Consider the following 72,089-nt stretch of genomic DNA (forward strand, 5'->3'; position numbering starts at 1 on the left):
CAAGGCTACTACACTGAAGAGGTCAACCTCACTCCCATTTTCCTACCTTCCAAGAACCACCAAGATTTTATTCAGAGAAAGTTCAGTCTCCTGTTCAAAGCTAAGACCAGTAAACTGGACAGAACGGATGCACTTATTCTTATATTTGCCTGTATCAGAGCTTCTGATTAGTACTAGTACCCCATCTTTTGGGGTTTTTTTGGGAGGGGGGAGCTCTTTTATGCACAGACAGCTGGAAGGTACTGCTAAATAGTGCTAAAAGCCCCCAACTAGCAGGTAGACCAGAAGCAGGGATCAGCTGGCATGGCTCCTCTCTGTGCATTCATATTGCAGAAAACCCCCCCCTCCCGAAATGCTCAAAAGGTTTTGTTTTCTTTGTTAGCAGCTACCATGTGATGCAAACACGGACTGCAGCAGTTGATTGACTAAGCTGGTGCTGTCACACTGAAAACAAAGAGACGGCTTTGCAACCATCGGGAGCGGGCTGATATAATGAATGAAGACTAGCAACAGCACATATAAACAATAGCATTTCCCTCCATGGCCCTAACCCTTCTTTTCACGATAGATCCAAGCAAAGGAAACATTTAAAACTATTTCGGAATTGAGATGTAAATCTTGGCCCCGTTTCAACGGTCATCATGTTTTCCAACTTTGATCACATGCACAGCAGTTAACGTGGAAACTACCTACTGGGTCTCGATGAGCTGCAGTAATGCAGTGTTGGTGTAAGGGGAAAAACACTCTGGAGATTTGTAAAGAACTGGGGATGGGAAAAGAGCAAGAGAATGTCAAGTGAGTTCTATCAAGTCCTCGGTGACTCCACAAAAACTCCGTAGTTGTTCGCCTTTCAGCTGCAACACAGACCCCTGTAGCAGCCCAAAACATGTCTAGACTATTAAGGTCACACAGCAAGTTTAACTTGAAATAAGTAAGTTTAAACAAGCAATTAATAATGGTCTGGTGCAGACATTATGTTCTTGATCCTAGAGATTGGGATGTGCCCTATTCTCCTTCTCTTCCACTCTCATATGTAAATTTTCCCTCCCCTGTCATTCTTTTTCATCTCCAGGAACAGGATTTCAGGGAACATTTTGGGCAGATGCAGGAGGGGGATATTGGGAAATTGGGCTCTGTGGGCATAAGTTCTTGCATTGGTGGAAATATTAGTCTGGATACAACCCATTGTTTTCCAGTTTTGTAACCCAGTTTTATTCACGGTTGGTTTATATTTTATTCCGTTCCTATTGCATCGTTTTAATTGTGTAATCTGCCTTGAGCCTCATAAAAAAAAGCAGGCTGTGAAGTAAATATTTTAACACAGTGGCTCAGATCCTGCAGAAAAAATCTAAGCTGATAGAAGGAAGTTCCACCAGCAGAGGGGGACTTCCTGCTGCAGCCCAAAAACACCCCTCCACCACCATGCTGCTCCTGGATAAGGGCCCCCCTAAACAGCATGAAATTTGACAAGCCCCACCTTTTTTGGTCCATCAAGTCACAGCTGACTTATGCCGACCCCATAAGGTTTCCAAGGCAAGAGATGTTTGGAGGTGGTTTGCCATTGTCTTCCTCCGCGTCATGACTCTGGTATTCCTTGGAGGTTGCCCATTCAAATACAACCATGGCCGACCCTGCTTAGCTTCTGAGATCTGATGAGATCAGGCTAGCCTTGGCTAATCAGGACAGGGCATTGGGCAATGTACAATGTAGTTTGATCCAGTGACAATGCAGGTTATACAAAATAGTTTACCCTGTGTTATTTAACCCGTTAGTAGCAGCCAACAAAGGCCTAAAACACACATTCCACCAAGTCCATCTCTAACGTGCGCGCACTTTTGCTGTGGTCATTATTTAGCAACTCGCCTGGAGACTGTTCATTTAAGCACGTAAGATTTTCGACAAGAAAAATCTATGTGGAGTCAGGCTTGTCCATTCAGAGGGGGACTGCTGACCCCTTTGGTAATGTATTTGACAGATCATGGATAAATTGGCTTGTTAAAACTCAAGCAACAAGTTTTTACTGGAATGTCGGTTATTTACCTGTCTTCAACTTTAAGCAATGCCTGCATTTTGGTTATAATCAGCTCCTTGGAATATTGCCCAAAATGAAGTTAAAGGGTGGGGGGAACACTAACTTTTCCAGGGTTCAGTTCATTGAGCACTGGGTTGGCAAGCAGAGCAGCAGCGCTTCGTGTTGTGTCCAAATGGGGACTTGCCAGTTCTCCTAGGCCCATTAATTTGGGAGCTACAAAGGACATGTGTGAATTGTTGGCCTCAGCGGTATTTTATTTCCCTATCTTAGAGATGTGGAGGCTTTACTGGGAATTTATTGGCATTACTTTATTAGACATCTGCACTCTTTACTAAAACCACAAGCAGTGTGCTAGGTGGGTTTTAAGAATACAAGATTTAAATTTGCACGGAACTAGAATGGGAAACAGGAGGTGGACTATAAAGGGTACTGAAAAAGCCACCTTGGGAGCTGGAACACCTAAAAGTAAACAGTCAAAGTATTCTAAATACATTAAATGGGTATTGTATATTAACTGCCTTAAGATACTCTTCTCCCATTTATTTACAGTAACGCTAAGAATACAAAATTTGGGCTTGTGAACAGGCGGCATCCTGTCCCCTACCCCATTCAGTGTCATGAGACCAGCAGTGTTGTGTTCACCATCCTTTGGTTAAAATGAAACCATGTTGTGCTCCTGAAGTCAGAGTACCCCATTTTGACAAGGAAGGGAGCTTAGACGCAGAGAAGCAGAAGTGGATGGCCACAGATGGCCCACTCTCTGTCCCTAATCCTAGGTTCAAGCATTAAATATGAACCAGCCCCAAGGCAATCAACCTATGAAGGATTATTAAATATTTGAGGTACTGACTGGAATTGTTTGATGCATACTTGATGCTCCTCGACTCAATTAAGTGCAATCCTAACACCATTTCCTAGGAGTAAGTCCCACTGAATAGGCCTGTGTAGGATTCCAAGCAGACCTGCTTTTAGGACTGCTCTCCATCACTTTCATTGTCAGATCTTTTCAGGCAAACTTTAAACAATGACCTATCCAGTCTGCACATTCTGAACACAGGTGGAGCCAAATCTTTCAACAAAACTGCAGTTTAATTTCAGAAAGTGTTAAAATATATTGTACATCAATTTCTGACATACTACGTTAGTATACACAAATGATGGTCTCTTGAAACTGTATTTATGAAATGTACATTTTAATTTAAATACTCAGTATACACTGCACTTAATCTGCATGTTGCATTTATTAAATACATTAAAATCTGCAATGTAACAAAACGTTTTCTGCATACGAAATTCAAAACACCATTTTAAATGAACAAAAGATGGCTCACTTCATTTTTTTTAAGCTAGTGCATAACACACCAGCTCAGCTCCACCAACACTAGCTGTTCTTTCTTTTTTTATTTGACATTGTTCACAGACTATTACATATCACAATAAGAGTGCTGGATAAAACATGAGGTACGAAAGTGGTTCAAAGATTATAGGTCATGCAGATCATGCTAGACAGCAAAGGAAAAAATGTGAATGAGAACACTAAATAAAAATACATAAAGAATGTGCATTATAAAATAAAAAAACTCAATTACACAGCTTTGCTTCTTTGGTTACAAAGTAGGTTGAACAATTTCACAGCTTTTTTTTTTATTCCCACCCAAAAAAAAAAAAATCATACGAAATGTCAAAAGCAGAGGAATCATGGCAATTTCTCTATTAGAAAGTAGAAACAGAAATGAGCAAAGTTTTCTTCATCAAAATAGCCCATCAATTATTATATCACAATGACTGGTGACTACCTGTACAGATGCACTATATGGTCTTCATACTTACACTATACAAAAATTTACATTCAAGTTGGGTCTTCACTACTGAAAATAAATACCAAAAGGTAAATTGCCATTAGTGTTAGAAATATGCCAGGATTCTTTTGTTCAATTATTGCCTAAACATTTTATCTATTAAACTCAATCCTGCCTATCATTTTTTTTTACTGATACTTACATTTATTTAAAAAAAATTAAAAGTTCTGTGACATTGTTCATGTACATTATGAATAGCAGCCCTGTAATAAATAAAACACAAATAAATGAAAACTAATGTAGGCAAATGTTATTTGTAATAGAAAGAACAGTGGCTCTAAAGATGAGTTGTTACTATGAGGGGAAAAAGCAAGGCTCACAGCAATCCATGAGTAATGGAAGCCTTGAAGAGCCTCGCCAAAGCTCTTAAAGACCCCACTCATGTGCACCAAGTAAATGCAGGCGTTTGCATTATAACTCCTTCTACCATTTCCCTTGTGCACTGGATGGCCGTAATTGGGCACCAACTGTGCAGTGTGACATCTCAGCGAGGGAAAAGATCTTGTAGAATGATTGTCTAATACTGAAAAGGCCAAAACACACAACTGAAGCATGGCTACTTGCTTTCATATAAAGTGGAAAGAAAACACCAGTGGCACACAAGGACAAGATTGCTTTCAGTTTTGAGGCAAGAGAGCTTTTACGCTGAGGAGACATTCGGCTGCTGCGGAGGTTGTGTTGGCTGCGGAGGCTGTGCTATCACTGTCTGCTGTTGAGAAGTGCTACTAGGGTTGGCCTGTTGGGTTGAGAGTTGGGATAACTGATCATTGTTTGAGAGAGATTTTAACAGTGCATTTTCTCGTTCAAGTAAAGAGTTTCTTTCGACTAATTCTTTTATTTGTTCCTTCAGTACTTCCACTTCTTCTCTGACTGCGTACATCAAATGGCTTTTCACCAAATCCTGTAAATGGCAAATCAGTTGTTAGACCTTCTGTCAAAGACTCTTGTTTTATAGTCAAAATCATCAATTATAATTCGGCTGTCAATTAGATGTGGATCCTAGCATGGCAAATTAAATAAAAATATCTAAAAAACAAAACCCAAGTCTAGCACAGCATACATTATTATGAAAAAGCCTTTTCTAAAACAATTATACAAATGCTAGCTTGATAGGTGCAGGTAGGTCTCAGAAGGTGAGAAGCCCTTCGCTACTGGCATTTGAGGTTCCATGCTACTTAACATGAAATGGATGATCTGGAAATTTGGATTACAACATTATCAATATGTGGATGATGCTCTGTTTTCTCTTTCCTTGCATCTGAAACAGTGGAACCCCTGAAGCAATATCTAGAGTAGGTAAAGGGCTAGGTGTTGGGAAAAGACTGAAACCAAAGTGCTATTAGTCAATAAAGAAATCCACGTGGGATTAGGTAAACAGTTTTTAGACAGGGTTGCACTCCCCTTAAGGACCAGGTTGAGCACACTGGGTCTTGGATGTGGATTGGAAAAATAGGAAAAATAAGCAGTAGAGGTAGCCAGGAGAACCTTTTGCCAGCTTTGGCTACTTGGCCTTTCCTAGAGAGGGCAGCTCTAGATATGGTCATAGGTTTTAAAATCCAGATTAGAATACATAACATGGTCCATGTGATGCTGCCTTTGAAAAATGTCCGGAAACTATAATGGGTAACTGCAAGGTTCCTGATGGGAGAGCACCTAACCAGCTTCACTGGATGCCAGTTTGTTTTGGGGTACAATTTCAAGTGCTGGTGATAAAGTCCTAAATGGCTTGGGACTAGGGTATCTGAAGACCTTTATCTTAAGACAAAGGAGGGCTTGCTGTGTGGCCAGCTCTGACCTCACACTGGTGGACAGACGGGCAGAGCTTTTTTAGACACTAAGCCCAGATTTATCCATCCCATCCGCTTGCCTGGCTCCCTCCTCATGTTCTGATGCTGTACTAAAACATTTCTGTTTTGAAGGTCAATTGGAGGTATATGCAGTTGGTGACTATAACTACTTGATATCACACAATGACTGTTTTTTACTGGCTATTTTTATTGTCTGCTGCTTTGAGCCGTCGGGTTTCCATTTTGAGGAAATTTGATTTTTTTTTTTACACTGTGTGTTATATTAGTAGCCTTTTCTTACTTGTTGGCCATTTTAAATACTATGTATATGCATCTTAAATAAAGTCTCTGTGTATGCGGCATTCAGGAACCAAGTTGTTTAAAAGTTCCATTTCAGCAGGGTCTTATTCTCAAATGGCATGGAATTCTTGGGTGATACACAACATTTTTGCAATAAAGACAATTAAGTGCTGCTCTAGTTCAGATATCCTCTAAAATGCTGACCAAAGATACACAAGCTTTTATTACTGAATGAATATTACATATTTCCAAAGGAGTTTGCAAGTTGTTTTAGCCTCAACATACTCCAGTGAGATAGATTAGGCTGAGTGACTGGGGGTTGCCCAAGGCCATCAAACAAGCTTCAGGGCCAAAATAGGGAACAAACATGTTTGTCTGTGTCATGTAAGCAGTGTCCACCAGGAAAACATCTAAACTGGAAAGTGAGTTCTTCTTTCTTACATGCCGTCAGTGCACTGTCAAAAGTTCCAGAAGTATGCACAAGCAAACTTAACAATTGTTAGCTCAGCTTCCCATCTTCACTAGCCTTATAAAGCTTTGGTTTTCTTATTTTGGTGGGCCTTTGTGGAAACCAAGTTTGAGGACCTGTGCCACAGACAAGGTATGTCTTATAGAAACTCTCTTCAGTGCTATTTAGAACATTGTTGGTTGACCCTACAGTCATCTCCAAATTATGCCAGCTTGGAATGCTGGACATTCTTTATGATTATGTACACATAACACTTTTGCCTGCTCTTACTTGTTGAAGTGACATGGAGGTTAACTGAGCTAGTACTCTGGAAACTAATCCACTTGCACTGCAGGGCTCCCCAGCAGCTCTGTGCTACAATACCTGTCCATAAATACTTATTAAAAATAGGAGCCTGGCTAGTCCTGTCCAACCTGAACGTTCAAGCATCAGACTTGTTGCATAAGACAAGCCATAAAGTAATTTGAACAGATGAAGCTGTTTTCAGTGCTCTTAAGGAACTTTATACCAATATGAACATGAACTCTCCTTCCATTTGGAGTTAGGATCCACCCATAAATTGCAGCAATTCATTGCAGCCAATGAAACCTAGGAAGCTATATCAGCTAATAACAAATAATAAGCTAGTCAATAGAATATGCACCGCTTTCTACTTGGAAGTGCTATTTTTGCCAATATTCATTTATATTTTAGTGCAAAGATAGATGAAACCCATGCCATCCACTGTCCACCCCTAGGATTTTCACATGACTCTTTAAAATGCTGAGAATTTCTGCTATCTTTTCTGCTCTAAACTCTAAATTCTACTCTAAAGCTGGAGGGAAGCAGCTTGAAAATGTAATTGGCATTCATCTTCTGCAACCCCAGAACTCTAAATAAGCAATGTTTTAAAATCCAAAGTGTTGAATATCTAGCTCATCTCAGACAGTTTTAAAAAGCAATGGCAAATTGTTTGGTTACGTAGAACACTGGTGCTCTAAAACATATCTCAGTGCACTAAAGCATTTCTCAATGGCTTTTGCGCCAGCCAAAATATTAAGAAGTTGATGTAATATACATTAAGTTTAATGCAATCCTTTATCAGTTTGTGTGCACATTTTTTATTGCACCAAGTGTCTGAACACATAGGGGGGTGAGCGATTTGCCTTTAAAATTATCACGTTACGCTCGTAATGGAACTGTTTATGTGGCACTGCGCAAGGACAAAGTACTGTCATGCGGCAGGCTGAATACCATCAATGTTCACTGAGCACATCATGCCCTGGTATTCTAGTGCAAACTGGCGGCTGTTCTCTCTAGAGCACTGGGCTGCACAAACTACTACTTTCTAACAAGTCCTCCTTACAATGCAGCCTTACAACCCATGCATATGTCTTCGGCAAAAATGAAGGTAGCTGGCTACACAATTAGTAGAGTGGTAAGAATCAATAATTCATTTCTACTAAAGTCATACCAAGTTCTGCATTGTTTTTAACACGTCATGTTTAATACCTATGCTTTGTTCAGATGACCGCTCCATTTAAAAATTCCGGCAATTCCTATTATATTACTAATTAGATGTATTGATTGTGTTGATTTACATTGTGTAATCTGCCTTGAGTCTCAGTGAGAAAGGCGGACTATAAATAAACTGAATAAATAAAATGAAAATAAATTTCTTACTTACCATTGCCTGTTCTATTTTGTTGTCAATGGCTACAACACTCGCACCGGATGCACTGTTTTAAAAACAGAGAGAAAGAACACATGTATATAAATTGCAACGACTGCTGGAATGTTGTCAAAATGATTAAAGGCATTTGCGGATTCAACATGTTTCTCATACAACAAACCTATGAGGCAGAACAGTAATTTCTACATACATTCAAGAATAAGTGAGTAAGAATTGTATCCTCAGATCATAATAACCTGACGAAAGGTAAATATGCCTAAGACCCAATGAAATCAAACTGAATTTAGTACTTACACAAGTGGAATTAAGGCCTGGTCTACAGCTGCAGCGAAGTGAGGTGGAAGAATGTGAGTAGAATGGGCCATACCAACACAGGCTATCAATGGGTGATCATTTTTTAGGGTTCTTGTGAAAGTAAATCTCCCTATAAGTAGAAGAGTGGGCTTGGCTAGAACTTTGCTCCCTTGCGCTAGTTCTTTATGTGCAGAGAGTTTTTCATGGGTGGGGAGCACATAACAATTTCTGCAACTTGCAGCCTGAAGTAGTACAATCTGTTCTACTCCTTCCGGGTTCTAGTATGTTATACTGAATGTGTACACCTGTTCAATGGGACAGACTATGTGCAGACAACACAACCGTTATTCAACATGGCAGTAAGCAATCACTTTTTTCCACTATAGCAGTCACTGTAACTGCCCTCAATAAAAGCACATTGTAAACAGAGCACTGTCATTTAGACGCCCCCCCCCGGTATAATACAAAGAAACTGAGCAAGCTAGTGTTCAGGTTTTATGCTGATAACTGACTGGCTATTAGAAGAAGAGCATCAATATGTCTAATTCTCAACATAGCTTCATCTGTGGATACTTTAATCTGGTGATTAGGGACATGGACAAATCTTTCTACAAAACTGAGAAAAGCCCCAGGATTGGGGGGAAAAAGTGAAATCTTTACACTGAAGTTAAAAAAAAAAAACCCAAAAGGGCAACAGCTTCAGCTTTAAGAAACAGATTCCCTCAGAGGTTGCTAGGCAACAACAACGTATTGTCAAGCCTTGGTTTCTGTCAGGAAAAGGCAGTGTGAGGGGTCAGGGACCTATCCAGCGCTATTTTGGCCCTTGAGAGGGGGGACTCACAGAGCCAAGATGGGATATAAATGAAGCAAATAAATAATAAATATAGCAGACAGATAAAAGACAGGTGGGTTAGTTGATGTGAATGAGAGGGGGAAACAAAGAAAGGTGGGGCTGCCAGAAGGAAAAGAGGAAATAATATGGGGAGGGGGTACAGGGGAAAGTGAGGTGCCACCACACAACTGGGCCCGGCTCAGCCAGCACCACACAACTTGGCCAGAGTTTTCCCAGGGAGAAGCTGCCAGAGGGAGGGAAGGAGGGAAAGCTGACAGGGCAACAGATGAAGGTAGGCTGGGCTGCTGGGTGGGAAGGAGGAGGACGCTGGAAAAGGGCAGAGGCTATAGAGCAGGGGTGTCAAATGCATCTGTTACAAGGGTTGGATATGACATAAATGTCACTTGGTTGGGCCAGGCCCTGCCAAACCAGATCAGGACTGGGGGGTAGCTGCCTCAGCTGGCCGGATAAGAGCTCTCAAGGGGCCACATCCGGCCTGTGGGCCTTATGTTTGACACCCCTGCTACAGAGGCTTTCAAGGAAGGAAAAGAGGAAATAGTGGGGGAGGGAAAGTGAGATCCCCCCCCCCCCCACAAGTCCTTGCAGGTCCTCACTTGTTTAGGACTGGTTTTGAAATACAATACCAACATTACTGTTCAGACAAACTTATGCACCTAATAAACCCCACCGAACACAATGGAAAAAGACAAACACTTGCCTTTTTAGCTTGGTTTTGTTTTAATGATGTATTTTTGTTCGGTTTCAATGGTTTTAAAGAAATCTAAATCAAGGCAGAAAGGCAGGTATAAATTTTCTAAATAAAGTAACAGTAGAATGCTATGCACCAAAGCCTGTGTATAGGCTCCGACTGCAGTAACTCTCCATAGGATTACTCTGTAAATTGCTCACACTGAAATCAGTGGGGTTTGAGAGTGCTTAGCTTAGGTTAGCCTGTGCCCTAGGACCTCAACTGAGTAACTTCCAGGGCACTCTGGATTTATAGAGGAGTGTTGCATCCCATTTCCGATTATTTAATCCTGATTAGCTGGATAAGTGAGCATTTTTCTCCAGTCCCTATACCCAGCATTCCACAAACCCACTTGCCAGTGACATGCATGTTTTTGTCACCCTGGGAACTTGGAAGCAGCAGCACATGCAGCCACTGTTGATAGGAGCAAGGGCAAACAAGCCAGGCTGGTTGCTAGGACAACAGAGGGAGAATGCCCCACCAGAGCAGAGTGCAAGGGGAGAGGATACATCTCACCTACCACTTGATCTCCTTTACTGACCTCCACCTCAAGGAGGCTGGCCACCTCTTGCCAGCCTATAAGTGACAGAATACAGTAGAAGGTAGCAGCAGGAGTCCCTGATGGAGACTTGAATCTCCATACAAATGGAGATTTGATGAAGAGTGGAAAAGCACAAATTTGCAAAGGGATGTGTGTGAAATGCTTCTGGCTTGACCTCATCCATTTTCCTTAAGCCCCCCATAGCCTCTCCCCTTTCCCTGCCTCCTCCTCTCCTTCTCACCCACCTACCAACCAACCTTTATCCAAAACCCCGTCTTCAGCTTTTCTCTTTCCCTCCCCCTGGCAGCCTCATCCTGGGAAACTTTGGGCAGCTCCAGCTAAGCTGATTCAGTTGCACAAGGCCAGCTGCTGGGCCAGGACCAGTTACACAGTAGGGAATCAGCAAGGACTTGTGGGAGCACCTCACTTCCCCTGTATTTCCCTCCCCACAACTATTTCTTCTTTTCTTCCTCCTGGTAGCCCTCATATTTTCACCTTTCCCTCCTTCCTTCTCCTTCCCAACCTCCAATCAACCTACCTACCTTTTACCTGTCCCCCCCATCTTAAGCTAAATTTATTACTTATTTACTTCCTTTATACCGCAACTTTCTTTACAATGGGGACCCAAAGCAGATTTTTAAAATTCTCCTCCACTTTATCTTCACAATAACCCTGTGACGGAGTTTAGACCACGAGTATATGACTGGCCCAAGGTCACTCAGTGACCTTACATGGCATAATGGGGAGTGGAACCATGGTCTCCTAGATCCCAGTCTGAAACTCTAAACATAACAACCATACTGGCTTTTGTGGGGCTGAGCAGAAGTAAGCTACCAGGCCTGGGTGAGTTATGGAAGTTGCCTGCCCCCTCCCTCTGCCTTTTACAGCCAGAAGCCAAGGCTTCAGCTGACAACACTGCCAGGGTTGCCGAGCAACAGCCACTGAGAACATTTGTTTCTTGAAAGGTACAGGTACTGCTTCTATTATTTTGGTGTTTTTAACAGTGTTTTTTTACATAATTTTCTGCAAACCTGAGGTTTTCTCAGGTTTGTTGAAAGATCTGTCTTGTCTGTTCATGGTTCCAATCTCCAAATTTAAGTATCCACAGTTTTGGCCATGTTGAGAATTAGATGCAGACTGATGGCTTAATGCATATACATTCCAATGCATTTGATGACATAAACTCTAACTCACCAATGCTTATGGCTTGAATAAATTTTGTTAATCATTATTTTGCTTCTATATACTAATTCCTGCCTGGAATTGCCATTGTACTAGTGAAACTGTCATTATGGTAGTGGAATATCACATCTGGATTGAACCCTGGATGCTCAGTTCAAACAAGCTGCACTTCTCATTCTGAAGTAGACAGAATCCACTCTGCTTTCCCCTAATTAAACTCAACTTGTTTTCATTTTTAGGCTGGCTTTCATTTGGTTACTCCCTTTTCTTACTTGCAAGCCAAACAGTAAGACATTTCAATGACTATAATTGGATTATATCACTATAACGAATGATGCAACTATTTCCAAGTCTGTTAATGAGCAGTGCTGCACAGTTCAAAACACATCAAATATTTTAGGCAGACCCTCATTTTTGTATATTACAGAAAAGGCAAGTTGTGTTTACTATATAAAAGTTATTAATATTAATTAATGGGCTGAGCCAAACAACTCAGGTTCCACTAAGTTAGGATACTTCCTCCAATTAATGGAAGACAATTCTTGTGAGAGCCAACGTGGTGTAGTGGTTAAGAGCAGCAGACACTAATCTGGAGAACTGGGTTTGATTCCCCACTCCTACACAGGAAGCCTGCTGGGCGACCTCTCTCAGCCCCATCTACCTCACAAGGTGCCTGCTGTGGGGAGAAGAAGCGAATGTGATTGTAAGCCGCTTTGAGACTCCTTAAGGTAGAGAAAAGCGGGGTATAAAAACTCTTCTTCTTGTATCCCATCCAATTAAATTAATATGTATTTTAATACACAGCTTCTACTATTATTATTTTCTTTATTTAAGAACCATAGAGCAGTTGGGTACGATTCATATGATTAGTGTTGCTAAACTACCTCAACATTAGATGTTTAAAGGAAATGATTAAATAATGGATAATAACAACAGGGAAGCACAATCTCTAACACAAAGAATATAAGCCTTAAAACTGAGTGCTTTCTATGGGCTGAATCCAAAGATGCCCTTCTTTATGCAAAAAGTGCCTTCCATTCTCAGAAGGGTAGTCTTATAACTCATTCATGCTGGAGTACTATGAGAGAAAAGTGAAACTAAATTAATAGACATACTTTGGCTTACAAAAGCTTTTACAGAAGTATGAGATCACTTCTAATTGACCAAAATGGCTCTTAAAGAGCTAACTAGAAATGCCATGATTTTAAAATTCTTTTCAGTAAACATAGATGGTTAAACACCAGAACATTTCATATAACTCAAGAACATAATTCTATAATATAAAAGCAAGATACAAGATTATCCAAAGGCTTGCATGCTTGGGGATGGGGGGGTTAGGTCTGAAATTTCTTCCTTTGAAGACCACACACACATGAAGCTGCCTTATACTGAGTCAGACCATTGGCCTACCAAGGTCACTATTGTCTACTCTGGCTGTCAGCGGATCTCCGGGGTCTCAGGAGAGGGTTTCTCACATCACCTACCACCTGATCCCTTTAGATGCAGACGCCAGTGATTGAGCCTTGGACCTTCAGCATGCAAAGCTGATCCTCTACCACACAGCTATGGCCTCACTACTTCTACAAACCATGGCGTAAGCTGTTCTTAAGCTTGTCCTTAGTGTCAACCATGGTTTACTATGAAGCATGGACAGCACAGCAACTAATGGTCACAACACACAAGTCTAAAGCATGCAAACTAACTGCACCGTTCTTTGGATCCTGGCCAAGGATTAAGCAATACACGCATAGTTACAGCTTAATGGCTCCCTTGTCCCAACTTAACTTGCAAGTGAAGCTATCATAGTAAAAATCCATTTCACTTTTTAATGTAACGTTCTCCTTAAGTTTATTCAAATCCATCTTAGAAGCACTGTATTCAGGGAAGCTGCTACAAACATAAATTTATGTATTTTTAATTATGTATTTTGTTGTTTATACGTTTGGATAGGAGACAACAAAAGAAAGTTAATTTTGTTATATCAATGACATTTTCCAAAACAAGCAAAGCACATGTAAGAAACACTGAATTTATAATGGAGGAGGTTTGATTAGAGGTCCTCATGTTTTCACCACAACAGGTGTAATGCTAAAAAATTGACTATTAAGTTCTTGAATTTGAGCATTGATTTTGTACCTCTCTGCAAGGATTTTTGAACATTAATATAATACCAATCCCAGAGTCCACACAACATCAGCCTAGCTACCTGCACTTCACACAGGTGTAATACTGGGAACAGCTGAATCTGCAAAGAAGCATGAATACTGTTTGAACAAATTCACCAATGCCATAATGTTACTGGAATCAAATTATTTTTCTTTCTACCTATTCTACCTATATTGTATAAATTATAGATGTACCAGGAACAGTATGTGTTTAAAACAGAAATATTTTTCATGAGCAAACAACAAAATACAGGGTTCTATTTTTATTTTTAGTATTTTGTAAGAGGCCAGTGTGCATCAGGAAAGACAAATGTAAACAGTTTTACTTCTTAAGAACAACCAATAAAGGAAATCACTTTTATGTTAAAGAGTTTTTGTAAACTTTCTAGAATTTGTCTCTACAAGAGGAGCCTCTTGTGTTAATGAGTAAGCAGCATCAGCAGGATTGTTGCATTAATAAATATTTCACATGCACAAGTGTTTATATTTTCAAATAGCCTTCCTGAATGTCTCAACTTCATACCCTTGTATATAAAGAGAACATTCCTCAGATACTCTAGGAGCCTTCTGTATTTAGTAATCACTAGCTAGCTCATTTGACAAAATTTGGATTCCAAGGTATCTTAAGAGAGGGGAATGAGAGAATAGTGAATAAGCGTATTCCAATTAAACAACTTAAAATAGTCATGCTACCAAACTGTTCCTTATGAATTTTTCTTTTTAAAAATGCAACAACCCACTACAATTTTATATTGGATTTCACAACAGTTTTCTAACCATTATTTGTCTTAATCTTCAGAAAGTATTTTAAAAAGTGAATGAAACATCCAATGCAAACATTTTACCCTGTGACCTGAACTGACAGAATGATAATGCCAAACATGGATTTCAGTCAGCCACTTCAGGTATATATGATGTTTTCTCCATATAACCCTCTGGATCAGAACTTAATCTAGTTCTGGAAACAACCAGGATCCTTTAAAAGTCCCATGCAACTAGTTCCTTGTGATTAAAGGGGCCTTGAGCACATGTTTCATAAACAGCAGCTCGCAATGCCAGAGGGTGAACCAGTTTTAAAACTGAGGGGACTTTGAAAAGCAGATTTTTGACACAGCCCAAGGGGCGGCTGCTGCTCAAAGAAAAAAGAGTTTCAAAAAAAAAAATTACAAATCCTTTGGCATGTTTAGAGCAGCAATTTGGATCTGAGCCACAGAACACCAAGGAAAATTGTACCAGTTCTTGAAGAGTGTATGCATTCAACCTCATTTTATTGTCAGAACACAAATGATAATTCTCTGTACTAATGTATACTTGTCTCAAACCACCAATTTCTGAAACTTGACTTTTATTTAGGCATTTGCCTAAAATGAATCAGACATCCTTAAGTTCAGTTGGTACCTTTTTAATTAAGTAGTCTCAAGAGGCTTTTATATTGCCAGTCTAAAAGTACCGTTTTGGTAGGCAAAATGCTATCACACGCATGAATGCCCCACTAATTAGGATACCTAAAGCACTCCCACCCCCATCCTGGAGAGTGCTGAAAAGGAGGGGGAAAGTGTGCCTAAATGAAGGGCAAGATAAGAGCAACAGGGAGGGTAGGACAATATTTTGCAACAAAAAGTTCTTGAAGATAAGATTTTCCATTTTAAAAGGGTAAGTCCCTCACAAAATCTCCACTGCAGGATATAAGAACTGAGTGGGATGCCTGGCTCTGCCCACTCTGAGCATGCATGTTGCTACCCAGTGCTCCCAGTGGCAGAAGCCAGCACCAAAAAGCCTTTTAAGCTTAGTCCTAAAGGTTTCTGAGTTGTTTCTGCTCACAACTGAATTTCCCAGTGTGACACACAGAAACCACAAAGAACCAAAGATGGCTTTTCAAAAGTTGTTCTATTCTTAGCAGAATGTACTGACAAGAGCACCCTTGCTTCACTACCTAATTCAGCACTGTCTTTGAGTACTAACTGAAATACGTATCAGAAACTAGTCTGCATCTACACAACAGTTCCCCCCGCCCCCGAAGTTTATTTCCTCTCCCACTTGGAAAACATAATGGTTTTAGCTTGAAAGCTAAGACAACTTAAAGGTGGACAAGCTATCCTGCAATGATGAAAAATCACAACTGGTATTATGATTTCAGAAATGACTAGTGACTAGAAAGTCAGAACAAAAACAAGAACAGAAAGATCACAGTGGATAATTTTCTAAGATACCTCTTTGGAAATAAGTGACAGAGTGGACTTTATGAGAGTAATTTTTTTTCTTCTGCATTTTCTCTGCTGAATCAACAGTAGATCCCAAAGCAGCACCCCACAGAAATGAAAGCAGTACTAAGTCAAATGTCTTTTTGTGGTAATCTTTGCTATACAGCAATACTTAAACCTGTACAATACTTAAACCTTAAACAAAATGTGTTATCTTCTAACTCAGCAGCTACGTTAGTTAAGTGCTGTACTCACTGTCTAATAACACCTCTGTACTCATTACTGAATAGTAACAGAGACGTATAGGCCACTCATAAAACTTTTCAAAAATGTATATGAAAATGTACATTTTGATCACTAACAATGCAATCTTAAGCAGAGTTATACCCTTCCAAGTCTACTGAGATCAATGGACTTCAAAGGATGCAACTCTGCGTAAGATTGCACTGTCAGTGAACTCTTCTGTAAGTTGAGACAGGCCTTCAGAGTACAGCAGGGGCCACTAACCCCGGCGTTATGTGCCACATGGTGAGATGACAAACTCTTCTGCTTGCAATACAATCAGTCCAAGTGACAGAGGTGAACCATCGAGGTGCTGACAGCACTGGTGGAGCTGTGGTTTGTTTATGATGGTATGGGAGGAGGCAAAGAGCATGCCTTACGCCCACTGCCAAGGCAAGCTGTTGAGGCATTGGCATAGTTGTGCTGATATCTTTTGGCAACTACTAGCGTAATATCTTCAAGCTCAGAAACAGCCACAAGGCAGCCATTAAGAGGACACGAGTACTTTAGATTTCAGAGAAAATAATGCCAACGATGTTTCTCATGGTTGATTAACAAGGACTCTATTCCAAATGGCTAACACAAGTGCACAAATCCCAGCAGTGATCACTCACAATAGATCTGTAAGGTTTCCTACTGTCCAGAATTGCCTTGCAAATGCCAATTCTTTGGACCCCAATTCAACGGCACTGATGAGTAGATAGTTTGCAGTTGTAAGTTTGTGCACGGTTAAGAATTGAAGCAAGGCTGTCAATTCACTTGTAGAGGACCTCAGCATCACAACAGGATACTCTGAAAACTGACGGCTAGATCCTAACTTGCACAAGTGGATCTTCTATTCTTCCTCAAGGAATACCCTGTGTGTTTTAAAAATCCTATGCGGAAGGATCAGGGGCCTTAAATAAAATGAACCACAGCACATCAGATTGCAGCAAGGAGGGAAAATTGAGCAAAATCCTCCCTTTTCTACCAGCGCTCTTATGGGGGGGGGGTTTTGCCCAGTTTACCCCTCTTCAATGTAGCCCACAGTTTCTAAAGAGTTGCTGACCCTCAGTGGAGGGGGAAGATCTATCTGAATGAAACCCTTCTGCTCTCGTAAGTTTAGATTCATCCCTTGATCTTCACAGTATCATATTAAAGAAAAGTAAACAACTGTTTCATAAAGCTTGTCTTCAAAATGGTAGTTTACTATCACCATTACGTAAAAGCACACTGACAAATATCTGATGATTACCATCAAGACAATTTTAGGAATCTCACTAAGTACACAGCTGCTGATAAACAGTGAGAATGTAATGTGTTTTAACACCACTCTTCTGTAAAAAAAGAAGAAGAGAGAAATTCTATTTCAAATCTGTATGTTCCTCTTCCACCTCCTGTTTTCAGTTACCTTAAAAAGGGAAGTCTCCTGAGACTTATGCACCTAGCAACAAATGTTCAAGTGGTGATTAAGAATAACCATGGAGACTTCCCAAAGGGAACTTCAGTAATCATCATCTTTAATTTTTTAAAAAAAACCTAATATAGGTAGCATAGGTATCTTCACCAACAGTCATAAAAGATGAATGAAAATATATTTCTTTGTTAGAATGGTACTGTGCACATGGATGAGTTAAAGTCTTTTTCTTCCAGCATACCTTTGATGGCTTCTACCTACTCCCAATAAAATTGTTGGTCACAAGACAACATACCGTACCCATTTAGAAAGAGTAGATAGAAGGCAACAATGCATCTGAAGTTCATCTCTAAAAATACTTGACACCCAACTTTTGTATCACGTTGTTCAAAACAGAGGAACAGTACAAAATCCTGCAATATAATCAGTTTCTTAAAAATGTGCTTCACAAAAGCTCCAGTATATTAAATAGGGTGCTATACCACAGGATCTTACAAAGCTCAAATACAGTTCTGGCGACAGCTTCAAAGGACACTAATTTTTTACAACTGCAAAAGCTCCTTTTTCTGAAGGAATGCTGAAACATCCCTTTACGAAATGGTTCTGTTACGATCTGCCTATACGCCAAACCACTCTGTCATCAACTATTCTACCAAACCAAGTTTCATCCTGTTGACCACAACCTCAAACATAGATTGCAATCTATGTTTTATAGATCTGCTATCTATAGATATAGATTTGAGATCTATGTTTGTCATGATAACTGTTTGAGGTAAAAAACTGAAACTGTTCTGAACTATTTGCTAGGCAGATACCCATGTACCCTTCTATGAAGAGACAGTGGACTCGTATATTTCACAGTGTTTTTTCCCCTTTGCATCCTCCATCAATCAGTCTAATGATTGCATGAAACCAGTTGTTTAATGGAACTGCTGCAACAGCAGCAGAACTTCTGGAAAGCAACCAGGACATGTCGGCATATAACAGGAAGCCTGTCTCTTGGCTTGTGAGAAGCTTGTATGTAAAGACAAAGCTTCCAGAGTAGAGTGTCTCACTGCTGAGCTCCTGAATGGCCCAATGAACAACTCGACTGCCAGCAAGATCTCCCAAGGTATTTAAAGCCTCCTTCCCTTCAGTCCACCACAGCCTAAGCAGAAGGAACTTGCCTCAAACCAGTTATAACTGCTTTGTAGAGTACTGTATCCAGCTTCCACTGGTAACATGCCTTGACCAGTGATTTGGCACGGTCAACTGTCTACCAGCAGCCTATTTTGAATTTAATGTCTAATAGTTAAACATGTTTTCAGTTGAAGTCTTAAAATATTCTTTGTTAACAAGAATAGTCCCCTTACATGCCTATTTGTATGTATCCTAGTATATGGAAGGCATGAACAAAACCTACATACTACAGAAAAGTAATTTATTTGTTCAGATGAGGACTGATCAGGAAAGAAAATAAGAGTGATTACAGTTACCTATTACCGTATATACCCGTGTATAAGCCGACCCACGTATAAGCCGAGGTGCCTAATTTCTCCCCAAAAATGGGGAAAAATTAGGCACCCGCGTATAAGCCGAGGGTCGGCTTATAACCCCTCCCCCCCCCAAGACTTACCTTCTGGGCTCCTGGCGGCGGGAAGCGGCGGATTCGGCGGGGGCGGCGGAGCGCCCTCCCCGCGGCCGCAGCAGGCCTCTGAAGGCCGCTCCCGGCCGGGAGAAGGCGGCGGGGGCGGCGGAGCGCCCTCCCCGCGGCCGCAGCAGGCCTCTAGAGGCCTCTCCCGGCCGGGAGAAGGCGGCGGGGGCGGCGGAGCGCTCTCCCCGTGGCCGCAGAGGGCCTCTAGAGGCCTCTCCCGGCCGGGAGAAGGCGGCGGGGGCGGCAGAGCGCCCTCACCGCGGCCGCAGAGGGCCTCTGAAGGCCGCTCCCGGCCGGGAGAAGGCGGCGGGGGCGGCAGAGCGCCCTCCCCGCAGCCGCAGCAGGCCTCTAGAGGCCTCTCCCGGCCGGGAGAAGGCGGCGGGGGCGGCGGAGCGCCCTCCCCGCGGCCGCAGAGGGCCTCTAGAGGCCTCTCCCGGCCGGGAGAAGGCGGCGGGGGCGGCGGAGCGCCCTCCCTGCAGCCGCAGGGGGGCTCTGGAGGCCGCTCCCGGCCTGGAAAAGATGGCGGTGGTAAGTTCCCCCCTCCCTCCTCCCTCCTCCTTCCCCCCTCTACCGTACTGACCCGCGTATAAGCCGAGGCAGGCTTTTTCAGCCCTTTTTTTGGGCTGAAAAACTCGGCTTATACGCGAGTATATACGGTATACAACTCCAGTATGATGGGGTTTATTCATCACTTTATTCTCCCATGCATTCACAGTCTCTGCTTAGATATGGCTTTACAAGTCATGCCAGTGAGTAAAGCGCACAACCACCACAAACCATGCTTTATCACCTTTGTTTTCATGGTGCCTCAGAGATCTGCTTAATGTTACTCTGAAAATGTTGGACAGCTTTTCTGCACGACATCTCTGAACCACATGAAGATGCTGGGTGAGATCCTCAAGCGATCTGGGCTTGGTTCTCACCAATAAGCAGATGACACTCAGCGCTGTCTCGCTGTTTCAACTGCTTCTGAGCACAAACCCTGAACTGGAGCCTGGAGGCTGTTTTAACGTGGATGCAGGGCAATAAACTGAAGCTTAATCCTGACGAGACAGAAGCACTATTGGAAAGTGGAAGGTTTAGCCTGGGATTTAAGGTGTCATCCATTCTGGGTGGACCTGCATTCCCCTTGAAGGAACAGCTCCATAGTCTGCGGGTACTCATGGATCCAGGTGTACTGCTGCATAAGAAAAGGGCAGCTGTGGCCTGGAGAGCCACCAGCTTAGACTGTTTAGCCAGCTGCAGCCCTTCCTGGGCAGAAAAGGTCAGGCCACTGAGGTGCATGCCCACGTTACATCTAGATTAGATTACTGCAGTGCAATGCACTCTCATCTAGAATCCACAGGGCCCAAGTACAGACATAAGGAAAGGTGACAAAAGCTAGGAAAAATGAGTATGTTTGGAGTCAGTGTCCCCAAAATTGTTTTTTTAAGTGCTTACAGTATGCAACTTTCGTGTATTATTAGAGAGATCTTCAGTATTTAAATGAGAATCTGATAGCACTCTTAACGTCAATTGTGATTTTAAACCATTCTATTTCAAACTAGAATACATTTCTTCTTAAGTCAGCAAGCCTGTGAACATGCAGGCAAGCTTTAGGAAAATTATATTTTGTATGCCTTTTGCCTTACCGAAGCAAAAAAGTGATAGTGCCTAATGTTCAACCACAAAACTTTCAGAACATGTGGCAGAAAGCTACAGAAAACTTACAACAGACAAGGAACACCATTCACCAACAGGAAGTCATCGAGATTTCAATTTATAACATTAGTTTTATAAGACAGCCAAAAAGCAGCGGCTGAATTAGTAATGCAACTTTGACAAATGGCATCTCAACATTATATTTGCTGCAGCTTCTCGCCAAAGTTTCACTGTGCTGAAATCTTCTTTCAAAGCCTCCTGCCATCTCAATTAACCTGCAGAAGGTGTGATATTTATCCTGCTTTCATACTGAAATAATTTAAGTAACCAAACCATTTTTTAAATCATTTAATTATCACTGGCAGCCTTCAAAATTAGGCTGAGGATACTGATTATTAAGGGTAAGCACCCATTTATGTGGTATTTCTTGTTGTAGCAATTACTATTACTGTTATCTCAACCACCTACAGAAGAAAAAGAGGAGACTCATGGAAAGGATCTAGATTCCTTGAGATGTAAAAAAATAACCATTCAATAGTACTATTTTTAGATACTGTGGCCACGCTAGTCGAACCAGAGAGGATAAACTGAGGACACAAACAGAAGATGCTGAAGTGAGTATACAATTTCATGACGAGAAACCTGCACAGTGCAAAGCTATTCATGCATACTTCATCATGTATGCATTCCAAAGTATTCATACCTATCCCAGTGATTCTTTGATTCCCGTAACTTGTTCGAATGGAACACTTGATAGAAAGTAGCTGAAGGATTCCTATGAGAGCCAGGAAATGAAACAAGATTGAGCATGGACAATAGCCTATTCACAGGAAAAGGGTGAGTTTTCATTTTTACACACTTATCCTAGACCCAAAATTCTGAAACAGTACAGGACTGAACAAAGAAAGCTGAAGAATTCAATTTAAAAATTTTGCATTGCTGGTTCAATCTTGTTTAGCATTTTATTTCCAATAGTGGTCTCTGGATATTCATAAACCAGAAAAAAATTACTTTTCCCAATTTGTACCCAGCATCTGATATTCAGAGATATACTACATCTGTACACGGAGGTTCCATTTAACTAATACATATTACATCCTATGGCCCACAGAAGACAGACACTACTTACCGTAACAACTCTACTTATTAACTCCTACAAATTTAATTTTTTATTATTTTTAACTGTGCCATTTAGAAAACCCAAACAATGGAAATCCAGGTGGTGAAATTCAAGGTCTGCGCTTGCTAATTAGGAAATGCTTGCATTCTGGTTCTGGAAAATTTGCAGCTTTAAAGGCAAACCATAATCTGACAACTGCATTATAACAATCCCACCTCGCTGCAGACTCCATCATCCCTGCAGCTGTCCACACAAGCCCGTCTTTCTGGGTGAGGGGGAGAATACAACCTTCAACAGCACATTCCAGAGCCATTAATTGGGGGGGGGGACACTAAAGAACTGATGTGACCCAAAACAGTTTTCATATTATGTTCCTTAGATATATTGTTTTAAATTAATTTTAATTTCATTGATACAGCCCCCAACAAGATTTCAAAGCACAGAATGTGACAGAAATCAGTTTCTGCTTTCATGAATGCTTAATGTTTCTAACTCATGCCCTTTTTCTGCTAATCACATTCAAATGGATCCCAAAATTCTTGCCAACAAATAGAGACTGAAAATAAATGGTTTTCACTGATGCCAGGGACAGCTACTAATTTTTTGGCTGCATAAATGCATGTAGGAGAACTGTGACTGGCCCAAGGTCACCCAGCAGGCTTCAAGTGGAGGAGCGGGGAAATCAAACCCGGTTCTCCAATCTGCTACTCTTAACCACTACACCATGCTGGTTCTCTACACCTTAATAGCAGCAGTAATTGTTTGGTGTTATATGAACTTTTCAAAAGCTCACTGATAAGAAAACACACTTGGGATGAAATGGAAATTTAAAAAGAAGCAGCATTACTCAAGGAAAAAATGGTAAGATAATCTTAAATAGGCACTTGTGCTTATTATTTTTTCAGTTAAAAAGAAAGTTCGTTATTAAATTCCAATACTTTACACAACTGCATCATTGACAATCTGTACTTGCACAGTCAAAGCCTTGCAAGCAAGGCAAAAACTTTGAACATATGAAGCTGCCTTATACTGAATCAGACCCTTGGTCCATCTAAGTCAGTATTGTCTACTCAGACCAGCAGCGGCTCTCCAGGCTCTCCCATCCCCTACCTGCCTAGTCCCTTTAACTGGAGATGCCAGGGATTGAACCTGGGACCTTCTGCATGCCAAGCAGATGCTCTACCTCTGAGCCACAGCCCCTCCCCTTTGATTACACATGTAGTTTTAACTGGATTCAAGAGAAAGTTTAATAGTATTATCAGTGGTTACAAGGATGTGGAAAGCAATAGGCAAGCATGTCTGCTCTATTTTTAAATAGAACTGGTTAGAGACAAAAGCGCTCTACAATCAATACGTTTATCCCCAATAGTCCCTGTGAAGCAGGTCTTTCTTTCCCATAAATAAGTCAGTAAATTGAACTTCTGGAGCAATGGGACTTATTTAAAATATTCATATGCCACCTTTCCACCCAAATAGAGTCCCTAAGGAGGCAAGCATCAAGGCACTAATACACATCAAAGATTGAAATACATTTAAAATGTGTATATAAATATTTAACAATACAATAAGAACAAGCAAACCTACAAACAACACACACAACCAGGGAGGAGGGCCAATAACACTTTACTGGGGGGGGGGTATGCTAAATGAAACAAAAAAGCTGACTCAATGGCTATGAAGGTACTGGGAAAATGAAGGAGAAGAAGAGTTGGTTTTTATATGCCAACTTTCTCTACCACTTAAGGGAAACTCAAACTGGCTTACAATCACCTTCCCTTCCCCTCCCCACAACAGACACCCTGTGAAGTAGGTGGGGCTGAGAGTATGACTAGCCCAAGGTCACCCAGCTGGTTTCATGTGGAGGAGTGGGGAAACAAATCCAGTTCACCAGATTCGCCTCTGCCGCTCATGTGGAGGAGTGTGGAATCAAACCTGCCTCTCCAGATCAGAATTCTCCGCTCCAAAACACAGCTCTTAACCACTACACCATGCTGGCTCTCAAAGTAGGCTTTGTATCTTATGTTTCTGGGCCCAGCACTGATGGGTCTGCATTTTTTTTAAAGTGGGGGGCTAGATTTAACCAGATAATCTCCATTTATCCAACAGTCTAAAATGTTAATCTTTGACTTCTTCCAAGGAACTCATGGCAGTACATATGGCTCTTTTCTCCATTTCATCCTCACCACTATGTGAAATAAATCAGGCTGAGAGAGAAAGGGAACATCATCATACTTAATATACTTTATGCCACCTAATGAGCTTCATGGCTCAATGCGGACCGGAATCCAGATTTCACCAGTCATAGGTTTGGAAACAGCCATTAACACATACCGGCATTCAGCAAAGAACAGTACAACCGGCTAAATATGGTAAATCTCCTTCAGCATGATGGCATTAACTATCCTATTTCACTTTATAGAAGGCAAGAACCTTATTTCAATCTATAGTTATCAGATCCAGAAAAGGAAAACAGAGATCCCATTCCAGTACTGAAGTGACTAGTACTGTTTTGAAATAAGATGTTTTGCCACAGAACTAGAAAGTATCAGCATAACTGCAACTTAGATAGCATACTACTATTAAATAAGAAACCAGAGAGTCCATGATAATGTATAAAGTTAGATGCATACTGAAAACATTCACATTTCAGTAGCTTGGTGGCACAATACAGCCTCCTATGTGTGGAATTAGGGTTAAAAAAAGAGAAAAATATCCTGTACTACTTCAATACTTGACTTATTGTCTCCTGCCAATTTATAACAAATTTGGTAGATCTGCCATATTACAAAGTATTTTTGCAGTTTGGCAAGATGACAAGAATGACCTAGCCAGAGCTTAAATTTTCCATTAATTTTCAGCCAAGGAAGGAAATGGATTGCCCAGTGTAATTTTTTTTAATTATTCCAGAAAACACGTTTATAATCCCATGGTTTAATAAAAAGTACATTGATATTCACTAATACAGAATTAACAAAAGCTCATTTGAAATTCAGGGCAGGAGGCACAATGAGTATTCCAGTGCTCTCTGGCTGCTGTCAGCATCAGATAAAAGCAACGCAACCAACCACTAAGACTGAAAGAGTTAAAAGCTAGTTGCATTCCTTCCCCCTCTGATAATTTTTTTTCTTTCCTTGAAACCCTGCCTAAATTTCCTTGCTTCCATTTTTTCTTTTCACTGTGTAGTACCAAAAGATTTCTGTGCATTTCTTTGCCCCGGTTTATACTACTTTCTTATCCAACCACCATTTTCCTTGGAGTTTGCATAAAATTGCCTTGATCCACCTGACCCTGCGTGCTAGACAACCCTAATGACCAAGATATTTTATATCCTATGTCCCATCTAATGCCAGGGACCATTTTCCACCCACCAATGCACAATGTGTTCAGCCCTTGCCAGACAGCAACATTTCTTGCATAATTTTTAGAAAGCGTTTACTGCCGAAAGTATCAAACAAAACATATGGTGGGGGAACCAAAACCTCCCCTTTTAGTTGTGCCCATCTTCTTGGGGATGGACATAAACATTTGAGGACCTACTTAAAAAATTAGCAACAACTACTGACATGTGTATATTTGACAGAATCCAAAATGTCAATGGCTAAGAGTACATGGTGGTATAGACATTGGTCAGGGTCTTCCAAAAGTAGCCAGTCATCTAGGTAGGGAAAAATATTACAACCCTTTAGTCTAAGGTAGGCCACTATAACCAACATGCATTTTGTAAATATCCTAGGGGCCATAGCAAGCCCCAAAGGTAAAACTGTATATTCATAACAAGAATATCCACACTGGAATCTGAGGTACTTCCTACAGGTGTGATGTACTGAAATGTGAAATTAGGCATCCCTGAGGTCTAAGACAACAAAACACATTCCATGATCCAAGAGTGGAACGACATCATGTAAAGGCACCATTCTGAAACCTTTAACCTTTTATTAAGGTCTCTTAGGTTCCAAAATTGGCCTTTTCCCACCCCTTTTCATGCCAATCAAAAAATATCCAGATGTCCAGATTTCACTTCAGAATGGAGAACTCTCTGAATTGCCCCTTTAGCCAGAAGACCATCCACCTCAAGCAGCAACAGGGGTGAGATCGGCAGGAGTAGAACAGTGGTTTTGAACTTGGGGAAGACTTAAATTCCAAAAACAAAACAAAACACCACCCTTTCTCTATAATAGAAAGTACCAATCTATCCATAGTAACATCTGCCTGTTTGTCAGAAAACAGGTGAAGCCTATCCAGAAAACAGGCCTCCCCGGCTAGTCATGAGCAGGATCTTCCCCTGCCTGTCTGCCCATGGGGGGAAGCTGGCTGTTGCTGGCTCCTTTCCTTCCCTTGTTGTTTTTGGCCCTGTTGGTGTTAGGGGGGAAGATGCGGGGAAGGGCTGCTGCTACTGTTGGGCAGGCTAGTATCCATAGTGCTTTTGATACTGATTGCTGTGCCTGGGAAAATACTTGGGCTTGTAAGATGTAGGTTGTGGGGCTGTTTTTTTAAAGTGATTGGATGTAAGCCTGTTCTTGCACATTTTATCCAATTTGCTGTCCATCTGGGAACTAACGAGCTCCTTGCCCTCGAATGGCATGTCATTAGGCAGCGTCAATGATTTTAGCCAAGAGGGTCTGCATAGCTCTATTTCTAATGCCATAGCCCTGGTACAACAGTCAAAGGTGTCACCGGAAATATTTAATTGCTGTTTCCCCAGCTTCACGCTTCACTGAATAACCTAAGCCAGAGTTTTCTCATTGTCAGGCAACAGATTGATATACTGTGCCATTTGGTCCCAAAGAAACATTTGGTACCTGCCCATGATGGCTGTGATAGTGGCTACCCTCAACCCCACGGCTCCTGAGAGATAAATTTTATGACCCAGTCCATCAAGTTGGCACTCTACCTTTTCTAAAGGAGAGGTATGAGACCTACCCTTTGCCTGAAGGGGAGGACTTATTCTACTAAGGAGTTTGTTGGAGGGTCTTGGAATAAAAACGCACACTCCTCCACCTTAACTTTGTAAAGACTATCTAGCTTCCTAGCTGACACTAGAACTAATGCGGGTTTAGGGACTTGGCCATTCTGATGAGCTGTTCAGAATATAGTCTCAAGTCTTCAGTTGGCAGAATGACTTCCAACAGAATTGTCTGGTGAGGGTTGAGATGGGGCACTGAAGTCAAGATCAGATCCATGGATGATGCCCTATTTTGAGTTCAAATCATGCTGGCCTTGCAGGAGATGGCAAGCAAAGAGCCTCAGAACCAAGCGATGTTCAGGGTTGAAGGTCTTGGGTTTTGGTCCTGTGGGTGCTCATAAAACTGTCTCTGTTGATCCCACAGACCCCACTGCAATAGGTATACATGTGGGTAAGGGGGCCATGGAGTTGAGCCCAAGGATCAGAAGGAACCGACCGTTAGTCAGGAACCAACGACAAAGGAGGTTTGAGTCTCCACAGAACTAAGGTCAAAGACCTCATCCTCTGAGGACTGAGGGGAATCCAGAGCTGGAACCAATGGTGATGGCATTCTCAGTCAAGGCTCCTGTTTGGGATCCCTCCTCAGTTCCGGGGGATCAGTGGTGTCAAAGGGAAGCAGTAATATGTTTCGAGTTCTTTGATGTATTTGGCAGTGGTTCCAAGGTGGCCTACGAACCAAACTCACCCTCGGAGCCTGTTTATCAGTCAGATCTGAAATCAACAAGCTGGGTACCAACACAAGGGAAAGATGTTCTGGACTGTTTTTCTGGGGAAGCCTGGCGTTTCTCAGGCTGGTTCTGAGGAGCCCCTAATGCCTTTCCCCAAAGTACAGCTTTCAAACACGCAGCCCTCTCGTCTTGGGCTTTAGGTGTGAATTGATGGCATATATCACAGGCTGATGTATTATGGCCTTCTCCCAGACAAAAAAAAGACAGGAATTATGTTCACTGAACCACACCATTTTCATTCCGCAGTCCCTGCACTTTTTAAACAGTGCTATTCTGAAGAAGGATCCTCTCCTCATGGAAACAAAAAGAAAACTGAGGGAAGAGCGCTTTCCCTGCCCTTACCACATACCTGTTTGGGCAGGAAACTCCAGCCTCGGACAGGGGAGAGGGGAGCGCTCCTAACGCCTAGAAAACTCTAGAAAACTTTGGAATTACTCTCCATGGCTGGCCTGTGTGCAGCCCCCATGTGGGGCTACCCAGGAACCATGAAGATGAGCTACTATTGTGGTAAGCATCATAAAATCTATAAGGTTCGTGTATTTGAGAAAGCGAACAGTTACTTATTTGAAGCAAAGTTTATATAATAAAACAAGATTCATTAAAAATAATTAACGGTATGGGCTTTCTACTTTATTTTGCTTCTTTAATTCAACAGCATAAAGCTAGGGCCTTCTTTGCCTTCATTCATCTATACATGAAATAAAACAAACAGATTAAACCTACTTGGCCCAAACACACACAACACTGCAGTTTAATCAATAATACTGGATGGATTTGGCAGATTTTACTTAAGAACTATAAAGTTAACTTGAACTCCGCTATCTTCAACTGTTAAATAGCACAAAAGCAGGGGCAAAAAAAGAGAGTGTGTTAACAGCATGCCTAGACAAGAAGTACTGGAATCACTAGGAGCTCTCTGGGACCCTAACAAATGCGTCACACAAACACAGAATCATTGTGTGATCCATTTTTTCACACTATGAATCAGTGGGGCTCTCTGGGTCAACTGGGCTCTATGTGGAACTGGTTAACTGCACCCACTGGTTGTAGCACGAAGTATACCAAATAGAAAAACAAATATTTACCCAAGTGCAGGTACCCTGCAGGTTATTCAATACTGCAAATCATGGTGGTAGTGGAAAGTGCCATCAAATTACAGCTGACTTATGGCGACCCCACAGAATGTTCAAGGGAAGAGACATTCAGAGGTGGTTTGCCATTGCCTGCCTCTGCCTAGTGACCCTGGACTTCCTTGATGATCTCTCATCCAAAAACTAACCAGGATTGACCCTGCTTAGCTTCCAAGATCGGACAAGGTCAGGCTAGCCTGAGCCATCCAGGTCAGGGCACTGAAAAAAACTGTGTTTATAAAAGACTCAGAAGTGTAATTCTATGCATATTTACTCAGCAATAAGACCAACTAAGTACAATGGACCTTACTTTCGATAAAAGGTGGGAAGAACTGAGGCTATAAGATAATGTCAAAATAAAGACTGTGTCTCTTTCCCTATATGTCTCATATGGCTGCTCCTTCATGAGATTCATAACCCAATCCAAAAGCAGCAAAAAGCCCACTTTTGAAGTTTTCTGCTCTGCTGCTGGCAAAGCTGAAATAACACTCTCTTCTGACTCTGTCAGTGCTATATAGTAGAGCTTCTCCTTCCACTTCCGTGACTTCTACCGTTTTTCCTTGGTTATGCTAAACTTCCCTATCTCCAGACACAAAACAGACTGAAAATATCTCCAGCTGCTACAGTCATAACCCCTTCCTACACAGAATTAGGAATACCTAAATCTGCAATCAAGCCTCACAAAAGTGTTATCTGTGTCTTGGGAAGTTACTTGCCAGGATGAAACACATTGTTGCCACTAGCTGGTAGAATACTGGCTTATATTACAGATAATATATTAATAGAAAGAATTGTCCTGTGGCAAATATACCCATTTCAGGGATATCTGGGCATCATTAGATTAGACTAAATGTCTAGACCAATTCCAATCCAGTTTAGGGTCTGGTTTTGGCACAAATACCCACATTGGTCAACCTGATAGATAGGGCTGCCAACCTCCAGGTGATCAAAGCAGCAAAATATTGCAATCGTGCTGTAATGTTGTGCTGTTGTTTTTTTAATTCAATCTCCAGGTGATGGCTGGAGATCTCCCAGAATTACAACTGATCTCCAGAATAAAGATCGGTTTCCTTGGAGGAAATGGCTGCTTTGGAAGATGGATTATATGGCATTACATCCTGCTGAGAACCCTCCCTTCTCCAAAACCATGAGCTCCCCAGGTTCTGCCCCCAAAATCTCCAGGAATTTCCCAACCTAGCACTGGCAACTCTACTGATAGATGAGCTAAACTGGGAGAGAGACTAGAAAATGCAACCTTATCGATTCTACTGGACCTCTTGGTGGCTTTCGATGGCATTAAACCAAGCATCCTTCTGAACCAGCTGTCTGATATGGAAGCTCGAGGGACTGCACTCCAGAGGTTCCACTCCTATATGCCTATTGGTTTCAGATACTGAAATCCTTCTAGGAGATATATGAGATTTGGCCATCACCATCCATGTATTGAGCACGTTCAGGTTAGATTACTGCAATGGGGGCAACCGTTGAAGGCTTCTTATAAACTACATCTGGTGCAGACTGTCACAGCAGGATTATAACTGGAACCAATTGCCAAAGGTCACATCTCCCTAGTGACACAGCATTTCACTGGCTTCCTATTTGTTTCCAGACTCAATTCAAACTGCTGATAATCTGAAAGGCCCTAACTGGACTGGGCCCAAGACATCTTAAGGACCATCTTCTATATGTTCCTGCCACCATTCAGAGATAGATTATCCACCTGTTTTAGAGGCTAGACACGTTAACACTTAGGAGCAGGCCCTTTTTTCAAAGGACACCCAGCTCTGGAACATCCTTCCCAGATGCCTGAATCACATTGGATTTGTTATCTTTCTGGAAACATGTAAAAACATACTTTGTCTCCCAGGCTTTTTAGGTCAATGGTTTTTCTTTTTGCTGCCCCCCCCCCCCAACATGCTGCTGCATTTTTATGTCTGATGATTTTACATGGTATCACTGAATTGTTCACCTTACACTGTCTGCTATATTCTGTTTTTATTTCCTGTTTTAATATTTCCTAAAGTCTAGGATTTTAATTATTTTTATAAGCCAGTTTCCCTAGAAACCAGCATTTTGGGTTGAAGGGTAGGATAAGAATACTTTTAATATTTTGTGTTGCATTTATGAAGCCGTTGAAATTGGTGCTCTCGTTACACTGAACTGAAAGATTCTCTGTTCACAGGAATTTAAGTTCTTGAAACAAGTTCAGACATTCATTGATGTTCTCTTCTCCAATGACTTAACATTCTTTCTTGCCCCACAGAATAATTCACTGTCTTTAAGTCTAAGATTTCTGAAGTGCTCAATGCATCCCATAGTCTTCTAATTATGGGAGGATACTGAATACTCTGTCCATGTCTCATTTCCTGCAATCTTAGGGTCCATAACCAGGAAGAGCAGGGTCTTTTCCAGCCTGCTGAATGTGCTATTGTTTTTATAAAAACTCAAGAATCCAGATGTTTATAGCTGTCATCCCTTATCTGGGGAGGGGACTCCCCACCCAATACCGCCACTAAACAGCAGCTGTTAAAAGGGCCAGTGAAAATGAAAAATATCCTCTGACAATGAAAGAGAAAAAGGACATTTAAACTTCCAGCTAAAAAAATCAGAGTCATGGGAAATGTGTGAAGGTCAAGCTGAATATGGGTAAAGTCTAAGTTTAGCTTCTATCCAGATGGCTTGCTCCTCCTTACAGGATTTTCACCAACTCTACAATGTTGCTTCACTATAATTTCTTTTACAAAAATGAAGAGAAAGATTTGAGGTTCCACTGAATCTGATTTGCATTTCTATTCTATACCTAATGATTGATAGGAGCAAAAACCTACATTTCTGCTCCTCAAAACACTTTCCCAAGTGTCAGGAGAGATACTTTACACTGTAGGTTGTCCCTCCAACTTGTTACAGCATTCTGTTCTTTTATTCCCAAGGCTAAATTATTCCCTTAGAGTTGCTGTTGTAGCTGCATCTTTCACAGGCAAACTACTGGTCTAGTCAGATTCATAATGCAAGAAGCCCTCAGTAAGCTATTCTGTTTCCAGGCATGAAGTTCTGAGAGTACATAAAGCATTTCCTTTTATAGTCTTGTTCATGGCACAGAATTTAAGATTCTTGTTTTGACCTTTGAAGCTTTACGTGGCTCGGTCCTAAAACTCTTAAGGAGCATCCCAATTTATAGATAAGGGTAGGACAAGAGAACCTTCTTGCTGTCACTCCAACCTGCATTAAAATATGCTTAATGCAATCCTATGCAAAATTACTCCACTATAAGCCTCCTGAAAACAAGGGTCTTAGACTGGAGAAACTGCATAGGATTACACTGTTAACCATATATGAAGTGACCATCATCAATACTCAATGTTTTGATGTATCCAGCTTATAACAAAGGAACATATATGCACCTCCAACATGCTGTCTACTTAGGAAGATATGCAGGCTCTCAAAAACCCATGAAACATTTATTTAGCAAATCCCTGGGCTTCAAATGGGGGTTTCCCTGCTGACTGGCCATTCAGCACAAGATCTGAATGCAGATTATTTTTACCTTTATTGCTGCTGTTATGGTTTCATTTCCTATTTTGTTCTTCAGGATCTGCATTTTGTGTAAATATTCGCTTGTGCTCCACCAACTTTTCACATACTATGCTATTTCTGCCTCCAAAAGCTCTTTTATTCTAGGGGGCACATAATACATTCTCATATGTATGGCGCTGAATCACATGGCATTGAATCACAAGCAAATCTGCCTCTAAGGTAATAGAAGGACTATCTCCTCTCATACAAACCTTCCTGCTAAGATGGTTACCCAAGATCTCTTCCAGGAAAGCATGTATTTCAGTTAGAATGGTAGATACCAGAGAGAAGATCTGTCCTGTAGACACCTCCTTAATAAGGAAATGGACTTTCACAGCTATTCTCTACACATCATACAACTTGTGTCCTGTCCATTTTTTGTGAAATGTTTTAAAAGATAGATTTTAAAACATTATTTTACTAGATTCTTATGCCACCTTTTACCATATAACATAGAGAGCTGTATGACAAGTACATCCAACAGGGCAATCCTAATCACAGTTACATCCTTGTAAACCCATTCACTAAGGATACAACTCTGCTTAGGATTGCACTGTATGAATACCCTGGGTTTGGGTTTTTCAAACAGGAACACCTTACCTACCTGGCAAACCAGACACTATTGAATGAAACTGATTATCTTGACACCTTTGAATCTGGTTTCTAGTCTGGGTTTGGCATTGAAACTGCCTTGGCCATCATGTGCTGGGAGAAACAGAGTAGGAATGTAACCATGTTGGTTCTCTCAGAGTTATGAGTTGCTTTTAATGATGTTGACAATGGTATCTTCCTGAACCCCATGACTGGGATGAGGCCAAGAGGCCCTATGCTTTATTGGTTCCACTCTCAACTAGCAGGTAGTTTCCAGAAAGTGAATCAGAGCTCCACGCTTATTTTTGCACACTTCAGTGTGCACTGGGTTCTACTTTGTCCCGCATGTAAATGGTAAGGAAATATGGAGATCTGGAGTGAAACCAAACCAGTATTCCGACAACACCCAGTTCTGCTTCTTTATATCAGGATACAGGAACATCAGTAAAAGTGACTGGATGAAGGTCAATAAACTGGCTGGATGAGGGCCAATAAATTAACCCCTAACCTAGGCAAGACAGAGTGATACAACAAGGCGAATATCACTTGTCAATATTATCAATAAATCACAATTTAAATAACTAGTCAGTAAGGTTAGATTTAAATTATGTTTTTCTACATAAAGACTTGGGAGGTATTCTGCTCAAAAGGTTTCACTTTCATTTTTACTGCTTGCCTCTCCTTCCTCACACGTAGCTCCTTGTACAGATCTATTCCACTCCAAATAATCTTGTATTCATTGAACTTCTTCAAAGTTAGCACTTAAGAGGTAAGGGATTGAATCGTGCACATCGATTGGCAAAGGAACAATGGGATTAAGTGGTTCTCGTAGGTTATCCGGGCTGTGTAACCGTGGTCTTGGTATTTTCTTTCCTGATGTTTCGCCAGCAACTGTGGCCGGCATCTTCAGAGGAGTAACACTGAAGGACAGTGAGTAATGCTGAGAGACACTGTCCTTCAGTGTTACTCCTCTGAAGATGCCGGCCACAGCTGCTGGCGAAACGTCAGGAAAGAAAATACCAAGACCACGGTTACACAGCCCGGATAACCTACGAGAACCAATGAACTCTGACCGTGAAAGCCTTCGACAATGGGATTAAGGTCTTTTTCTCAACTCTGTATGTTTATTTTATAACATTTTTGCTGTGAAGAGGCATGTTATCTCTGCAGACACCAATTCACAGTTTTGAGAACTGCAAAACCAAAAATCTGTGACAATATCTTCCAGGCTGAAAAAAATAGCAATTCAATGCTTGTTAAGAAGTCTGAAAGACATTTTTTGCTTTATTTGAAGTCTGGCATGTTGTCTCTGTTTAGACTTATTTTTGCAATAAGATACCAAGCAAAAAGGGTCTACTAAGTGAAACAGACCACGGGTGTTTAGTAAACTTCCTTATTCAGACAAATTCTGGAATGTTTAAACCACTGTTTACTACTTTGGCTCTAGTTATGTCTACTGTTAATAGATAGAAGAGTTGTAGCATATGTACTAAATGTTATCACACGCTCCTAAACAAACTTCAATGCGTGCTTTTGAGCTGAACATGATAATGTTATTCTAACAACTTGACAACATGAGGTGGTATCCTAACACTTCCCTGAACTAAGTGCAAAGGCTCTTTGCCAGGGAAAGGCTCTTTATTTAGCTGAGCAGTAGGATACAACCCAATACTTTTCACTGCTGAAAGAGATCCAGTGCAGCTTTAGCAGTGAAATCCTAATACTAAATTACTTCTTTCTTGTGCTTCTTGCAGATTTTAGTTTAGTTCTGTGCAGTCTTAATGCACTGATATGCAAGAAAATCAAATGCCCAGAGAAAGCCTTACAAGATTGGCAATCCGAGTTTCAATATGCTTTACACCAGATTACTACAATAGAAGTTTGGCAATATTCTATACCCTACTAGAAATATACTCCTGCCCTTCCTTCCTTCCTTCCACTACACAGTATAGATCTAGAACAGCATCCAATTTAATACATTAAATTGTTGAAGACTGCCATTACTATGATACTCCTTTGTACCTTAGGACTGCTAGCAATATTTTTCATGACTCAGAAAGAAATGTTAAGACACAAAAGTAGTTCTTGGCAGTTCCAACATGGCTATTTTTAGGTTAACCCAGCAATACTAAATAATGATTTCATGAACTAAGTTCTTAGGCATTAGAGTGTTCACTACAAGCTTTATTATTCTGTTTACAATTAAATGGACTTCACTTTCATAATAAACATTCTTAACTGTAGGAAGCAGCATGCTGCTATTATCCATAGGGATGCTTAAGCCTGTACAGGATTCTAACTTTAATTTGATTCTCAATATCCATAATTGATTTCAGCATGGCAAAATGCTGCTTGACTGAAGCTATTGTGAACACAACTTGAAAACAGATATGAAATTCAGTAACAGCAACATGTCAGCAGCAGGGTGGATTTTATTTTAATCAAATCAATTTAAATCACTAGTCAGTACAACTAGATTTAAATCATGGTTTTCTGCATAAAGAATTGTGAAGTATTCTGCTTAAAAAATTTCACTTTCATTTTTATTGCTTGCCCCTCCCTCCTCACACTGAGCTCCTTGTGCAGATCTATTCCACTCCAAACAATCCTCTATTCATTGAACTTCTTGAAACTTAGCACTTATGAAGTAAAGGGTTGATTCTGTGAACATCGATTTGCAAAGGAACAATGGGATTAAGGTCTTTTTCTCAACTATATGTTTATTTTATAACATTTTTGCTGTGAAGAAGAGGCATGTTATCTCTGCAGACACCAATTCACAGTTTTGAGAACTGAAAAACCAAGAATCAGTTACAATATCTTCTAGATAGAAAAACTGCCCAAAATAATCTTATAGAAACCTCTGGAATAGCATGATACTGTGAATGGACTAATGGAATTTGTTTACCAAAACATTTAAACATTGCATGAATATACAGCCTCATGCTTCATAATTAAAAAGTAATCCTTATTTCATGATGCTTTGGACTATAATGTATCTTAAAGAGAAAACTATCTTTAGATAGATTTTCCCTCAAAAAGCATTTTATTTAAATAAATCCAATTTAAATTTAAAAAATCTGATTTTAAAAAATGTTTTTTATCCACCCTAGTCAGCAGTACCTATTTTCAATTTTCATAATTTTTTTTAAAATTCTCGGAGCATGTAAAGAACACTCTGCATAAACAAACCTTTATCAATGTTAATGCTCATGCAAGGTCTGCTCCATTATTAAAAAGCCCCCAGAGCTGTTTTAGCATTTATAATACTTTATCAGATACTATCAGCACACTATACAAACAGGCTTTTTAAATAAACAGAGGAGGATACTCTATGAAGAGGGTCTTATAATCAGGTTAACAGCAATCTAGTGGCTGCTGTTGACCACTCACAATTGCAGCCATTCATGAGTTCCTGAACTATAGCCTACATGGTTCACACTGGTCAGCTATCTCTGTACTCTACCCTTTCTAACAAGCCTTGTAGTATGTACCCCAAGTATCTGTGAAACACGTAGGAGGCTTAAACAAGATTTCCCAATGATGCATTATTTCAAGAGCGACAACATATTTCTCAAGAGCCCAAATTATAGTAAGCAGCTAGTTATGATTTTGGAAACTGAGCAGATGTTTAGATTCAACTGGATTAAGAAAGATCTGTTCTGCTTACCAATTTACTATAATTAGTGCCAATATAAGTTTTCAAAAAAATTATTAGGGCTATCGCATCATCTGAATGAAAGACCTTTAATCAAATATTTAAAAAGGGAGTAATTTCAATTTCAGTTTATTTATACTGATATCACCCATCATTCAGTGAGTTATTAGTTACATATTACTTAGCTTCTGAATGCAATGAGAACTGACTGTAGTAGTTCTAAACAGAATAGTATAGTTCTAAATAGAAAGATACACTTTAGAGCTGTGTCTTGAATACTAGTTTGGCTACCTGAATTTAGAATTCCTTTGCATATTAATTCCCAGCATACTTTCTTCCTATACTGCATAGGCAACAATTATGACCTGAATAACACTTGAAAGAAAAGACCTAGCCAGGCTTGATCAACAGGAAAGAGATGAAGAATGATGGTTTAAAAAGCAGATACTATTTATAGCCCCTCCCAGTTAAAAATCCTGGATGGTGATTGCTTTCAACCCACAAGATAGAGAACAAATACTTACCAAATCACATATTGGAGGTAATGTTCTCCACAGGGCTGAGCCTTGGACTACATACCAACCCCCAAGACAAAGAAGAAACTTAATTCTGAAGTTGTGACCTGGCAACCACAGCTGCATCACATTCCATATCCCTAACGTGAGCTTTTCAAAACCGAAAAACAGACAGTGCTTGGAAGCTGCTTCTGGACCTGTGTTGAGAGCAGGAACCAATCTCCACCCCCTTATAATACAACTCCTTCATGGAGTTAACATGATTAAACAAGCTATTCCACACAAGCAAGTTTCTAACGATAAGGACCGCTGGAAAGAGATTCAAAAACTAAGGCTTCACCAATTTTTCCTTTTATTGTTCTTGTTACAGTCTAATTTAAACCGTGTCACAAATACTTAAACATGCTTAACTCTATCAAGTACTTAGTAATAGACTGATTTTGGTTCATTTCATGCACCAAATGTTCAAGCATGTTCATTTCACAGGGATTCTTTATTACAGCCCTTGTAATAATATCTCTATGTAAAAAACAGATGAATGTTTAAGCATCTTTTAACTCACATTTGATCTTGCTTAAAGAGGAAATGCATTAAATGGATGTGGTTCATTTACACAACTTTAGCTACCGAAATGTTGGTTAAGAAGAGCAGACTGGCCTTAATTTGGCATTCTCTGAAGAAGGCCAAATATTGCTTCAAAACATGCCCTTCAATACTACACAGACTACATCCTTCCCTTAACGCAAGCTCTGATACAAGTTCTTACTGGAATAAATTCTGTTAATGTGTAAGGTACCACTGGCCTCCTGTTGAATATTCCTATAGTCCTCTTACTAACACATGTGGCCTATGGGAAGCAACCACCCTAAATTGATACTCCAAACGGAAACAGTAGCTGAAAACTGCAATCTGGAGTTCCTCACCAAATGCTAGCAATAACAAGGAATAGAATGCCACCTTTAAAAAAAATCCACACGGCCTTATTTACTTCATTTATACCCCACCTTTCTCCCCAATGGAGAATCAAAGCAGCTTACTTCATTCTTCTCCCCTTCATTTTATCCTCACACCAACCCTGTGAAGTAGGTTAGGCTAACAGTGTGTGACTGGCCCAAGATCACCCAGCAAGCTTCCATGTTGGAATGGGGATTCTCCTTCCAGATTGTAGTCCCACACTCTAATCACTACACCACACTAAGGTTAACCAAAACTTGTTAATGTTAGTACAAGGTCAATAAAATCTGTCTCATGTTGAACTTATGGATGTTATCCACCCATGCCATGCTAGTACAATCCTCACGGAGGCCTAATTCAGAACTGTTTGACTTGAAACAGCATTAAGATGAACATAACAGTACAAAGCACAAGTTCTAAATTGACTACGTCACCTGATTCATTATTTTCTACCCACCATTACCCAAAAGCATTGTCCATGTGCCTTTTATTTTTACATATTTATCCCATTTTTCAGTACACATAGATGCTTAAAGTGGCCAAAAAAGCCAAGCTTCTGTTCAGAAGGAAGATCTCTCTACCATAAAGGGAAAGGAAGGAGAAAAATGTTATAACAGTATACACATAGAACACACACCAAGCATGCCATGAGAATTCTGGGGAAGTGCATGTAGTAAAACAGCTATTCTTCACATAAAGATTGCTGAAGTGTTCCATAGAGAGTTTCCACTTGTGCACAACAGTATGAAAGCAGTGTTACTGTCCTTTAACCTTTTTTACAGTGCAAAGAATTGCATACTACTATATGTTTACATACTACTATATAAAAGTAGTATACTACTATACCCATCAATCACAAAATAAGGTAGCAGCATAGGAAAAATCCGTTCAAAAAGGTAGAGTACTCCAAAAGATTAAAATAAAAGGTGTGTGCATCTTTAGCAGTACCAGCTGTATAAGTATATTAAAACAGGTTCTGCTGACATATCAGGTCCTACAAATTTAGCACATCTATTTTAAAAGTATCATCAAACTTTTTGCTGCTGCAACCTATTTTTATACCATCTAGTCCCATTTTTCTAGAAGTTAGGCAAACCCCCAAAATGAGATACATAACATTATTAAACTTCAGTAACCAATGGCAATATTCTTGAGTTACAGACATAGTACACAATTACTAATGCTGTTCTATCAGTTGTTGCAAAGCCACTAAACCTATTTTTATTTTTTAAATCACAAATAGAGTTGCCAACAGCTACAACTCAGGTCTATATTGGGTTATGAATGATTTCCTCAAATGCAAAATATGTGTTACAACTCAAATGTAGCAGAAGACTCAGACATACATTATAATTTTATACACTATTTGAAAGATGCTTAAAGAAATTAGTACATTTCAGGGCAAGTTAACTCCACACTTTTAAAGTTAAATTGAATAAAACTTCCTTCCCACAGTCAATTCTGCTTCAAGAAAAACTCTGACAGAAGTAGGCCAGAGATCCTTTGTGGGGCATCCCTGCCAGCGAAATTCAACAGAAGGATGGGTCAGTGTTCTCTGCCCATCCTACCGTTCTCTCTTCATGGCTTCCACTCACATCTTTCTTGCATCAATAAATCTTATAGTACACAATACTTATATTTGGCCTTTAAAAACTATTCAACTGTCTATTGTTAAAGCCTTTAATAGTTCATCAGAAGTGTGCGAATTACATTGCCAAATTTGGTACGTTCACCAGTGAAATGAACTAGAAGCCATATAAAGATGTTTTATCTACTATCAGAGTTCTTCTAAAGAGGAAAGCCCTACATTGTCTGTCTCTGTCTATTAAAGTCTTAACAAAAACTGTTAACAGTGCAGCTTGCTTTGAAATTCTTGAAACCCTCTGCAGCTGCACACTTACTCAGAACTCAGCTCTAAGTAAACATGCACAGAATTGGGCTGTCTTAGTAATCTCTGTGTTTTAAATCGAAGAACATTTAATCACCAAGTTCTTTTATCTTCTTTACAGAGCAGTCACACTCATGGTGAAGCAATGGTTCCATTTAAAAATCAACTTGAAGCCAATAGTTAAACTACTTACTTTTCTCTATGAACTATTCTGCGCTCATTACAACTAAGACTACTGGAGGAAAACTCACTGAGTTACATGCATTTCCACAAGTAGCATTTTACTTTTCATTGATAACGACAATCACTGTTTTCTATAATCACTGTTTTCTATACCAATAATAGCTTAATAAAAGAGAAAACAGTGTTTTCCCATTAACAGGACTATTTTCCACATTTATTCAGACTGTTAATTATTGCTTCCATCTGAGCTCTAAATTATTTACATTTCCTTTAATAATGGAATAGTAATCCTAGTTATCTTCAAGTTACCTAGTGTAGTTGATAGGCTTAATAGTCAATGTAACTTTTTCCAAGGACACAAAAAAAACAGTGCTTTTCTGGACAAGATGAACATTCATAGCCTCTTTTCCCTATGTTCTCCCCTATACATTTTACACACATTTTGGCTGCACAATAGATTAGTAATGAGATTTATCACATCTTTGGGGCAGACTACTAAGAAATTCTTCAACGTGACAAAATGAATGCTGTTAAACCTTAGGCTAAGCACAAATGTTTGTATTAAAGAAAGATAAATACCTGTCTTCATCACCATCAACAGGAATAGATATGCCAAAGACAGAGCTGGCAAGACTGTTCATAGGAGTAGTTGCAGGTAAGTTAAGAGGGTTTGTTAAAGTGTCCGGAATAGGTGGCTTCACCAGAGGTTTGTTTTCAGCAATGAGAGAAAGTGGTGGTTGAGGTAGGGGTTCAGATTTTCTTCTAGTATCATCAATCTGGCCTAAAGGTTGAGTCTGAAATTGTCCAATGTTAGATTGTGGCAGGTTTGTAGGTATATTGGTCATGCCTTGGATCAGAGGGAGGCTGATGTGCTGCTGGACAACACTGGAACTCCTACTGACGGATGTATGGCTGGTCAGCTGGGACTGGACTAAAGTAACAGGGACATTTGGCATAGTAACAGAAGTTGTAGACACACTAGGCACACTAGTACCCGGCACAGCTGCAGGCATATTCTGAACTCCAGAGACTATGCTGTGAGGAGCACCAGACACTTGATTGCTTCCACCCATTTGCTGCTGAGTCATGGATTTCTGTTGCACAACGCCTGTATGCCCAATGCTTGGCTGCACCACACCTCCTTGCTGTGGAATGACAGTCTGAATTGGGGTTGTCAGGCAGCTCTGCATTAGCCCGGATCCCTGTCCTACCGTTTCACCAGCTTGCAAAGAAACTCCCATCACTGACACTCCTAGAGGTGAGGGATTCTGACCAGCTACTTGTGCTGCTGGAAGACTGGGTGCTCCAGTGCTCGGAATGGAGCCTGAAGCAGCCTGCTGAGTAGTTCCTTGAGACTGAATGACTGTCATATGTTGAATGTATTCTGGTTGGCCAGGCGTCTGAGCTGGCACCAGATGCACTGGTTGAATCTGTGACTGAGGATAAGCAAATTGCTGTGTCTGAGCCACTGGTACATTCGCTTGCTGTACCTGCTGCTGCGGCATGGGCAAACTCGTCTGGACTATTGCTACATTCGAAGGTGGCATGCCTTTCCCGTTGGGCGCTGCTTGCCCCATGCTCTGCTGCAGCGGAGGCCCCATCATTTGCTGGCTGGCCGCTGGAGCCCCCAAATACATCGGCTGAGCACTACCATGAGGCGCAGCCCCGCCTATGGGCTGCTGCCCAATGACAAAATTAGGCTGCTGCGGAGAGGGCTGGTTTATTTTCTCTGGCTGGAGTAGCTGTGACACAGCAGCAAGAGAGCTGTCAGCCAGGGAGTCGGGGCCATGTGCCGACGACGCGGCCACTCCCGAGGCTATCAACGAGCCCCCGGTTGCGCCCAAGCCACTGTCTCTATCTTGAACCGCCTGTTCAAACGTACTGTTGTGCCTAATGCAATCCCCAGTCCGGGCTAAAACGGCCCCGCCATCCGAGTCCCGGTCATAGTATTCCATACACGTCCATCGCCCCCGTCTGTAGGGCTCTCCACTACCGTGGTCCAACTTGATCACCCTAAAGCGGGAGCTGCAGGCGGCGGCGGCCGTCAGAGGCACGGCTCCGGGGCTGGCGAAAGCCGGCGCGCCGCTGCCTCCTGCCGCCGCCGAGGCGGCTTGGGCGGCAGCCGCTGGGGGCACCGCGGCGCTCCTGGGGACGGCTCCTCCGTTGGCTGCCGGACCGGCGCCCGGCAGCGACTGCATACCCCCAGAGGCCGCGGCGGCGGCGGCGGCCACTTGCCCGTCCAGCAGCAGGTTGGGCGAGACCGTCCCGGGCGTCTCGGCGTCGGCCACGTTGTTGAGCGTCTCCTCGGAGGAGCTGCGCTCGCAGACGTCCTCGGGCCCGTAGTCGGTGGCGCGGGACACGTCGAAGATCTCGGAGGAGACGTCCTCGGTGCGGGACTCGTCCGGGTCGTCCAGGCTCTCCGTGTCCTCGGTGATGCTGCTGGCCACCTGGGCCGTGGTCACGCTGGTGATCTGGAAGCAGCTCTTCTTCTTGGCCGGCATCTTGGACATGGTGCCTTTTCCCCGGCGAAGGGAGGAAGGAAGGAAGGAGGGGAGGGAGAGAGGGAGAGCAGGGAGTCCGGGGTTCCGCCCACCTGCCCTCGCGGCGGCCGCCGGGGAAGGGAAAGGAGTCCGAGCCGGTCACACGAGCCGGGCCTGGCGTCGGCGGGGAGGATCACGTTCTGTCTGGAGCGCAGACGCCGGCGGTATCGCGCATTCCTCCGGCCCCGGCCTCACCGCACAGTCCCGGCTCAGCAGGCGGCCACCAGGCCCGGGGTTGGCGAGGGGGGGAGCGAGGCGAGAAGGGGGGCGGCGGCGGCGGCAGGACTCCTCCTCTTCCTCCCCCTTCGCAGAGCTACGGGCCCCTGGGGAGGGGGGCGGGCGGCGCCGCCGCCTCCTCCTCCTCCTCTTTTCCCCTCAGCGGAGCTCTTTTCTTGCCCTTCGCGGCTGCGGTTCCTTCCTCGGGAGTTGGAGGCCGGGGTGGCGCTGTAAGTCAGGCTGCTCCGCGGGGCTTCCGGCGAGACTCGGGGTCCCTGAGGCGGGCCCAAGGCCGCTCCGTCAGCCAGTCAGAGTGTCGGGGAAGGGGCGGCGACCGCCGGCGGGCCCCGGACGCAGCGCAGGCCGCCCGCCCTGCCTTCGCGCTCTACCTGGAGATCCGCACCAGGAGCATCTTGTTCGGGGCGGGGGGAGGGAAAGGGAACGAGCCCGGCTCACAGCGGCCCCCTCAGGCGGGCGGGCCTCGTAGACACGGCTCTCTCCCGACGAAGCCGCTCTGTCGGGCGGGGCGGCGGCGGCGGCGAGGCGGAGTGGGCCGGGCGCCCCCCCCCCTTACACTCCGGGCGCGCTCCGCTCTCAAGCGCCGCCGAGGGAGCTGGAATTCAAACTGCTCGCTCCCCTCGCTCAAGATGGGGCTCAAATGGGGCCGCGAGGCAGCCTGGGAACTACAGCTAAGCTGCTACTGCGGCAGCGGGGCGGCCCAGACAGGAGCCCCGCCCCTTACGCCGCTGCGCGGTGACGTTGGCCGGCCCCGCCTTCCACCCGTCGGCTCCGAGATCGAGGAGACCCCGCCCTGCCTCAGGGAGGGAGGGAGGGAGGCTGGTGGGCGGAGCCGGCTGCCTGGAATGGAGAGGAAAGGGGTGGGGCTTCGCGGAGGAAAAACCCGGCCCTCTGAGTCGTCACTTTGACCGTTTGGAATGTTCCACTAGCGCGGCGCTGCCCCCTCCTCCTCTTTGGCTTGGTATCTTCCTGTGGGGGGGGAGGAGGAGGAGGAGGGGGGATGATGAGGAGGATGCGACAGATACTTCCCCTCCCCCCCGCCTAGGTCCGTGTTGGCGGGTGGAGCGAAGGGCCCTGCCCCCGCAGCCGGGCTACGTGGAAGACGGAAGGAAGAGCTCGCGTGCCTTCGCTTGGCTTGGCCTGTGTGCTCCTCGTTAGGGGGGTTTACTAGTACGCCGCGAGCCCTGTTATTTAATACCCTTCCTATGCCGCGGAGACTTTTTTTCGGGCGCGGAATGCATAGTTAAGCTGTGGAACTCCCTGCCCCAGGATGTGGTGAGGGCTGCCAACTTGGAAGGCTTTCAGAGGGGAGTGGTCATGTTCATGGAGGAGAGGGCTATCCATGGCTATTAGTCAAAATGGAGACTAGTCGTGATGCATTCCTGTTCTCTCCAGGATCAGAGGAGCATGCCTATTATATTAGGTAATCCACAGTGGGTAGCCGTGTTAGTCTGTTTGCAGTAGTCAAAAAGGGCAAGAGTCCAGTAGCACCTTAAAGACTAACAAAAATATTTTCTGGTTGGGTATGAGCTTTCTGAAGAAGTGAGCTGTGGCTCACGAAAGCTCATACCCTACCAGAAAATATTTTTGTTAGTCTTTAAGGTGCTACTGGACTCTTGCCCTTTTTGACTATTATATTAGGTGTTTTGGTCCCTCTTCGCCACCGGCGGGAGGTTTTCGGGGCGGGGTTTGGAGAGGGGAGGAACTTCATTCCATAGAGTCCAATTGCCAAAGCTGTCAGCCCTTGGCCCACAGAACCAGAAATCACCACAAAGTCATATAGAGTCCAAACAGATGGCTTTTACTGATCAAATAGGCATACAGTGCAAACGAATAAAATGACAGCTATGAGAGGCTCACTAGCTGGGAGATATTATAAGGCAGGAAAGGCGGGAGATTACACGCATGAATACAGTTTCCCAGGAGCTGAGTTCCCAGGCCTAGGTATGCGACCTTGGGGGGCAGACAATACAGCACAGAAACAGAGGCAATAACGAAACCGAGATAGCAGCCTGACATTCTGCTCCCCTCAAGGCCCCCTCCCAGTTCGCAAGGGGGCTGGCCTGTCCGGGTAAGCAATGTGAAAGGCGTCGACGAGGTCGGGGGCGGAGACATCCCGTGCGCGCACCCATTCGTCATAGGCAGGGGGGAAATGTTTCCAACGAACTAGATATTGCAGATTGCCATGGTGAATACGGGAGTCAAGGATCTTGGAGACTTCGAAGTGTTCTTCCCCCCCCACCATGATGGGTTGCGCAGGCGGTGGGTCCGGATGCCACCGTGGAGAAGCAACATGGGGTTTGAGGAGGCTTATGTGGAAAACAGGATGCACACGCCTCAAGGATTTGGGGAGAGCCAGTTCCACTGTGACAGGGTTTATGACCCGAGTAATGGGGAAAGGGCCAATGAATTTGGCGCTGAGCTTATGGCACGGTTGGGTGGAACGGAGATTTTTGGTGGAAAGGTAAACCAAAGCACCCACTTGCAGATCACCCCCGGGGAAGCGATGTTTGTCAGCTTGCGCTTTGTATTTACGTTTGGCCCGGTCGAGGTTGCTAACGAGCCAGGGCCAAGTGGTACGGAGGGCGTGTGCCCAGGAGGCAATGTCGGGGTTCCCCTCCCCCTCTACATCATCTGTAGGAGCGATGGGACTGAAATCTTGTCCATACACAGCAAAAAACGGGCTAAAACCTGTGGATTGATGCATGGCATTATTGTAGGCATATTCTGCTAAAGGTAACAGTTCCACCCAGTTATCCTGGTGGTAGTTAACATAACAACGCAAATAACATTCAAGTACAGCATTGACACGTTCAGTTTGACCATCAGTTTGAGGATGGTATGCACTAGACAATCCCTGTTCCACCCCCACCAACTTGAGGAAAGCTTTCCAAAACTTAGAAACGAAACCACTTCCGCGGTCACAAATTATTTTACGCGGAAACGAATGTAAACGAAAGATATGCGTCACGAAGAGGCGGGCCAGTTTCTGAGCAGAGGGGATCCCTGCGCATGGAATCAAATGTATTTGCTTAGAAAACAAATCAGTAACAACCCACAACACAGTTTTACCCCCACTGAGAGGGAGATCAGTCATGAAGTCCATAGCAATCACTTCCCAAGGTCTGCTGGGCGTTTCAAGAGGTTGTAGCAGTCCCGGGGGTTTGCCCTGCGATCGTTTCGCAGCGGCACAAACGGGACAGCTGCGGATGAAGGAGTCAATGTCGGAACGCATTCCCCCCCACCAGAACTGTCTGCGCAATAAGTGAAGGGTCTTCAGAAACCCAAAGTGCCCAGCTGTTTTGGCTCCATGAGCTAAATGTAAAACGTCCTTCCGGAGAGCTTTGGGTACATACAATTTTGAGTCTTTGTACCAGGACCCCCCTTGTTTCAAAACACCAGGAGGTAGGGTATGAGCGGAACGTTCTAAAAGGCACTGGTCCCGAAGGACAGTTAAAAAGGATTCGGAGATGGGGATTTTGGAGGGAGCCCCCCCGTCGGTCATGGAGATCTGAGAAACAGTTATAGGGCTAGTGCTTACGTGCGGCGGCGCGCAGACTGCAGGCGGCTGAGCGGTCGGAGGGGTAGGAGGGGCGGGAACTCCGGTCTGTTGCGGTGGCGGCTGGGCAGCCGGTTGGGCTGGCGGAGCTTGCGAGTTAGGGAAGGTGTGCTGATGCTGGGATCGGGTTTGCACAGCCAGCATAGGTAGGGCCCCACGTTGCATAGGGGTGAACAGAGAGTTGGTGGGTCTTTCGAGTTTTACCGGATATTGTGGTAAACGGGAGAGGGCATCCGCGAGAACGTTCTGCTTCCCAGGGACGTGCTTCAGGGTGAAACGGAACTGAGCAAAGAACTCCGCCCACCGTTGTTGTTTCGCCGATAGCTTATGGGACCCCGTGAGGGCAGCTAGATTTTTGTGATCGGTCCAAACTTCAAAGGGTACTTTAGACCCTTCCAAGAATTGCCGCCATAAAGTCAGTGCATGATGAACTGCAGAGGCCTCTTTCTCCCAGATGGGCCAGTTTAATTGAGCGTGCGCAAATTTTTTTGAAAAGTAAGCGCAAGGGTGAAGAAGACCGTCCGGTCCTTGCTGGAGGAGAGCCCCTCCCATGGCTACATCGGAAGCATCGACTTGCACAATGAACATTTGATTTGGGTCTGGGTGCCGTAGCACCGGCTCCGAAGTGAAGAGGCGTTTGAGGGCCAGAAAGGCGGCTTGGCATTGCTCAGTCCATAGGATTTTTGCGGAGGGCAAGGCAGCCGAGCTTACTTTTCCCTTAGTTTTCAGCAGGTCCGTAATGGGTAGAGCCACTTGGGCGAAGTTAGGGATGAATCCCCGATAGAAGTTTGCAAATCCCAGAAATTGCTGTACTTGCTTACGGTTGGTGGGGGGAGTCCAATCGAGGACGGCTTGGACTTTGGCGGGGTCCATGCGAAGACCTTGGTGGGAGATGATGTATCCCAAAAACGTGAGTTTGCTTTGGTGAAATTCACACTTAGCTAGTTTAGCGAACAGTTGATGGTTACGCAGGCGTTGTAGAACTTCCCTGACCAGAGTCACATGCTCGTCCACAGTTTTCGAATAAATGAGAATGTCATCTAAGTAGACCACCACCCCACGATATAGAAGGTCATGTAGGATTTCATTGATGAGTTGCATGAAGACCCCCGGGGCCCCTTTTAATCCGAATGGCATTACAAGGAATTCATACATTCCGAAACAGCTAGAGAAGGCAGTGAGGTGTTCATCTCCTTCGCGGATACGGACTCGGTAGTAGGCTTCCACCAAGTCTAATTTAGAGAACACACGGCCTTCCTGTAATTGTCCCAAAATGTCCGATATTAATGGGATAGGATAGGCGTTGGTCTGGGTAACCGCATTGAGCTTTCTGAAGTCAATGCACAGGCGAAGGTCGCCCTCTTTTTTCCGGACGAAAAACGCTGGGGCCGAGTTTGGGGCATTCGAAGGGCGAATGAACCCTCTGGCGAGGTTTTTGTCCAAAAAGTCCCGGAGGACAGTGCGCTCGGAAGCGCTCATAGGGTAAATCTTACTTTTGGTTAATGTGCAGTCCTTTACTACTTCAATCGCACAGTCTGAGGCCCGGTGGGGGGGTAAGGCATCACATTCCCTAAGGTCGAAGACATCTTCAAAGTCCCGGTATACAGCGGGTAGAGCCGGTGGTACTGGGGCAGTAGAGGTTAATGCTGGAACGGGCGGAAATGGCAGAGCAAAGTTTTGCCGATGCTGGTCGCAGGTGGGACTAGCGAAAGAGATAGTGTTTGTTTCCCAATCAATACTGGGACTATGTCCTTTAATCCAGTTAATTCCCAAGACCACTTCAAATCGGATAGGGGCTATAGTGAAGTCTATTTGTTCCCAGTGGGAACCAATTCCCATTGCCACCCCTATGGTGCGGTGATCAACTGGACCCCCCTGGAATTGGCTCCCGTCCATTTGAGCAAATTGGACGGGGGCGGGTAAAGCCTCTGAGTCGGCTCTGAGTGCAGCAAACGTGGCTTCGCTTATGAGAGTGCGACAGCAACCGGAGTCAATTAGTGCTTTGACGGGGATTTGTGGACCTCCGTTAAGTTGTTGTAAAACTGCATCCACGTAGACGGTGGAGTCCACTTCTTTCATTTTGGTAGGAGCATTCGGTTTGATAGGAAGATCCTGAGAGGTCTGTGGAGATGCTCCATTCACCACAGACCGGAGCCGTTTTTTGACAAGTCGAGGGGAGATTCCAGGTTTAAGGCTGGAGAAATCCAAGGGTTTTCCTCATCCGAAGAGGGAAAGCTGTCCCCCAATGGGGCACTTGTAATCCGAGACCCGGCGGGGTCGTTGGAAGCAGGCAGGGAGGCTGGGTCCCCGGCATGGAGTGCAGAGGGTGTGGGCCTTCCCGGAGCTGCGCTGCGGGTGGCCGCGGTGCCTCTGCGTGGTGGACGACCTCGGGCGCGGGTTGTCGTGCTGGGACGAAATAATTCCTGGCGGCGTGGGCAAACGGCTGCAAAGTGGCCCATTTCTCCGCATGTAAGACAGGCACCCCTCTGAAATCGGGCTTCACGTTCCTGGAGCGGACGTGGGGGATTTCGTGGGACGAGCAGTGGTGCCTTGGGTTGAGGCTTTTGGGTGCCCTTCTCCTTGTGCTTTTGACGGACGAGAGAAATAAAGCGGCGGCGGCTTTCCACTTCCTCGGCTAATAGGATCCAGCCTTCGAGGGTATCGGGATCGCCCCGCATGTAAGACCAGTTCAGAATGTCAGGATGCAAGGCTTCCCTGAAATGATGGATTAGGGTGGTCTCGGGCCAACCTACAATTTTACTTGCCAGTCGCTGAAATTCATCGGCAAATTCCCGAACTGTAGCAGAGCCTTGTTTTAATTGTAAGAGTTCCGTTTTGGCTCTTTCCCCCAGGAAGGGGTCCTCAAACCTCCTTCTCAGGGCAGTCATGAAGTTGTTGAGGGAACGAATCGCACGAGAGCGGGTGTCAAACTGGAGGACCATCCAGTCAGCCGCTTTGCCTGTCAGGAGGGAAGCTACGTACCGCACCCGGCTATCTTCCGTGGGGAAAAGTTGACCTTGTTCTCGCATATAACTGTCCACTTGATGCAAGAAACAAGGCAAAGTCTCAAGAGATCCGTCATACGTAGTCCTCAATTTGAGTTGCTTCCAAGGGCCGGGCGCGGGTTGACCCGGTTGCACGGGTGGTCCGGGCGGAGGAGCAACAGGAGCTCCAGGAGGCAAGGGTGGAGCAGGCACATAAGCAGGTGGTTGCACGGGTGGTCCGGGCGGAGGAGCAACAGGAGCTCCAGGAGGTAAGGGTGGAGCAGGCACATTAGCGGGTGGTTGTACGGGTACCCCCTGACCCGGTATCGGAACGGGCTGTCTCTGAGCTATCATGGTTTGTTGTAATTGCCTGTTCTCTTGAAGCATAAGTTCCATTACTTCCTGGAGTTGATCAACACGGTCGGAGAGCTCCCGATTCTGGGCTCGTAAAAGATGAACCTCCTCACTTGGGCCACCAGTAAGATGAGGCTTACTGGTTCGGAAGCTCGTGGCCCATTGAGAGCTATCCCCATATAAATCCTCGTCTTCAGACTCATCTGAGTCTCGACGTCGGTCAGCCAAACGGCGTGCGCGTTGGGTCGCACGCGACGGGACAAACGCCGGGGAAAAAGTTAGACCTGATAGTCCCAGTACATAGTCCTTGGGGCGCGTGTCCACGTTCGCCTGATTCCTAATCCTTGCTGCAGCCGCCCTGGCTGCTTCCGCCGCCTCTCTCTCTCTTGCGACCCTAGCCGCTTCGGCGGCTTGCTGATCCGCAAGAACTTTGGCGTTCTCAAGTCTTAGGGCAGTCTCTGCCGTAATGCGCGGCAAAAGTTCTGTCTCGAGGAGCAAGAGTATGGGGTCAGGTTCCCCGCCCAGCAGAGGTTGTACTCGAACCGCCAGTGCGGATGCCTCGGCTCCAAACGTCGGGGTCAAAACTTGAGCCAAGGTGGCTACCGGGGTGTCCTTTGTACATTCCACAAGGAGAAGAGCGGTGCTAATAGCAACTCGCTTGGCCTCAGCCTGGCAGCTGGCCGCATCCGGGATCAGGGAAAAACCCTCCGGCGGGGCTCCCGCCATGGTAGAAAGAGTTTGTCGAGAAATAAGATTATCCAAAAGTCCAGTTAATATTTGTAAATCCTCAGTCGCCAATCGGGCATCGTCCAGTAATTGATCCAAGTCCTGAAGATCTAAACGAGCATCAGTATCCTCCGATGTTAACATCCAGAGACGTCCTGTAAGAGATTGCCACTGCGCCTGTACCAGTCCCCTCAAGCGGCAAACCTCTCGGGTCGTCCGGAAAAGTTCAGCGATTAAGTCTTGTAACAGAGTAGGGTCCTCTGAGAAGGGCTCCAGGGTAGTAGATCACCTGGAGAGCTGCACAGCTCCCATCCAAGTGGCAGGCGAACCCCCCTGGGCTCCAGCCTGGCTAGGAGAACGGTGAAGATGAGAGATAGCTGTCATAATGTCAGCCCTTGGCCCACAGAACCAGAAATCACCACAAAGTCATATAGAGTCCAAACAGATGGCTTTTACTGATCAAATAGGCATACAGTGCAAACGAATAAAATGACAGCTATGAGAGGCTCACTAGCTGGGAGATATTATAAGGCAGGAAAGGCGGGAGATTACACGCATGAATACAGTTTCCCAGGAGCTGAGTTCCCAGGCCTAGGTATGCGACCTTGGGGGGCAGACAATACAGCACAGAAACAGAGGCAATAACGAAACCGAGATAGCAGCCTGACATAAGCAGCCATTTTCTCCAGGTGAACTGATCTCTGTCCGCTGGAGATCAGTTGTAATAACAGGAGATCTCCAGCTAGTACCTGGAGGTTGGCAACCGTATTTGGAACACAGGCAGGACGGTGCTGCTGCAGTTGTCTTGTTTGTGGGCTTCCTAGAGGCACCTGGTTGGCCACTGTGTGAACAGACTGCTGGACTTGATGGGCCTTGGTCTGATCCAGCAGGGCTTTTCTTATGGTCTGATCTAGCATAACCACACTTCTCTCAAGGCCACATCATCATGTCCCAGTACCTAGGATCCTACCATGGAATTGTGTCATTTAATGTGTCCTGTTAATACATCTGCTGTGCTTCAGTTCTGTCTTTAACTTCTGTTTGGTTCTACAACCCTAATTCTATTGCATTGTTTATTGAATGTCCCATTCGTCAATTGTATTGACTCACTCAGTGTAATCCGCCTTGAGTCCAAGTGAGAAAGGCAGACTATAAATAACATAAATAAATAAAAATAAATCTATTATGTATATCAACTTCACAGTACGCTTTTGCATGTCTTTCTAGGGAGGTGCACACAGTTCTCCCTTCTCCTTTATTCTCATAACAACCCTGTGAGGTAGGTTAGGCTGAATTAAAGTGACTGAGCCAAGGTCATCCAATAAGTTTCATGGTCATGTGGAGACTTGAACTTGAGTCTCCCAATCTAATATGACCCACACTGAGTGCCTGCTGGCTGGCCCACAGAATACAAACCTATAGGGTTGCCAGGTCCCTCTTTGCCATCAGCGGGAGGTTTTTTGGGCGGAGCCTGAGGAGGGTGTGGTTTGGGGAGGGGCTTCAGTGCCATAGAGTCCAATTGCCAAAGCAGCCATTTTCTCCAGGTGAACTGATCTCTATCGGCTGGAGATCAGTTGTAATAGCAGGAGATCTCCAGCTAGTACCTGGAGGTTGGTGACCCTACAAACCTACCCCACTGACCCAAGATCTACATACCATTCAAAGAATTGTGTGCAAATAACTATCTGTGTTAACAATTTGGAGTGGCTTTATATCAACCACTCAAGATGTTATATAAAGTTAGCGGCATCCCAGTCAGACAAAACAGTTCACAAAACCTGTTTAGAATCATATGAAATAAACATTCATTGGAATAATGGGAGTATGATTTTGTAACACTTAACCGTCCTGATTGTAAGGGCTAAAGGGCCATTAAAAGTGCTATAATAGGTAACTAATCTGCAATCCATCTGGGGGAGGGGCAAGGGGGGAGTTCATAGCTGGAGAGAAAGAGTTGTCCACTGTACTAAAGGGAGAAGGGCCCCAAAAATCAGCCTATGCGTACGCTAAGCAACCTGAATCTGGAAATGTAAAACTACTTATAACCGAGGCTGAACTTCAAATAATATGTAGCAAAAATCACAATCCCAGGTGTCCCAGTACAATAGGATGGGTCGCAGATCATTTGTAAATAGCCTATTGCATTTTCATGGTTAGTAAAGGGAGTCAAAGCCATGGAGACATATATGTAACTCCAGGTTTAATACGAGACGGCTCTTGTTTACATGGAAAATTTCATCAGGTTCATCTGCCACTTAAATGACAGGAAAAGATTTACTCTCCAAAATTCTCTCCTGGTTTTAAAGAGAAGAAATATTCACCAAGAACCTGGGAGCATGTATTTGCTATACAAGGTCACTAGCTGAAGTCATTCTCAGCTGACCAGAGAGGTCACAAATGATGCATGGAGTCAGCAGTCTCTAAATCTATTAAAGGCCATATAGGTCAGTAACAGCACCTTAAATAATTCATGAAAGGTAACAGAAGTCAAACATAAGGCCTGGAACTAGCGTGAAGCCCTCCTGAAGTCAACCACTACCAGAAGATAAATATTTTTGCATCACATAAACACTGACTGCAGACAAGCGAGTAAAAATTCACACATACACAAGGAAATGGTGAAAAATATGCATTATAAAAGGAAACTTGTTTACAGCCATTAGAAAAAAAATAAAAATATATTAAAAGGTATATGTAATAATTACACTGAAACTGAAGTTCCTCCTTTTTGTGCATGGTTTGTGGTTTGAATATCTTGCAATTTTAAATATATCAAACTTTATGCTGTCCGAACTGAAAAGGAGGAAACTACAGTATTTCCCTATAGATCTCATGAACATGTAATCAAAATGTAACACTGTATCTATAGTTTGTGGTTTCCAGCTCAAAAAGTATGAAATAAGTACCCAGTATTTTGTCTCAAGGAGCTAACAAGTGATGCATGAGGATGCCTTCCCCGTAGAGTCGTAGCTAGTTGACAGGAAGGAACTAAACATTTCCTCCTTTAAACTGGAAGTCAAGGACCAATCTATTGCTATGCTGACAAATGTTTAATACTAAACTACCATATGGTTTATATATAAAATGTAACTGCATTTGGAGGGACAATGGTAATATTAAGTATCCCTGATATTCTTTGTATTTGGTGGTCCATATGGTAAAGCATGCTAATGCTACATACTTTGAATGAGCATTTTGAAAATATCTTGGCATTTGGTGGTTAATATTAGCATATTCACCCTGATTTGGCCCAGGCTAGCCTGGTCTCATCAGATCTCAGAAGCTGAACAGGGTCAGCACTGGTTAGTAATGAGATAGGAGGGTTGTAATGTGGAGGCATGTATCCCTCTGAACAACTCTTGCCTTGAAAACCCTACCAGGTCACCATAAGTCAGCTGTGTCTTGAGAGCACTTTTCACCACCATTTGCATATTCTAAGTCCTAGCAGGAAAGAGTAAATTACTAGATGTTCCATTCAAGAGCATTGTTTACACAAGGGTTTTGGTGTAACTTGAAACAGTCTTGTAATGAGGCCCTTTGAAGTAGACTATAGTTAATGAGCTGACCTGGATATCCCAGGCGAGTCCAATGTTGTCAGATCTCAGAAGCAAAGCAGGGTCAGCCCTGGTTATTATTTGGATGGAAGACCACCAAGGAAGTCCAGGATTGCTATGCAGGGGCAGACAATTGCAAACCACCTCTGACCATCTCTTGCCTTGAAAACTCCATGGGGTCACCATAAGTCGCCTGCAACCTGACGGCAAAATAATAATAATAATAGATTCTAACATGGATTATTTGGCTGAAATTTGGCATGGCCCTAAAATGGGAGATGAGATGGGACAATAAGAGATACAAACCTGGTGGGGGGAGAGAGAAATGAGGAACCAGAATGAACAAGATGCACTGGTTCATTAATAAAACCAATAGGTTTATAATCGGTTTCAGTATAGTTAACAGTACTTGGATAAGTTGGCTGAAAGAGTCACACAAATAACCCATACAATGGCCTTGGCAGCATGACAGATATAATATTTTTGAAAGGTTGGACAGCTATTGATGAACGATGTTCTGGTATGTAGGGGAGAAGTATGCTGGTACTATTATTCAATGTCAAGCGTGCCTGTATTTTTCTTTCTTAGGGCAAGAACTATTGTAGCTTAATTAAGAGCCAGCGTGGTGTAGTGGTTAAAAGCGGTGGTTTGGAGTGGTGGACTCTGATCTGGAGAACTGGGTTTGATTCCCCACTCCTCCAAATGAGCAGCAGACTCTAATCTGGTGAACTGTATTTGTTTCCCCACTCCTACACACGAAGCCAGCTGGGTAACCTTGGGCAAGTTACAGCTCTTTTAGAGTCTCTCAGCCCCACCTACCTTGTAAGGTGTCTGTTGTGGGGAGGGGAAGGGAAGGTGATTGTAAGCCAGTTTGAGTCTCCCTTAAGTGGTAGAGAAAGCATATAAAAACCAACTCTTCTTCTTAACAAAACATCACAGGCGAGGTAACTTACATTCAACTATTCCATATAATTAGGGTTGCTAACTCTGGGTTGGAAAATACCTGGAAGATTGGGGAGTGAAGCCTGGAGAGGTACCTCAGCAGGTTATAATGCCACACAGTCCACCCTCCAAAGCAGCCATTTCCTCCAGGGCAACTGATCTTTCTCATCTGGAGATCAGCTGTAATTCCAGGAGATCTCCAGACCTCCCCACCTGGAGATTGGCAACCCTACATAGAATGGATTGTGTGACTTCATATATTACTGAGCTTTCTGCTTAGGATGCATTTGAATAAGCATTTTGAGAAATCTTCCAATACAATTCCAATATAACGAGTTTTTACCAATTACTTTGAGGACACGCAAAATGGTGTTAAATATTTAACCCATGAAGACTTTTATGTCTACACATATCATCTTTTTGGTGTCAGAGGGACATTTACTCCACAGTTGGTTTTGTGTGTGTGTTTTCAATAGGATGGTGTCCAGTTTTTGTTTTCTCTTCCCAGAAGGAGTGCAACCTGATACTAGCCACAGTCTCTGCCCTTGGGAGTCAGCAGAACATCCCATCCAGGATGCAGGCTGAAATCTTAAATTTTTCACATCACCACCACCACCCTTTTTGATTTTTAACATCCAGCTGACAAGGGATTCTTGAGAAATTAAAGGCTTGCACATTGTGTTGTGTTATTTTAGTTGATCTTAAAAAGAAGAAGAAGAGTTGGCTTTTAAATGTCGACTTTCTCTATCACTTAAGGAAGAATCAAACCGACTTACAATTACCTTTCCTTCTCCTCGCCAAAATTGACACCCTGTGAGCTAGGTGGAGCTGAGAGCGCTCTAAGAGAACTGGCTAGCCCAAGGTCACTCAGCTGGCTTCATGTGTAGGTGTGGGGAAACCAACGGGGTTCACCAGATTAGAGTCCTCCACTCATGTGGAGGAGTGGAGAAACTAACCAGATTAGAGTCCATCACTCCTAACCACTGCTCTTAACCACCATACCACGCTGTATGACACAGTTTTTTTGTTTTGACATATTTGTTTTTACATATTCTCTTAAGTCATGCATTAACAAGACATGAACAATTCACCCCCTGAACACGAAACAGTAGTCTGGATTCAGATGTGATGCAGAGGTAATAGGAAAGGCAAGATGTTTATTTTTTTTTCTATTTGTGCTCCTCTTCTTCTAAGTCTGAAATAGAACTCTTGTATGTCCAAGAACCGTGAGAAACCTATGCATCCTGTTATCTCTTCTGCCTGTTCTCAGTTGTCTTGTAGGAGTCTAGTTTGTGTCTCAAAGCAAAAGGAGCTATCTCCAGAAGGAAATCAATTTTTCTCATAGTAAAGACAGCTTTTGTCAAGGGTTGCAACTAATTGCTTGAAAGAATGAGATGTCTGGAATAGTAGACTGGCTTCAGTTGACTGATAAGGACCAAGGCCATGACAATCAAGATAAAACTAGTTCCAGAATGTTCCCATTTGCAACCAAAAAGGTTAAAAAAAAATGACCAGCTCTTTCTACTGAGTATGATTGGGTAGTTGCGGTTGCTGGAGGAGGAAGACAGGGAGTGGAGACCCTTGCCCACCTAAGGTATAAACCGAGTCATGGGAATCATGCCGGAAAATGGGAGTGATGTTATTTTCAGAATTTTCTAGTATGAAAATTATTATTATTAGTAATAGCTTTTTCAGCTCTTGAATCCACAAGTGTGGTGGTGACACACTACGGCACTTACCTACATCCTTGATAGAATAAAACATAATTGTTAGTCTTTAAGGTACAGCAAGACTCCTGTTTATTTTTTTGCTGCGACCGATTAGCAGAGCTACCCTTCTGGAATAAACAGCTTGCACAGATTCTCTTTTTGCCCATCTTGAATTCACTATGAAATTCATTATGCCACGCAGAAACAATTTTTCTTGCCATCTAGTTGCATCCGATTTATGGTGAACCTGTAAGGTTTTCAAGGCAAGAGATGAACAGAAGTGGTTTACCATTGCCTGCCACTGTGTAATAACCCTGGACTTCTTTGGTGGTTCTCCCATCCAAATGCTCACCAGAGCCGACGCTTCTTAGCTTCCAAGATCTGACGCGACTGGGGGGAAGGGCAGTAACAATACCATTAGTCTATTTTACTGGCTGTTGCAAGGATTACTGAGAAAGTATCTGGAGAAGTTTGAACACTTTCAATGAAATACATAAATGCCAAGGTTTTTTAAAAAAGCATTTTCTTTTATATAATGTGATCCTGATTTTTCACTTGCTGACTTTTCAACAAGTCACAGTAGTTTGATCTGCAGCAATAAGCAGGTGACAATGTTTATGGAAAATCTTTCTTTGCTAATTTTTAAAAGGAGTCTTGTGGAACCTAAGTGACTGAAGTTTAAATTTCCGTGAGCTAATTCCCAGAGAGCAAACTGTTGTAAAAGATGCAAAGACAAGGGCCAGATCAAAAGTTATCTAGCCTAGTTAATGACTCCAAAGCAGTAACATTGTGACATTTAATGCAAATATACAGTATGTATATTTTATTTTATTTATTTTTTAATTTTTATTCATTTATTCCCCACCTTTCTATCCAATGGGGACCCAAAGCAGCTTACATCATTATCCTGTCCCCCCTTTTATTCTCACAACAACCCTATGAGGTAGATTAGGCTGAGAGAATATGACTGGCCCAAGGTCACCCAGCAAGCTTCCATAGCATGAGCGGGGATTCTAACCTGGGTCTTCCAAATACAGGTCCGGCACTCTTAACTGTTATAGCACACAGGCTGTCTTTGTATATTAGAAGCTGACCATATAAATTCCCTCATATGAATGACTGTGCCTTAAACGGCATGCAGACGGAACCAGATTCAATCCCTGGCATCTCTAGTTAAAAGGATGAGGTAGTAGGTGATGTGAGGTTTGATGAGGTCAGTATTCGACCTTTTTGATGGGGCTAGCTATTTTTAATTGTCTTTAAGCTGACTGAGCCCCTAATTCAAATGATCTCTTACACGGCTGCTCTTGTTAGGGAGTAAATTCCAGAATCAACTACAGTTTATACAATAATGATCAACAAATAAGTGTTCTGGCATGAGATATAAGCCTTGCAATTTAACTTGAACTATTTATGACTTCACAGGCCAGGGGTATTTAGATAGCACAGAGACACTGGAAGCAAACAGGTGCTAGGGATTTGGACAAAGTCCATGTTAAGTGTGTAGATTTATACCTAGAAGAGGGTTAATTTCTTACAAGATTGGGGAGGGGCTCCTCAAACTGCTTGTAAGTCACACAGGCTAAAGAGAATCCTGCTTTCTAATTCAGTTGTCAGGAGCCCCGTGGCGCAGAGTGTTAAGCTGCAGTACTGCAGTCAAAAGATCTGCTCACGACCTGAGTTCGATCCCGACGTAAGTCGGTTTCAGGTAGACGGCTCAAGGTTGACTCAGCCTTCCATCCTTCCGAGGTCGGTGAAATGAGTACCCAGCTTGCTGGGGGTAAAGGGAAGATGACTGGGAAGGCACTGGCAAACCACCCCGCAAACAAAGTCTGCCTAGTAAACGTCGGGATGTGACGTCACCCCATGGGTCAGGAATGACCCGGTGCTTGCACAGGGGACCTTTACCTTTTTAATTCAGTTGTCAGTGAACTAATTGGGGTTGCCCGAGTTCTTTCATGCAGGGGGATGCCTTTAAGAGCTGCATGCAGAAAGGTCAAACATTTGCCAGCTTTAAAAAGCCGTGCTGGGGAAAGCTCTTCCTGTTTAATTTATTTAAGTTACATTGATTTTATTTAACAATTTCAGAAAGTGATTTCTCAGCATCTACTACATTTGTTTTACAGTACTGGGCATATAAAACTTGCAAAATAAATAATGTGGTACACGTGCTATTATGCCTGATTCTGCAGGAAATCATTGATTAAAATCTAGCAAAATAATAAGAGGAAAAAAATAACACAAAAGGCCCGATTTACTCTCTCCTCCCCCTTCACGGTGCGTGTGAATGCAGTATAGGCCTTAGGGTTACCAACTCCAGGAAATTTGAGAGTGGAGCCTGGAGGGCAGAGTTTGGTGAGGAGAGGGACCTCAGCAGGGATGTGATGCTATGGAGTCCACCATTTGAAACTGCCATTTTCTTCAGGGGAACTGACCTCTGTAGCTTGGAGATCGGAGAGTCCAGGAGAACTCCAGACAGCGTTGCCAGGTCCCTCTTTGCTACCGGTGGAAGTTTTTTGGGGTGGAGCCTGAGGAGGGCGGGGTTTGGGGAGGGGAGGGACTTCAAAGCCATAGAGTCCAATTGCCAAAGCAGCCATTTTATACAGGTGAACTGGTCTCTATTGGCTGGAGATCAGTTGTAATAGCGGGAGATCTCCAGCTACTACCTGGAGGTTGGCAACCCTAACTCTAGGCCTTATCTGGAGGTTGCCAACCAACCCTACATAAAATTAAACAATGCAAAAAAAAATGTACACTACAGATACTTTTGTTATCTGCAGGTGAAAAATAAGCTGATAACTATTGTCAAAGGCTTTCACGGTCAGAGTTCATTGGTTCTTGTAGGTTATCCGGGCTGTGTGACCGTGGTCTTGGTATTTTCTTTCCTGACGTTTTGCCAGCAGCTGTGGCAGGCATCTTCAGAGGAGTAACACTGAAGGACCGTCTCTCAGTGTCAAGTGTGTAGGAAGAGTAATATATAGTCAGAAAGGGGTTGGGTTTGAACTGAATCATTGTCCTGCAAAAATACTTACATTACCTTTGATACTTTTTGCAGGACAATGATTCAGCTCAACCCAACCCCTTTCTGACTATATATTACTCTTCCTACACACTTGACACTGAGAGACACTGTCCTTCAGTGTTACTCCTCTGAAGATGCCTGCCACAGCTGCTGGCGAAACGTCAGGAAAGAAAATACCAAGACCACGGTTACACAGCCCGGATAACCCACAAGAACCAAAGCTGATAACTTTTACTATATTTTTTCACTTTTTGATCTTGCTTGGTAAATGTATGCACAATCAACTCCTAAAATTATAAGAGCCCTTCCAGAGAAAGGTGGCAACCTTATGCAAGGGGAAAGATCACATATTCAGATACAAACTTTTCCTTATTATCACTTTACATGTTTTAGTGCCAAGAGCGGACATTCAAACTGGTTCTGGAGGTGAGCCCTGATTTTTTTGTCTGTCAGGGAAGTCGTTGAATGCAGACGAATGTTGCCAAGAACAGAAAAAGGCAACACTGCAGTGGCAACCCTAAGGAAATTTTCTTGAGAGTAATCCCCATTGAATAACATGGGGCTTACTTCTGAGTAGACCTGCTTAGGCTTGCTCTCTACATCTGCCACATATGCCTCTGTCAGCTTTTCACAGAAGAACCGTTTAGAGGCCCTTCCCCTTCCCTCAGGGCCTTTTATACTCAAACGCTACCTAACTCCATCCCTAGGTAAACATTCATTTTAGTGTAGAAAGTAGGGTATGCAGGTAGGTTTGTTTGAAGTTGATGTGGTAGACGTGAGCTTTCCCCCCTCAATTTTTGAGGTAAGTGCCATAAAATAAACTAGTGGTTCTTGTTGACTCCCTTTATCTGAGCATATAAATCCCTTGTAAATTTGACCTCTTTTAAAAGTAAGCGGAAGAAGGAAAAAAACCCAGCATATAGTTGCAGATTTACACAAAATCTCATGTTTTACTGAGATTTATACCTATTTTATACTTTACTGCATGTTCAGCTTTAACATTTACACTTATTGTTACGGTCATTGGCCAGCACAACTGCATGTTCAGTATTCTAGTCTTCATATGTAATCCCAGATCAAATTTCATTTAATCCAAATTAAAAACGATAGGGATATTGCTTCTCAGGAATGGAAAAGGTTATTTTAACTTATTTCCATGGCAAATACTAGCTTCCCCTCATGTTTTCAGCTGTAATTCCCCCCATCCCACCCAACTCAGGTTAACTGTATTTATCCTATGTGTTATCCTATGTGTTCTTTACCAGCAATATGAGAGGAGCTACTGAAACAAAGCCATATGTTTTCCACTGTATCAAGTAATATTCCTCAATGTATGCTGAAAGCAAAATGAAAAAAGGCTGTTCATATCACCGCTAAGACTTTTCTGTGCTGTGTTTGCAAGCTCTCGTCTGACTTGCAGCTGACTTAAGTTTATTCTGCTTATCTCATAATGATTCTAACCACTTTTCCTTATAAGTCAGTCCAAATGATTTCCGTGGAGCATGTAACAGGCCAATCCTGTGCAGATGTGCTTGAAAGTATCTGAGTTTTGCTGGACTGGATCCTAACAATTGTTGTGGCACAAGAGACAGGAGGGGCCCATTTTGACCCCTCCAAAGGCTATGCCAGGGACTATCAGTGCGATTCTAAGCAGAGTTACACCTGTTTAACCCCATTGACTTCTTTGGGGCTTAGAAGGATGTAACTCTGTTTAGGATTGCAGTGTATTGACCTGCATGGACCAAAACACACAGAAGGCTATAGTGAGGCGAAATTGGGCAAGACAGTGTCCCCTCCATCTTGCGTCCGTGGAAAAGCTGGAAGAATCAAACGGCTCTATTCAGTAGGATCTATCTTAGGCAAGTGCTCTAAGACTGTAGCCTGGAACAATCCTAGGAGCAAGGCTGGAATTACATGATAAAAAGCTGGAATTACTAATGCTTGTCTGAATTCACTCTCCTCTACTTAAAGAAAGATGGATTCACATTCTAGCTGTATCTGAAGAACTGAGCTGTGGCTCACGAAAGCTCATACCCTGCCAGAAAATATTTTTGTTAGTCTTTAAGGTGCTACTGGACTCTTGCTCTTTTCTACTATGATAAAAAGCAAGTGTGATGTTTCCCTGAGAATACAAGGGGAGCAGTGAACATTTGCAGTGGAACATCAGTAAGTGGCTGTACCTAGTCTTTGTCCCGTGGGGATCCCCTCCCATCTGAACTTACATTTGGTCAGGGGTGGAGAGGGTTGCAGAGGAAAATGGTCCAGCATGAAAGGATTAAGCAACCCACTCTTCCTGTCATTTCTCCCTTGCCAATGCATCCTTCCTCCTTCATTATTGTTAAAAAGGTAAAAGTCCCCTGTGGAAGCACCGGTGTTAGCCAAATTGCTCTTTAACTTGGGGAATTAGCAAGCAAGATGGCAAATTACAATATTTATATAGCGAGGACAACCTTTGTATACCAGAGCCGGTAACTGTGACCTTTAAATAAAGACAGCAGCAAAGGATTCCGAATTAAGAGAGTTTATGTTGTTTTCTTTCAAATCAGTGATGCATACACACATACAGAGAAGTCTAAGAAATTCAAAGAGAGTAGTACAAGCACAGATGCCAACGTGGCAGGGATCGTTGATGGGGTGATATTTACCGTTTTTGAAGAGGTGTTGTCCAAGTTCACGTAGACTAAGATAGAAGAAATTAAGAGCAAAGGCGGGGGCAAGGGGTTCCCGTAGACTTGGCCAGCAAGGCGGGAGGAAGCGTGGTCAGGCTGCGCAAAACCAAACCAACAGAGTAACGGCAAAGATGCCAGGAAAGACCTAAGGTAACAGATATACTGTTTTTCAACGGAGCGCGCAGCGGCCGTCCAGTAGCGTTTGGAGCGGGCGCGCGGCTGGAACAATAGTCATGTGCCTGCATATCGGGTCACCATGTCCAGTCCGGGAATTTAGGCGGCCCGTATGCTTTCACCGGGTCATTGCTGACCCATGGGGTGATGTCACATCCTGAGGTTTTCTAGGCAGACTTTGTTTACGGGGTGGTTTGCCAGTGCCTTCCCCAGTCATCTTCCCTTTACTTCCAGCAAGCTGGGTACTCATTTTACCGACCTCAGAAGGATGGAAGGCTGAGTCAACCTTGAGCCTTGAGCTACCTGAAACCGACTTCCATTGGGATCGAACTCAGGTCGTGAGCAGAGCTTGGACTCTCACCCAAGTCCCATTTAATTAACTGAGACTTACTTCTAAGTAAACATACGAAGCTGCCTTATACTGAATCAGACCCTTGGTCCATCAAAGTCAGTATTGTCTACTCAGACAATAGAATCAGCTATTGGCTATACACTTACTAGAGAGTAAGGGCTTCTTGCATTACAATGAAATGTGTATTGCAAGTTCAGTGCTGGAAACTTCCCGACATGGACAGGTCCAATTCAGATCATGACCACTGTGCATTGGGAAAGGGGGCGTCAGCCTCCTGCTGTGCCGTTTCTCCAACCAGAAACAGCCCCAGTGAGCCACTATTTACCTCACTGTGGGCCCCATGTGTAGGGTAGGCCTCTGTGTGTGTGTATCCGTGTGTAAAGTGCCTTCAAGTTGCAGCTGACTTATGGCGACCCCTGCTGGGGTTTTGAAGGCAAGAGACGTTCAGAAGTGGTTTGCCTACCTCTGTGTCACACCCCTGGTATTCCTTGGAGATCTCCCATCCAAATACTTGACAGGGTCAGGGCTGAGAGTATTTGACTGGCCCAAGGTCACCCAGCAAGTTTCCATGGCAGAGTGGGGATTCAAACCTAGGTTCCCCAGGTCCTAGTCCAACTCCTTAACCACTACACCATGCTGGCTCTCGAGTATGGTTGACAGGTCCCTCTTAGCAGCGGGAGATTTTTGGGTATGCTTACCAGGTCCTGCAGCTCCATTGGCGGGAGCTTTTCTGTGACGTGAGGTGCACGTGTGCGTCTGGTGCGATGCATGCCCCCTCCTGCCTGGTGCGATGCGTGTGCGCGTCACGCGCCTACGTCACTTCCGGGTTTACTTGGAAACGACACGGACACTCTATCAACCTCTTCCGAATTTACCAAAGTGACGTAGGCGCGTTGCACGGGCGCGCATGCATGTGTTGCCTGCTGGCCCTCAGCTGGTCGGTGGGCAGCCTGGTGGATTGGTGGGATTTTACCCACCACCACCGGGCACTTGGCAACCCTATTTTTGGGGTGGATCCTGAAGAGGGCGGGGTTTGGGGAGGGACTTCAATGCCATAGAGTTCAATTGCCAAAGTGGCCATTTTCTCCTGGTGAACTGCTCTCTATCGGCTGGAGATCAGTTGTAATAGCAGGAGATCTCCAGCTACTACCTGGAGGTTGGCAACCCTACTCTCGAGATAGGTTTAAACTATCCCAATGAGGCAAACAGCACCCCCCCACACACACACACACCAGTGCTATTTCAGGTTGGGAAAGTACTGAGTAGGAAAAACTTAAGCTCCTCTCCTCATGCTCTGCAGTCCTGATCCAAACTGGTCCCACACATGCCTGGGATTAAGTTCTCAGCACAGAACGTAAGAAGATGCATATCATACATACCAATATGCAGAGGTGTTCTAGAGGACAGAAGCTGAACACCTCTGTCACCCAGCTGGGAACCTGAGTTGAGGGAATACGCTCTTCTCTCCAGAACTTCAGCTTTTTAAAAGTTAGGTTTAATTTTTCATCCGTTAGTAACTTTATAAAGGTAAAGGTCCCCTGTGCAAGCACCAGGTCATTCCTGACCCATGTGGTGATGTCACATCCCGACGTTATGGGGTGGTTCTTAATACAGAGGGAATAAGTGCTTTCTATAAGTAGACAGTTTACTATGGACTGAGTTGGTCCACATTTTTATTGTCCTGAGTTATTTTTCATAAGAAGTTGAACAGACTTCCAGTGACGGGGGAATTGCGTCCCTGAAGAAACGTCACCCAGTCTGTTCTGCAGTGCCTTCAGCTTCAAAAAAAGAGTCTTCAAAGAAGGGCTTCCAGAAGCAATTCGGAGCTACAGGAAGTCGGTGGGGCTTGGTTGTAGCTCCGAACAATATCATAATGAAGTGTTGTTGTAGCTGTTGTCTATAATTTTTTTGACAGTTAAATTGCTGTAGAGGACAATATGGTCTTATAATGACCACAGGGCAATATGGGGTTATTAGGACCTGCTCTCCAGCTCCAGATTTTAATAATTAAAAGGATGCAAATAAACGTTCATGATTATATTGTTGGTGTATATCCTGTTCATTTTAATCTGGAAGGAATTAAGAGCACTAGACTGTTCATACTTTTGGCAGGTTAAAGGTGGCTCTGTGTCAAGAGGCCTGTTTCAGAAGCTTTGCTGGCAAAATTGTAAATTCCAAGGGAAATGGTATCAAAGCAAACAGGCAGGCCAATCCTGAAGGGAAGGGCAGATCCGCAGCGACCGGGACTGGCGCAGCCGCGCCGCCTTCCCAGAGGCTTTCCAGCCGTCTAAAAGGGATTTTTATGTATTTTAAAAACAAGAGGGCGAAAAATCCCCCATTGCCTCCAACAGGGCTACGCCACCAAAAAAGGTGGTTCAGCACCGCTGCAGTGCAAGTGGACGTATGCAGGGCGAAAGGGGTGAGGCAGCTCCTCCCCCAATAGGGTTGCCAAATTCCCCCCCCCGGTGGTGGCAGGAGATCTCCTGCTATTACAACTGATCTCCAGCTGACAGCGATCCAGTTCACCTGGAGAAAATGACTGCTTTGGCCTTTGGACTCTATGGCATTGAAGTCCCTCCTCTCCCCAAACCCTGCCCTTCCCAGGCTCCGCCCCAAAACCTCCCACCGGTAGTGAAGAGGGACCTGGCAACCCTATCCCTCAAGAATGCCCCCCATGGTGTGGCTGTGCTGGCGGTGGGGGTTGGCGGTTCCCAGACACCAGTGTGTTTGCCCCTGCGCCAGTGAAGGTGCTGCCTTATTCCGTGATAAGGTGGAACCTACACCGGCACGGGGTCACACCGGCTCCTAAGGAGCTTCGCCCCCCCCCTTCAGGAACGAGCTCTAACAGTCAATGGGTTTAGAAGGGTGCAACTCTATTTTGGATGGTGCTGCAAGAGATGGAATACTCTACAATGGCAGTAAAGAACATCAGTCCTACCGCTGATCATAGGGGCAATGTCTGATAGCAGGAAATTACAAAATGATGCTCTGCCACGCCAAACCCTAGAAATGGTAGACTTGAGACTGCCATTTTCACACTGGGTCGCTTCCTATTTTGTGTACGTTTCTATATAAAAATCAGCCTCAGAGAGCAAACTGTCTTGTGATGGACATCAGTGCAGTACAGCACACTCACTTTGCAACTTCTCCTGTTCAAAGAACCTCCCACACATTATTTTGCTGCAGTCCTTGCAGTAGTAACTTCTCCATAGGGCAGACGGGGTCCAGGACAACGGCAGTGCAATCTCTTGCTCCAATCTAAGCCCACTGAAATAAATGGATTTGGACTGGAGTAACTTCAGATAGGATTGGACTGTGGCCACCAAGTGAGTTTGTGGCAAAGGTGAGGTTTTCACCCGGGACCTCCCAGACCACAGCTTATTATTTTAGTTTCTATGCTATATACCCTTCACACACAGTAGACAATGGTGGTTTGTTTGCAGCCCACAATTTTAAAACATTTTATTCTCAGGTTCAAAGGTTAGGGCTGCGTTACACTTTACTTACATTTGTGTGTGTGCACATGCAGTGTCTTTCCTTCCCCTTTTTTTCTTGATAAGGATACATTCCCAAGGAAAGAGTGATAGCTAAATAAATAAAGGTGTGTGTGGTGAGTAGCTATATATTAGGTCTAGGTCTTTATTTGACAGTTCTGTTCCTACTCTCATATACATCACAGTTCAGCCAGAGTGTGGTGCAGTCCTTTGCATTTTCCCCAGTAAAATACATTGCTTTTCTCTCTTGCCTATCTTCTAAAATATCTTTTCCACTAGTATTTGGATGCAATAACAGTGAGCAGTTAAGCCTCATCTCCCTTTTTTCCCCTCCAGGCACACAATTCTTAGTGATTCTGGGCCCTGGGTGAAAATCCAGAATGTGGCTCTCCCTGCAGCAGCTACCTCCAAGAAGGAGAAGGAGGAGAAGGAGAAGGAGAAGGAGAAGGAGAAGGAGAAGAAGAAGAAGAAGAGTTGGTTTCTTTATGCCGACTTTCTCTGCCAAACCACCTTCCCTTCCCCTCCCCACAACAGACACCCTGTGAGGTAGGTGAGGCTGAAAGAGCATGACTAGCCCAAGGTCACCCAGCTGGCTCTGTGTGTAGGAGTGGGGAAACAAATCCAGTTCAGCAGATTAGTCTCCACCGCTCATGTGGAGGAGTGGGGAATCAAACCTGGTTCTCCAAATCAGACTCCACTGCTCCAAACCACCGCTCTTATCCACTACACCATGCTGGCTCTAGGGTCCAAGCAAGGGGTGACTCTTGTCCCGTGTGAGACAGGTGAAAGCCACTGGTGCCACCCGAACCCAGCTACCCAAGCATCTGACAGTGCAGGCACAAGCAGCCACTGCTGCCAAGCCAGCTGCCCCTCTCTATTGGGGGTCCATGGGCAGTTGGAGCCCCCCTAGCGCAGGGGCCAGTGCAGCTATACCTTTTGCTCACTGGTTAAGACCACCCATGATTCATATCTACCTTTTTTTTGGTCCCGTCAAGTCACAGCTGACTTATGGCGATCTCGTAGGGTTTTCAAGGCAAGAGACTTTCGGAGGTGGTTTGCCATTGCCTGCCTCCGTGTCACGACCATAGTATTCAGCCATGGTCTGATCCAGCATGGCCTTTCTTATGTTCTTATTTCTTAGAGGTTGCCCATCCAAGTAATAACCAGGGCCGACCCAGCTTAGCTTTTGAGATCTGACAAGATCAGGCTAGCCTGGGGCTATCCAGGTCAGTGTATATCCACATATATAGGAAGGAAAAACAATGTATGTTTGCAGAACAACAAATATTTGTTAATTTGTATACTTTATTGTTCCACGCTTATGGGGGTTTCTGTGGGTGAAAGACTTTCCTATATTCTCCAGTGTACATATTTTTGCACTTAATTGTTGTTGTTTTTAATGAATTCAAACAAATTTTTAACTAAATGAAAACGTTGTAGCTGAGGATCAGCCCTGTGCTCAATGCAAAATAAAAATGGGTGACAAGAGCATTCCCAGGCATGTGCAGAGTGTCCTCCCTTCACTATACAATAATCACACAGACCTGTCAACCTACTTGGTATTTGGGGGTGAGTTTCAAGATTAGGGGAAATGGCTTGCAGGCTGGATCTGCCATCCTCCCTCTTTTCTCCTCATTAACTTCTCAAACACATCTTTTGGGAAGGAATTCAGAACACCACATTTCTTCTTTTACATTATTGCCATTCCACTAACTGTTTAGTGGTCTGCCACATAGCTGGATGAAACATTCCTTTTAATCCTACAGACAGTTACTTCATTCCAGTAATTTTTTAACATGCTTCAAGTAGAGTAACTCTGTGTGGGATTGCAGTGATTATTACTGCCACTGATGAGTGGTTTTTTCTTTGTAAAATGCAAACATTCTTTTGTCAAATATCTACATGGAGCAGATATAGGTTTGCCAACCTCCAGGTACTAGCTGGAGATCTCCTGCTATTACAACTGATCGCCAGCAATTGGACTCTATGGCAGGGTTGCCAGGTCCCTCTATGCAACCGGTGGGAAGTTTTTGGAGTGGAGCCTGAGGAAGCTAGGGTTTGGGGAGGGGAGGGACTTCAATGCCATAGAGCCCAATTGCCAAAGCGGCCATTTTCTCCAGGTGAACTGATCTCTATTGACTGGAGACCAGTTGTAATAGCAGGAGATCTCCAGCTACTACCTGGAGGTTGGCAACCCTAATTGTAGTCCCTCCCCTCTCCAAGCCCCACCCTCCTCAGGCTCCGCCTTAAAAACCTCCCACCAATTACGAAGAGGGACCGGGCAACCCTGAACAGATATAATCTCTGTGTTTTGAGTGGAATACTTAACCTGGTATCTGAGGGCTAGATGAGCACTTTGGTACCTGGAACTTGAAATCCAGGTCCATTGAAATTAATAAACTTTAAGCACATCAGACATATTAAAATTTCTATCGCACATTGACTTTACAATCCTCCCCTCAGCATGTGACCATCATAACATTTCTAGCTATGGGCTTGAAAAGGGCACCCTGCTCATTACATTACATGAACACATGAAGCTGCCTTATACTGAATCAGACCCTTGGTCCATCAAAGTCAGTATTGTCTACTCAGACCTGCACCGGCTCTCCAGGGCCTCATTCTTCCTCCTGTGTTAAAATATTGAGCTCATCTATCCATCGTATATTAAACAACCTCCCCCACTTTTCTTTCTTTGCAGAACTGACACTAGCAGTGCAATCCTAAACAGAGTCACAGTATTCTAAGCCCAGGAGCTTTTAGAACTATGCTCTGCAGCTCAGCTCCCCAGCCTTCTGTGAGGATGTAGAAGCTGCAGAATAGTCTTTGATGTGGGGAGGAGCTGTGGCTCAATGGGAAAGCCTCTGCATGCAGAAGGTCTAAGGTTCAATCCCCAGCATTGCCAGTTAAGGATCAAGTAGTGGGTGATGTGAAAGACCTTGACTCGGGACCCTGCAGTGCTGCTGCCAATCTGACTAAATACTGACCTTGATGGACCAATTGTCTGATTCAGTATAAGGCAGCTTCATGAGTTTTCACATGTGTCCATCATGGTATCCTTCACAGGTTTTAGGAAGGTAGTCCCAGAGCTGCTTTTTGCTTTTTGATGCATTGCATGTTCAGCTTAAAAAATATATATTGAGTACATGATAATACACAATAAGGCACTACTTGCATTGACAAATATAATCCAGAACAGACCAATTGTTGCCATCAATTCACAGCTGACTTATGGAGGCCCCATGCGGTTCTCAAGGCAAGAGATGCTGAGAATTGGTTTGCCATTGCCTACCTCTGCGTAGTAACCCTGGAATTCCTTGATGGGTCTCCCATCCAAATACTGACCTGAACCAGCCCATCTGAGATCCAGCTAGCCTGGGCTATCCAGGTCAGGGCAATAACCACAAATAAACTTTTTTACTCACTAATAATCCTTTCAACATTACATAATACTGGAATCCAATATGCTTCCTAACCTTTAATTTCTTTTGTATTAACCAAAGCAGTAAGCCTAACTAACTTCATTAGCTCCCAAATTTTCTTTAACCCATCCAGTTTGCTTGGAATATACTTTTGTCTTCCAAAAACTAGTCAAGACCAGCCTTGCAACCTTTAAGTATTTAACCACTTCTTGTATTGAGATAGTGTGGTGTAGTGGTTGAGAGTGGTGCACTCTAATCTGGAGAATCAGGTTTAATTCCCTACCCCTCCACATGAGCAGCGAACTCTAATCTGGTGAACCTACACATGAAGCCAGCTGGGTGACCTTGGGCTAGTCACAGTTCTCTTAGAGCTCTCTCAGATTCACCTACCTCACAGGGTGTCTGTTGTGGGGAGGAGAAGGGAAGGTGATTGTAAGCCGGTTTGATTCTCCTTAAAATGGAGAGAAAGTGGGCATATAAAAAACAACTCTTCTTCTAAATCTATCACTTTAACATAATTCAATTAGGAAAAAATATCAAGGCCCTTGGGTAGTCCTACTCCCAAGACCTTTAAAAGTATCTCATGTTCAACTATAAAGCCACCTCATTTCACCTGACTAAAACCTAAACCCAGGACTGAAAGTTATTAGAAATAGTTTAGGAAGCAATCTGCTGTTGAGTGAATGCAGGAAATCTGATGGTATTCAGCCGTAAGGGACTGATGAAGGCATTTCAGTGCTGCATGCTTGTTCAAATGTCTTTTCCTCCAGACCAACCATAATGCAAAAATTGAAAGTGTATATTTTGTGTTTCCATGACAACCTAATATTTTTAGGCAAGCTATGAGCTGAGACACCTGATTTCAAAGAGGTATCTGGTCAAGGTTACCATTATCAGAACTAGGGTGCAGCACAGTGGAGAATTTAACACTTCAAAGAATGCAGAGATAAGCAGTGGAAACTCTTGATGCTTGACTGGAATGGTTTCAGTTTGGTTCTGGATGAAATGAAGACTACTGTAACTCTGAAGATAATCCTTGCACGGATATGATATTTCAAGGCTGATGAAACCTGTGGGGTTTAGTCTCCCAAGAAATGAGAAGTTCATTTTGTGGGGTTGCTGGGAGATATGTAAACACCACCAAGTGCACTAGTCATGTCTGGAGGAGTTAGTTAGGGGAGGAGCAGTTGCTTGACCACAACCCAGGCTGCTTCCACGCTGGCTACTTGGTCCAGCTTTGCTGCTGCCAATTTGTAATTTTCTCCATAAATCTTGTCTGTAACTTAAGGATGTAAGACAGGACCAAACAGTTCCAAACAGAAGCTGGATCCAGCCCTCTGGCCACAAATTAGGGTTTCCAACTCTGGGTTGGGAAATTCCTAGCCTGGGGCAGGTGGAGTTTGGGATGAGGAGGGACCTCAGCGGGATTATAATTCCCATAGAGTCCACCATTGAAAATAGCCATTTTCTCCAGGGGTACTTTTCTCGCTAGCCTGGAGATCACTTGTAATTCTGTGGGATCTCCAGGCCCCCACCTGAAAGTTGGCAACCCTACCGCAAATGCAACACAGATTTTAAGAGGGGTAGCTATGTTAGTCTGTTGCAGCAAAATTAAACCAGAGTCCAGTGGGGCCTTCAATTATTTACAAAATGTCTTCCAGAAATAAGCTTTTGTGAATCTGGGCTCACTTCCATCAGATGCATGAAGTGTACCACCAGTGAGTTCAGCCTACTTATGCCCTTTGGTTTCAGCGGGTGCCCTTAATATTGCGGTGATTTATAGCTTGATACATTGATTGGTGCTGGCGTACATTTTCATGGCTGCTCAGCACCATTTCCATTGCCTGGCTTTGCTAATTCCCTTACCCTGAGATTGCATTGTTCCCTTTCATAAAGCTTCACTGTAATTTCATCCTATTAGTTTTGATGGTGGTCTTTGCCTTGCGGTGGCACTTCCCCACTTAGTCCCAAATCCCAAGTACTGGTGTCATTACCTAGAACCTCTTTTGGGAATGTT

At 43.7% G+C, this 72,089-nt stretch overlaps 1 protein-coding gene across 1 annotated transcript; it reads right to left on the reverse strand.

The window, feature by feature from the left end:
• Window positions 1-4,359: 4,359 nt before the first annotated feature.
• On the reverse strand, window positions 4,360-42,847 carry TSC22D2 (TSC22 domain family member 2). Its single transcript, XM_056849389.1, has 3 exons — window positions 40,917-42,847; window positions 8,114-8,165; window positions 4,360-4,792 (listed from the first exon to the last, which is right to left on the reverse strand). The coding sequence occupies exons 1-3, from the start codon at window positions 42,845-42,847 to the stop codon at window positions 4,532-4,534; spliced, it is 2,244 nt and encodes a 747-aa protein (XP_056705367.1). The 3' UTR covers window positions 4,360-4,531.
• Between the last annotated feature and the right edge of the window lie 29,242 nt (window positions 42,848-72,089).

This window comes from Euleptes europaea, chromosome 5 (assembly GCF_029931775.1).
Source record: "Euleptes europaea isolate rEulEur1 chromosome 5, rEulEur1.hap1, whole genome shotgun sequence".
Taxonomy (NCBI): domain Eukaryota; kingdom Metazoa; phylum Chordata; class Lepidosauria; order Squamata; family Sphaerodactylidae; genus Euleptes; species Euleptes europaea.

Excerpts from the sequence above, each read along its gene's own strand:
- TSC22D2 (XM_056849389.1), bottom strand. The coding sequence starts at position 42,847 with ATGTCCAAGATGCCGGCCAAGAAGAAGAGCTGCTTCCAGATCACCAGC. Across the intron at positions 8,166-40,916 it reads GTTGATGGTGATGAAGACAG|TGCATCCGGTGCGAGTGTTG; the intron begins GTATTTATCTTT and ends TTTTTAAAACAG. Across the intron at positions 4,793-8,113 it reads ACAAAATAGAACAGGCAATG|GATTTGGTGAAAAGCCATTT; the intron begins GTAAGTAAGAAA and ends TGCCATTTACAG.